This window comes from Mauremys reevesii, linkage group 17 (assembly GCF_016161935.1).
Source record: "Mauremys reevesii isolate NIE-2019 linkage group 17, ASM1616193v1, whole genome shotgun sequence".
Taxonomy (NCBI): domain Eukaryota; kingdom Metazoa; phylum Chordata; order Testudines; family Geoemydidae; genus Mauremys; species Mauremys reevesii.
In genome coordinates, this window is record NC_052639.1 from 10,899,796 (window position 1) to 10,970,312 (window position 70,517).

Sequence of the window (70,517 nt, forward strand, 5' to 3'; positions counted from 1 at the left end):
TTGGGCAGGTCCCAGGGTGTTTGGAGGAGATGATGAGGATGTTCCCTTTTGAGATATAAATTAAGAAATACAGGGCTAGAGAATTTTTCTTTTTTTAAGAAATCTGGGATTTAGACATTTTATTTAAAGCAAGAGAGTTCTGAGTTTCTGAGAAGGTTTTTGTTTGCAAGAAGCAACATTGTACTAAAGGGGAACTTGGTTGTCTACATTCATTCATTCATTCATGCCCGTCACCCCAACCGGGGTATGGGCCGCCAACAACAGATCTCCATAGTCTTCTATCCTGGGCCATTCGCTCTAGCTGGTTCCAGGTATAGCCCATTTTTTTGCTATCAACCTGAAGGTCGCGTCGCCAGGTATTTCTTGGGCGGCCTCTTTTCCGCTTGCCTTGGGGGTTCCACTGCAGTGCCTGTCTGGTGATGTTGGTTGGCTGCTTGCGTAGTGTATGTCCTATCCAGCCCCACCTTCTCCTTCTAATTTCTTCCTCTGCTGGGAGTTGATGGGTCCTCTCCAAGAGGTGGATGTTACTGATGGTGTCTGGCCAGCGGATCTGGAGAATCCTTCTGAGGCAGCTATTAATGAAGGTCTGGATCTTCCTTGTGGTTGTTTTGGTTGTCCTCCAGGTTTCAGCTCCATACAGTAAGACTGATTTCACGTTGGAGTTGAACAGTCGTAATGACTAAACGCATCCAATGAGGATGGGATTTGAACCCATGTGTGCAGAGCACAATGGAGTAGCAGTCCATCGCCTTAATCACTTGGCCACCTCATCTGACTTGTTAAGAAAAAGACAGGAGGAAAAATCTAAGGCCAGCAGAGCTAGGGACACTAAGGAGTTTTTAAATACTAAGCAGAAGCAGGGGCTGAATGATCTCCCCCCTCACATCTAGTGAGTAGCTGAGGGAAAGACTTCAGGAACAGACCGTGTTTGCGTAGACACACCTACTCTGCCTAGGTATGCAGCATGATGGGGCCGCTTTCCCAAAATGACCAGTTTTGGCTGGTGGTGGGTTACAAATCACTTTAGGATTGAGTGGAATGAAATGTTATTATCCTTCCTGCATGAGTGAAGGGCAGCAGAACATACCTAGTCTGTCCTGATGGAGGGGTAGGTGGGTGGGTGAGGAATTGCTTTTATTGGACTTCATAGAAGTGATTGAGAACATCACCCTAAACCAGGGGTCCCCAAACATTTCACTCTGTGCCCTCTTAGCCATGGCTGTGGCCCCTCGGAAGCCGCAGTCAAGAACCGGGGCTGGGAGTGGGGCCATTGCTTGCTGGGGAGAGGGGTGCAGACAGGGGTAAGGGTCGAGGCCGAGCTGGGAGCCAGAGGCCCAGGCTGAGGTAGGGTGGGGTTGGGGAAGAGCTGGGGCAGAGTGGGGCTGAGCGCTGCTCCCTCCATGGGGGCTGGCTCAGGCCCTGAGGTGCCCCCAGGAATGTTCCTCTGTGTCCCCCTAGGAGTCATGCCCCACATTTTGGGAACCACTGAACCCTACTCACTAATCAGGAGCTAGTGATGCCAAAGCCCAGGAAAAGGAGAACATGTGGGGGCCCCCAGCACTGGAGCCATGTGCAGGGGCTGCAGGAGAGGGGCAATGGCTGGTGGCTCAGGAGTTAAGGGCAAAAGGGGCACAGGAGGGGGCAGGAGTTAGGGGTGAAGGAGGTGCAAGGGTTGGGAGTGCAGGAACTAGCGGTAAAGGGGGAGTGGGGATCGTCCAGGGGCAATGGGGAAGTGCCAAAGTACAAGCTTTGCCCAGGGCACCATTTTCCCTAATGCTGGTCTGAGCAAACAACTGGAAATGGCCCTTCAGTGAGACCAGAACCACAGTGTAGAAAAGCCCCTTTGTTAAGTGGTGGTGGCTGAGTGCTTAGGGTGATGGGTTAAAAAGCAATAAGTGCCTTTTTGTGGAGGTTTGAGTCTTGCTTGCTAGGCAAGGTTGGTGCGTGGTGTCTCCATGGCTGTACTTTCAGTGTCTGATCACCCACGGTGCCACAGGGAGCCAAGTCTAGACATATTCAGAGGCTCTATGCCAGGGTTTCTCAAACTTCCTTTCACTGCAAACCCCCTTCTGCCAAAAAGAACTTACTACATGGCCCTGGAAAGAGGGACCAAGCTCCTCCCCACTGCGCAGAGGCAGGGGAGACAAAGCCTGAGCCCTGCCCCAGTTAGGGGAGGGCAAAACCAGAGCTTGAGGGATTCAGCCCTGGGTGGTGGGGCTCAGACTTTTGGCTTCAGCCCCAGGCCCAAACAAGTCTAATGCCAGCCCTGGCGACCCCATTAAAATAGGGTTATGACCCACTTTGGGGTCCTGACTCACAGTTTGAGAACCACTGCTCTATGCTGATGGGAGAGAGTTTTCCTGTGGGTGTAGTTAATCCTCTTCCCCAAGAGGTGGCAGCTATGTCAGTGGGAGAAGCTATATCGGTGGGTGTGCAAGCTGTGGTGTTTACCACATTTAAGAAGTTTAATCAAACCCCATTTTTAAAACCACTTGTGGTGTGGGAATGGCAAAGGACCTCGATGAAGCAGGGTCTGTCCGTCAAAGTCCTGGAGATCATGAGTCCATTCTTTTATTGTCATGGGGGTATAGCTCAGTGGTCGAATGCTTGCCTGTCCATCAATTGCTCTTTGGTTCAAACCCCTGTGTTCTCTTATAACCTTTTTTCTTTTTTTTTTAAAAAAGGAAAACATTTTCATTTCCATTCTCCATTATGTTCAGAAGCTCCACTATACGGGGGTGCTTGATATGAATGTAAACACTCAACATTTCATTGTCCAAATGCATAAAAACCTAGCGAAGCTGTCCATCAGCTGAAATCAGTTCCAATCCTCTAAGTGTCTAGTTTATGTTTTCATCAATTAAACAAAGGGATCATATGAATGTACATTTGCAGATCCCTCTTCTCCAGGAGCTGTGCTGTGCAGAAGAACAAGAACCACATCCAGCTGCAGTTCAGGACCCTGATGACCAAAGAGCCACCAAATGTTCTGAGGGCTGGAGAAAAATGCCTTCTAGTGAGCTATTGAAGGAGCTCAACCTGTTTAGCTTATCAAAAGAAGATTGAAAGGTGACTTCATTGAAGTGTTGAAGGGCCTTAATGGAGAGAAAAGGTTGTGTATTAAAGGGCCCTTTAATCTAGCAGAGAAAGGCATAGCAAGACCCAGTGGCTGGAAGGTGAAAAGAGACAAATTCATATTACAAATAAGACACAAATATTCAACAGCGAGGATGATTCACCAGTGGAACAAGCTACCAAGGAAAGTGGTGGATTCTCCATCTCCTGATGTCATTTAATGAAGACTAGATGCCTTTCTGGAATGTGTTTGCTCCAAAAGTAGCTATTGTGTCATACAGGAGGCCTGTGATATGCAGGGGGTCAGATTAGATGCTCTAATGGTCTCTTCTGTCCATAAAGTTGACTAATTTCTGAAAAACTGAGTGTAGCATTGGGAGCAGCATCTGATGTTTTCCTGTCTAGCCTGCTTGCTTCCTAGAACGAACGCTCCTTGAGTGGGGTGATCCACAGGGAGTAGCTCAAACCTGCAGGGGCAGGACATTAGCACAGCAAGGGAGGGTGTGGCAGTGACATCACAAAGGCCTTTGCAGGACCTCAGACTATTGTTCAAAGGTGCTGGGAGGTGGTGACCTCACAGAGAGATGCTGACATCAGCCAGGCAGGACAGGGGTGAGGGGCCAGGGAAAACTCAGAGACCCCTGTGGCTTTGCTTCAGCAAGTCTCCTTCTCCAGGTCTCTCTTTGAGGACTGAGAGAGTATTCGGGTTCACGTACGTGAGCGCCAGCAGGAACCTCTTTAGAGTTTTCTCCTTCCCTTTGCCTGATTTTACTAGAAAACAGACGTCCCTGTTTACAAGGTCAGAGCCTCCTTGAGGTTTGAAACCTGTTCAGTCTGATCCATCTGGTGACAGTTGAATTCTAGGCATGGAAAACATGAGCTTAAGGAGGCAGAATTTTATTCCACACTTGGGATTTTGTCCCATAGAATCACTGGGGATATTAGGGTTTGTCCTTTTTGTTTCACCTTTTCCTCTATCCCTCCCTCCCTCCTTCCTTTCTATTCATCTATTGCTTCTTTTGTCCTTTATCCTGTTCCCTCCCAACACCAGGAGCAGTGTGTGTGTGTGTGTGTGTGTGTGTGTGTGTTCTGTGTAAGACACTGCAGGCATCTAAACAGACCACAGTTCCTGAAAACACGCACATCATGAACTTTGCCCGGCCACCCGAACGTTGATGTTGGTAAAACGTCCCCTATGGTCCACCAGTGCTTGCAGCACCATTGAAAAGGAGCCCGATTTCTCAGCAGCTGACTGTGGAAGAGGTGGACGATAAGGTGCGAGGAGGTGAAAACGGCCATAACTGCAGCGGGCTCCATGCTCGCAGTGCTGTGGCGTCCGCACTGTCACTGACCACAAAAGTGCACGAACAGATTTCCCGCCGGCGCTTTCAGGGAGGGATGCCGTGACTGACGGTTCAATGATGACAGTTACCCAAAACCACCCTCAACACATTTTTTCCCCCAGCAGGCATTGGGGGCTCTACCCAGCATTCCAATGGGCAGCGGGGACTGCGGGAACTGTGGGATAGCTTCCCACAGTGCATCGCTTCCAAAGTCGACGCTGGCCCCGTTAGTGTGGACTCACAAAGTCGAATTAGTGTCCTTAGTGTGGATACACAAATTCGACTTCGTAAGGTAGATTCCACAAATTCGAATTAAGTTGAATCGAACTACTCTTGTAGTGTAGACATACCCACAGAAAACAATCTTTATTGCCATAAACTTTCACTGGTTCTTTGCTTTAACCCCTAGGAATGTACCTGTTAGACAATCAAAAGAGTTTCTCCATTTCTGTGGACCTCAAATCTGAATTCAGCATAGATATTTTATACTACTAACATTGTATCAAAGTATTAATTAAATGTTAACTTGAGACCATGGGCGGAGACATTATGTAACCTGTTAACCATTGGCTGCTGTGCTATCTTGTCTTGGTGCAGAACTTATCCTGGGGTGTTGAACTGCCTACCCTGTCACTTTCCCCCACCCATGGAAAACCTATATATTCTGCTGTAATCAATTGACTGACAGTGTCTCTGAGCCTAATAAGCCAGGTGACACTCCACCAGCGCTGTGTGTAATAAACTCCTATTCTTGACCTCGACACGGTGTAGATTTATGTCCTTCACAGACACCTGCTGAATAAAGAGGAGATTCAGCATCCAGCACCCAGTGGTGCCTGGCTGAATGTGTCTCCTCTCCCCACAGCTTGGTGATCTTTCGAGGAAATGAAGAAGACTGCCTTTGCCTAGCTGTACATTGCTTGCAAAAGAAGCAGGTCTTTTTGATGACAAGTGTTGAAAGGAGCCACTAGACGAATGTGGAGACAAGAAAAACATCCCCCAACTGAACTTGCATCTGTGGATGCTGAAGCCACAACACAGAGCGCTAAACGCTATATGACCACGGCTGGTGTCAGAAGAGTCTCTACCAAAGCCTTTTTCCACCACCAGGGGCCTCTCTGTGCACAGAACTCCTGGTAGCTTGATGGCTGCAGGCAGTGGAGAACTCTATTTTGGCATCTCTTTGGCCTGGTCTACACTACGCGTTTAAACCGGTTTTAGGAGCATAAAACCGATTTAAAGCTGCACCCATCCACACCAAGAGGCCCTTTATATCGATATAAAGGGCTCTTTAAACCGGTTTCTGTACTCCTCCCTAACGAGAGGAGTAGCGCTAGTATCGGAATTGCCATATCGGATTAGGGTTAGTGTGGCCGCAAATCGACGGTATTGGCCTCCGGGAGCTATCCCACAGTGCACCACTGACCGCTCTGGACCGCAATCTGAATTCGGATGCAGTGGTCAGGTAGACAGGAAAAGCCCCGCGAACTTTTGAATATTTCCTGTTTGCCCAACGTGGAGCTCCGATCAGCACGGGTGGCGATGCAGTCCGAAATCAAAATAAAAAACAGAGCTCCAGCATGGACCATGCGGATGTGATCGCAGTAAGGGCAGGCAAATCCGTTCTATCAGCGCTCCGTTATAGAAGATGAAATTCAGAATCATTTTAAAAAATTCTCCAGACAGATGCCATAGCAGGGACTCAGCGCACTGCAGCGTGACAAGCGTAACGGAAAGCCAAAGAATCAAATGGACGCTCATGGACTGGAGGACTCGAGCTATCCCACAGTTCCTGCAGTCTCCGAAAAGCATTTGCATTCTTGGCTGAGCTCCAAGTGCCTCTAGGGTCAAACAAACAGTGTCCATGGTGGTTCAGGGCATAGCTCGGCAATGTACACCCCCCCACCCACCCCAGAAGTAAAAGGGAAAAAATCCTCTCGTGACTATTTAACATGTCACACTATCTTTACTGAATGCTGCAGATAGACGCGATGCTGCAGCACTCAACCCCAACATCCTTGCTCCCCTCTGCCATGGGTGGTTGATGGTGCAAAATGACTGGTACCCGTCCTCATCATCATGAGCTTTTTGGCACGTGGTGCAGTGCAAAAGGACTGGTAACCATGCCGATTAGCATCTGTCAGGTCCCCCAATGTCAAGTGCACCTAATTTTCCTGGTAGATGGTGCAGTATGGTTGATAACCGTCTTCATCATAGCAACAGGGGGCTGAGCTCCATCAGCCCCCACCCTTCATGTGTAAAGAAAAGATTCAATTGCCCCTGGACTAGCAGAGGGATGTTGGGCTCCTCTCCTCCACACTTCTTACTGTCCTGTCTGGACTATCATAGCAGCTGGAGGCTGCCTTCCACTCATTTCTCACTAACAAGTCACTGTGTCTTATTTCCTACATTCTTTATTACTTCATCACACAAGTGGGGACACTGCTATGGTAGCCCAGGAAGGCTGTGAGAAGAACGGAATCAACAGGTGGGGTTGTTGCAGGAGCACCCCCTGTGAATAGAATACAGCTCATCATTCCTGCAGGATCTGACACAGAGCAGCTGTGCTCTCTGGTTCTATAATACAGTGGTTCTCTAGTACACTTGCCCATATTCTAGGCAGGACTGATTCTGTTTTTTGATACCATAAAGGAGGGATTGACTCAGGGAGTCATTCCCAATTTTAGCTTTGCACCCCTGGCTAAGAGCAACCAGGGGCACTTATGACAGCAACAGATGGCGCAGTGCAAAGGACTGGTAACCATGATCATCTTTTACCAATTTATGGATTGGTAGATGGTACAGTATGGTTGGTAACCATCTCTGCTGTCATGCAAAAGCAAAAGCATGCTGCTGTGTAGCGCTGCTGAATCGCCTCTGTCAGCGGCATCTAGCACACATATGGTGACAGTCACAAAAGGCAAAACAGGCTCCATGATTGCCATGCTATGGCATCTGCCAGGGCAATCCAGGGAAAAAAGCCACAAAATGCTTGTCTGCCGTTGCTTTCCCGGAGGAAGGAGTGACTGACGACATTTACCCAGAACCACCCGCGACAATGATTTTTGCCCCATCAGGCACTGGGATTTCAACCCAGAAATTGCAAGGGGCGGGGGAGGCTGTGGGAACTATGGGATAGCTAGGGAATAGCTACCCACAGTGCAACGCTCCAGAAATCGACGCTAGCCTCGGACCGGACGCACACCACGAATTAATGTGCTTAGTGTGGCCGCGCGCACTCGATTTTATAAAATCTGTTTTACAAAACCGGTTTATGCAAATTCGGAATAGTCCCGTAGTGTAGACGTACCCTTTGTCTCTTTTGTGGTGAACATCTGCAGTGACTGTTAAAAGGCCTCTGGATAGTGGTCTTTGGGAAGAGCTGGCTGAAGAGCCTTCCTAGTAACCAGGAAATCCTGGCTTGGCCTGACAGTTCTTCCTTGCTGAACCTAATGTCTCTGTTGGCTCCTTTTTTGTATCTCTTTTCATAAAAAGAAAAGACCTGTCAGCAGAATCCTTCTAAGTGGTGGTTCAAGACAGAGAGCCTTCCTTGTGGCTGAGTCTTGGTGCCATGGGGCATGTCTCACCACTGCAGTGCCTCCTGTTGGCCATCCTGGCAATTAGCTCTGGTCCACCAGTGCGCCTTCATCCAGTGGTGTCTGGCTGCCATCTGTTCTATCATTAGGACCCATGTCACTCTCAGGACTTCAGTGTCCTCTTATGGACACAGCCCTCTGGCTGTGCCCCACTCAGGTCTCTCCCCCCTTACAGGGGGCAGCTGTCCTCTACCCAGACACTTGCATCAGTGGCCAGCTGCAGTCCAGGGTGTATCCACCTGTGTCAGTGGCGACTGAGGCAAAAAGGGTGCACCTCTAACCCCCGCCATCTGTTTCCCTGGACCATTTCCCCACAGACCTAGCACCTTCCCCCGCCTTTGTATCAGGGCCTCAGTCTGACAGTAGTCGGCCAGGAGGTCACTCATGCTCCCCTTACCCACCCAGCACTACTCTGATCATGGTGCCCTTCCTTCAGGGCAGCCAATCCTCCCTCCTCAAACTCCAAGGAGTGACTAACTCTTACTGTGCTGAGCAGCCCTTTATATACGGGCTGCTCCAGCAAGCCTTCTCCTGATTGGCTCTCCCAATAAGCCCTTTCCTGACTGGCTGGGTTCTGCACAGCCTCTGCAATGCTGCCTTAATCTTTCTCCTGCTTGTTTGGGGCAGCCACCCCACCACACTTGGAAAGCGGCAAATGAGAAGTCTAGAGCTGAAGGAAAGGTTACCATGACTCAGAACTGAGCCGAGGTTGCTGCGACTGAAACACAGATCACTAACCACTATATGATCACAGTGGCTGGTGGGAGAAGCACATGTTAGAAGCCCTCTGTCAACTCAGCTGTGGCTTTCTGTGCACAGAGAGCCAGGCACCTCAAGGTCTGCAAGTCTTGAGGGAAATGGGAAATGTCTGTACTTTAGAATGTGCAGGCGTTGTCCTAGACCATCAAATGGAACAGTTGTAAACCCTTTTCCAAGGCAGGCACCATGGCTTAGCTGGCTAAAGCACCTGTCTAGTAAACAGGAGATCCTGGGTTCAACTCCCAGTGGTGCCTTGTTGTATGGCTTTTGTCTCCTCTTCTCACATTTTCCTGTGTCTTTCTAGGAAACAGAAAAGACCTCCCTTGGTATCCAAATAATATCTTGCTAAGGAAAAGGCTTCTTTGGAGAGAAGCATTGGAAAGAATCAAATCACAAGCCTGGAGCTGATGAAAAGGCTGCTGTGACTGGCATTGGCATGGTGGTTGCTTCAACTGCAATTGCTGCAACACGAGCCTGTGCCACACGTCCTTGTGATTCGCTGGGGATGTCCACACACAGAGGCCATGTCACCTTCCTTTTGATTGTCAATGATGAGAAATGGAGCAGCTGGGAGAAAAGTCCCAGAGACCAACACTGTGGCTAAGCTGGCCAAGGCACTTGCCAGGTAAAGTGTAGGTTAGGGATGCAGCACCCAGTGGTGCCTTAACAAATGTGTCTGCTCTTCCCATCTTTTGGTCAATCTTTCGAGGAAGCAGAAGACTGCCTCTGCCTTGCAGTGCAAATGCTTCCAAAAGAAACCGGTCGTTTTTTTCTGACAAGTGTCGGAAGGAGGCACCTAAGAAACGTGGACAAGGAAAAGGTCAACATAACTCAACTGGCATTCATGGCTCTTGAGGCCACAACACAGAGCACTGAAGGACCACATCTGGTGACAGAAGGGGCTTTTTCAAAAGCATTTTCTACTAGCAGGGTCCTCTCTGTGTACAGAATTTCTCATTCTTTGGTGTCTGCAGGCCCTGGAGATCACTATTTGGTATCTTGCTCTGTGTCTCAGTGAACATCTGCTGTGGCTGTTGAAAGTCTGTGATGGGATCTACAGGATACAACCTCAACAGTGGGACCCCTGTGTCCCACCACCTGGATTCCCTCTCACACTGTGATGCTGTGACAGGCTGTGAATCTCTGGCACATATTGCACTTACACAGACATCCACAGGTAGGGACACATCTAACTGAGTTACATGAATGCTTCTCCCAGCCACTCACAAAACTAACGATAGATAAAGAGCCTCCCGCCAATTCCCCCCAGCTCTGCAGCCTGGCACCCCTTAATTATACCGCAGGAAGGGCGAACCACAGCGGCTGCCTCCCCCACATGCGGGAAAACAGCTTGACCTGCTGGCTCCACAGACTAAGTCACCAGTCCTCCAGCTTTCCCCATTCGACCCAAGGGGTTGATCTTGTGGCCAGAATTATTTGCAGTTGTGATTTCCCCCAGCAGTACCCCACAGGGGTCCAGGGTCATCTCAGCACAGGCCACACAGGAAGGCTTAATTCTTGAGCTGCAGCACGTGCTGGGCAGGCTTAAGGCTGGGCTCCCCATGGCAGGAGAGAAGAAGAAGACTCGGACCCTGGTGAGGCAGGCTGGGGCATCCTGGATCCCATTTGCTCACAGCCAGCCCCGCCCCGCCCCCACCCCAAGTTGTCAGTGGTACCCCCAGGTCGGCCAGAAAGGAGCAGCGGTTTTCACTGCACCAAGTCCACTTATGGCTTACAGGCAACTCCAGACCCCCCACAGCCCACCATCTCGGCCAGAAAGGAGCCCACTCCGCCTCCCCATTGCTTCTTTTCCTTCCCCCAGGACCCGCTTCTCCTGGCCTGCAAGTAGCCATCCCTGGGATGCCAACAGGCAGGCACCGGGGTCTATCTCCCAGAAGCCAACTGCATCTCCATGGGTTCAGTCCTCAGAAGGCAGGTGGGGGCTTCCTGGATCCCAGTTGCTAACAGCCAGCCCAACCCCTGCCTCTAAAGCCATCAATCTATAGGCCAACTCCACGGGCAGAGGAGGCCAAGCCACAAGCCTCAAAGGTGACACACCGCACTCCTCTAGGTTCTCCAGACTGATGCCAAGGTGCTTTCTCCACTGACGTCAGCACCATCTGTCATGTGAGAGTTGGAGTTATCCCAGGGACAGGCCAATAGCAGAAGGAGCAGCGCCTTCCTGAACAGCAAGGGGATCTGAGAAAAGGAAGCCAGCATGTTTCTGCACCAGAGATCTTTTGCATGTTAAGCAAATGTGATAACCATGACACTACAGAAACTCTATTTACTTGTTTGATGCTTGCCCTGACACACACCAATGGGGAAACAGAGCGAGTGGTGGTAGCCCTTCAATAGGTCAGCTGGCAGAGCAGAGGACTGGAGCCGGTGCTCAGGAAGTCATCCTTACATCCCCTTCTGAACCTTGCTTGAAGGGAGCTTCTTTTCTTCCGCTTGCTGACAAAGAGCAAGAGAAGAATGAAAGGTCAGGTGGGCCAACTCGGTGAAGAAGCCCATGCTGCCTTTTCCTGCTGCATAGCCTGAAATGAGGGATTTGTGGCAGTCTAAGGAACAGCCCACCCTTGCACAAAGGGGAAAGAAGAGCCCCGAAAGCTTGGGATTGAACCACAGACCTTTAGTCTCGCCCAGCTCAACTACTTCAACAGCTGCTTGGTTTCTTTTTAGCCTGTTGCTTTTCTGTCTGGGATGCTTTTGTCAGCGGCCCATTAAGGCAAGATTCACTTTTGCTTTTCTTAGCTGGCTAAAGCCCTTGTTTAATAAACCAGGAGATCCTGGGTTCAACTCCCAGTGGTACCTTGTTGAGATGCTTTTGGGGCACCTGGCATTGGCTACTGTCAGAAAACAAGATTCAGAGTGAGATGGACCTTTGGTCTGGCCCAGTGTGTTTTTTCTTATGGTTTAAATTACACTCACAGGCACTGATAATAGAATTACTGAACGTTTGGGAGTTAGGGGCTGATAGGTCAGTGGTCCAGTCCCCACACAGATGACCCCCTCCCTCTGGGACAGGGGCAGGTCTGAGCTCTCCCACCAAATGGCTCTTTGCAGCTGCCAGAATCTGTGGGCAGCTCATTTAGTTTATGCCGAGGTTGAGTCCTGCTTTGTGCCCAGTGTCTGAGAATGAAAATCCTAAACCACCCTATGAAATAACGAATGCAGCAGGATGTGTTTTTGTCCCTGCCTCAGAGCAGACAGAACAAAGGAGAAATGCCATCAAGTCCATGGTAATACTTCCCTGCGGTTTTACCATTTCCACTCGCTAAACTCCCTCCAAACCTTCTGGGCTCCTAGAGCAGGGGACTGAGCCTGAGCCCAGACACGGACACTGCAACTTTACTCCAGGCCAAGCCACATGGCCTGACTAATCCGACACGGGCCAACCGAGGGTGTTTCATTGCACTGGAGACGTAGCCTAATGTTGTCTACACTGTGATTAACACACCCAGGGCACCTGTCGCAAAGCCCGGGTCAGCTGACTCAGGGTAATGGGGCTTGGGCTGCAAGACTATAAAATTACAGTGCAGACATATGGGCTTGAACCCAACCTCTGAGGCCCCATGAGGAGTGAGGGTTTCTGAACCCAGGCTTCAGTGTGAACACAAATATCTGCATCACAGTTTTTAGCCCCTCAGCTTTAGCTCCATGAGCCCAAGTCAGATGACCCAGGCCAGCCCTGCTGCCATCTTTTTCCCAGGAGAGATGGACTCTAAGGTACGTCTCCATTGCAGTGTAAGCCCAGGTGTGGCACGCTGTGCTCAAAGCAGCACCTGGAAGCCCCATATTCACCACTCTCATATAATGATGACACGGTTTGTACAAAGTCTGCCTGGTGAGGTATCATTTCAAAAGTCTTGATCTGTTGAACGTTAATATCTTGTTGGATTGTGTGTGCTTGTATTGGTTGGGAAGTTATGAAGTTTTGCTCTGTGTGCATTACTGAAATATGAGGTTTCAAAATGCCCCCCACCAGCCTTTCAGGTGTGACAAGGGAGGAGCCAGACTTGCTGCTGGCCCATTGAAGGTATCCACACTCCCAAGGACTATCCCAGGAACTGTGTACAATGCATACTTCTCCGAGATAGCACAGCAAAAATTGACATTGCTTGACTCACATCGTAGCAAAGGAGCTTCCTAGCAAGTCGGAAGAATCTATGAAAGAAGGGTAGAGACATCATGACTTGGCCTCTCTCCCCCACAACTCAACATCTGGAAACATATCGGGAGGACAAAGACTGTACTGAACTGATTCAGAAATCAGAAGCGAATAATAACAATAATACTTTCAAACCAGTCTCCAAACAGACTAGTATTGGGTTCTCAGCAGAAAATTTTCAGTTTGGGGAATTTTGTTTTCTCAGTCAGACTTTGCCAAGGGAAACAGGGAGAAAATGTTTGAGTTGCCTCCTTCAGAACAGCTTGGCCTAGACACTAGCTCTGGTTCACTGTTGTAGCCTTGCTCGGGTTGAGGATATTTTAATAATTTGGGGAGGTCCTGGGGTGTTTGGGGGAGATGATGAGGATGTTACCTTTTGAGATAAAAACTAAGAAATATGGGACTAGAGAATTTCTTTAAAAATCTGGGATTTAGACATTTTATTTAAAGCAAGGAGGGTCTGAGTTTCTGAGAAGGTTTTAGTTTGATCTGTCATTGTACCAAAGGGGTAGATGGTTGTCTATAAATAAAGAAGGTCTGAAGACTAAACACATCCTATGAGAAAGGGGTTTGAACCCATGCATGCAGAGCACAATAGAATAGCAGTCTTTCACCTTAACCACTCAGCCACCTCACCTAAACTAGCAAAAAAAAGGGACAGGAGGAGAGATCTAAGGTCGGCAGTGATAGGGCCAATATGGAGTTTTTAAATACTAAGCATAAGCAGGGGCTGAATGAGCTGGGGGAAAGACTTTAGGAACAAACTGTGTTTGCACAGACACACCTACTCTGCCTAGGTATGCAGCATGATGGGGCCGCTTCCACAAAATGAGCAGTTTCGGCTGGTGGTGGGTTACAAATCACTTTAGGATTGAGTGGAATGAAATGTTATTATCCTTCCTGCATGAGTGAAGGGCAGCAGAACATACCTAGTCCGTCCTGATGGAGGGGTGGGTGGGTGGGTGAGGAATAGCTTTTATTGGACTGCATAGATGTGATTGAGGACATCCATGGTTGTGGCCCCTCGGAAGCCATTGTCAAAAACAGGGGCTGGGAGTGGGGCTGTTGCTTGCTGGGGAGGGGGGTGCAAACAGGGGTAAGGGGGTCAAGGCCAGGATGGGTGTCAGGGGCCCAGGCTGAGGGTGGGGTTGGGGAAGAGCTGGGGAAGAGGTGGGGCTGAGTGGTGTTATCTCCCTGCCCTCCATGGGGGCTGGCTCGGGCCCTGAGGTGCCCCCATGAAACTTCATCTGTTTCCCCCTAGGAGTCATGCCCCACATTTTGGGGACCACTGAACCCTACTCGCTAAGCAGGGGCTAGTGATGCCAAAGCCCGGGGAAAGGGAGAACAAGTGCAGGGGCTCCAGAACTGGAACCATGACCCCCCATTACTGTCTGTGGCTCTGCCCCCTTCCACACACAGCCCCATCCACTGTCACCTCTGTTCCACCCCTTCCCCCACTGGCCCCGCCCTATCACTCCTTTGCCCCTGCCCCGCTGCGGCCCCGAGACCAGAGATGCTCTGTGCCCCTGCTGCAGCCCCCAGGCCGTAGCAGGGAGTGGGAGCTCCTCCAGCCCTGGGGCCAACATGGGGGAGACTTTTCCAGGGGGGCCCAATTTGGCCAGGGCCCCTAGTCATGGGCCCCACTGCCCCCTTGGCGACGCAAGGTTTGGGAAGGCTGAGCCCCCCGAGCCTCCATTACGAGCCGCCCAGGCTACCACTGCTCAGTGGGTGGCCAGTCTCCCTGTGTCTCTGCTGTTCGTGCTGGGGAGCCCGGCCGGCCTTAGGGGTGGGGCCCCCGGCAGCCGCCCAGGGCTCCAGGGGTTAAAGGGCACCATGTGCCAGTGCAAAGGTGCTCACTGCTCTCCCCTGCCCCCAATGCTCATCCATGGCCCCATAGAGGGTTGTGGGGAGTGAGGAGCAACACTATGTGCTCAATGCGTCCTGGTCACTTTCCCCACCTGGTGCTGTGACGGGAGCATCAGAAGCTGCTGCTCTCTGCCCTCCCCTGATACAGCCCGGCTGAGGAAAGTGACCTGGATGCAGGGAGCTCGGATGATGTCGCTTATCACCCTGCCCCCGCAGCCCCTCGGGGTGCCCGGAGAAGCAGCATTCCAGGGAGGAGCAGGCAGCAATTCCAGCGGCTCCATGCACACAGGTCAGAGTCCCCACGTGGGTGCAGGACGTGGCACAGTGGTTAGGGGTGAAGGGAGTTCAGGAGCGGGGCAGTGGGTTGTAATTGCTCAGCATCTTCCTGCTGGGGATTCTCCTCCTCGTTCTCACTCACCATCCCAACACCTGATGGGAGACAGGGAGAATCCAGACATAGGTTACTCCCTGTGCCAGAGAAAAAGGAAATGTCAAAAAGGGAGTCGGCCCTGGGAAGACACAGGCACGGCACTCTGACTGGCGGAAGCCAAACGCCCACACCGAGAGTTTAGCATGGACAGCTTGGAGACAGCCAAAGCGGGGAAGGGCTGCGTTGGTCTGGAAGAGGGAGTCGGTGGCTGTCTATCCTGGTGGAGGCAGGGTCGTTTTGCTGTATGCTGGGCCAGAGGCCAGGGAGTCTGCTAGAGTTGCTGAGCTGGGCCTGCTTCTGGCTTTGCTTGGGTTAGAGGAAAGTGGTGAAGATAAGAACGGCCCTCCTGGGTGAGACCGATGGTCCATCTAGGCCACTATCACGTCTTCTGACAGTAACCGATGCCAGGCGCTTCAGAGGCAATGGCCAGAGCAGGCAATCGTCAAGTGATCTATCCCTGCGTTGTCTTCTGAAGCTTGGTGCTTGTTTCAGGGGCTAACTCTCAGCCCAGACACACTCCAGGGAGGGAGCGTTGGTGTTTGTGCCGAGGAGCGTGGCTGGGACTCGGACCCCCTTCCCCAGCTCTGGGTAGCGCCCCGCCCCCATTTCAGGCTGTGTTCTGCTTAAGGCCACAGAGCCCTTGCCTTTTTTTGCCCAGTGCCTGAGAATCAGGCCAGCTGCGGGGAATTAGCTCAAGTGGTAGAGCGCTTGCTTCGCATGCGAGAGGCAGACGGATCAATGCCCGCATTCTCCAGCGGCAAGGCAGCTGCAGGACCATCTCTTGCCCTTCTTTTAGAAGCCATGGACAGTCAGCCGGCTCAGCTCCTCCAGTGGCCTCCATCCCTCTCCCCGCTTGGCCTCCCAAAAGGCCAGCCCTTGCGCACAAAGCTCTTCCACCCGGCCCTTCTCCCCCTTGCGCTGACTGGGAGGCTGGCGACAGCTGGGGGAAGTTAGCTCAAATGGAAGAGCAGGGGAGAAGTAGTCAGACCCAGACACACATTCTCCAGCCTGCTCTGCTCTGCTGTGCTCTGCTGTGCTGGGCTCTAGTGGGGGACCTGCCCCTTTCTTTCTGAGCTCTCACTGGAGCACAATCCCTTTCCTCCTCCCTCCCTGCTAGTCTATGCCAAGCTCATTGGCCGGGAGGGAGAGCCACTCAAATACAGAATTACTCACATCCCAGGGGTCCATGAAGGGAATGAGGAGATGGGCGGGGTGGCAGGCGATACCAGCTCAGCTGAGACCGTGAGACCTCGCAGCCTCCTGCTCTCAGGCAGCATGGCAGCCGTGGAGCAGAGCAGAGCAGAGCACGCAGACAGCTTGGAGACAGCCAAAGCGGGGAAGGGCTGCGTTGGTCTGGAAGAGGGAGTCGGTGGCTGTCTATCCTGGCGGAGGCAGGGTCGTTTTGCTGTATGCTGGGCCAGGGGCCAGGGAGTCTGCTAGAGTTGCTGAGCTGGGCCTGCTCCTGGCTTTGCTTGGGTTAGAGGAAAGTGGTGAAGATAAGAACGGCCCTCCTGGGTGAGACCGATGGTCCATCTAGGCCACTATCACGTCTTCTGACAGTAACCGATGCCAGGCGCTTCAGAGGCAATGGCCAGAGCAGGCAATCGTCAAGTGATCTATCCCTGCGTTGTCTTCTGAAGCTTGGTGCTTGTTTCAGGGGCTAACTCTCAGCCCAGACACACTCCAGGGAGGGAGCGTTGGTGTTTGTGCCGAGGTGGTGGGTGGGTGTCTCTCTCGCCCTAGTCAGGATCTCTGGGGCGTGGCTGTATAAAAAGAGACTTTGACTCACCCAGGCTGGGCTGCCATCATGGAACAGACCAGGTCCTTCTGTGGAGGTTTTGCGTTCCTCCAAGGACATGATCTCAGTGTGTATGGGTGTCCCTGTCCCTTCAACCCTTAACAATCCCTGGTGCGTGGGTGCGCTGGGCCCCATTATAATCCCCTCTGTCTTACCCCCCATGAGGGATCCGGTGGATGTGGGGGTTCTCCATGCTACTGGGGGTGTCTGGTACCCCTGTCCCTCCTGGTTAATAGTGGAGTGTGTGGGTGTCCCCCAGCTCGTTAAAGATCCGTTGTGCGGATGCCCCTGTTCTTCTCATTAAGAATGGTGCAACGGAGCATATGGGTGTGTCCCCCACCCCATGAACTAGCTCGCGTGTGTGGTTCCCCTGCCCCCATCCAGGCTCTGTGGTGTGTGGGTGTCGCTGTTCCTCTTTTCAAGATCCGTGTTGCTTGGGTGCGTCTCTAACCCGCAAGTCAGATTCCCCAGCGTGTGGGTGCTCCCATCCCCCACTCCAGGCTCTGCGGGGTAGGGGTGTCTAAAAAGAGACTGTGTCTCACTGTCTTGCCCAGGCTACACTACAGGGGCTATTCACAGGTGCAATCCCACTACTGATCAGCACAGGAGTTTTGACCTGCTCCGTTTCCGACCTGGGCCGGTTCACCCCTCCTTAGGCAACCTGGAGACCCCAAGTTTCCCCGGGATCACCATATTGATGCTGAACTTAGTGCAGACACCCGATCGGCACAGCCCCCTGCAGCCCAGAACTCCTGAGCTCAAGTGATCCGCCAGCCTCAGCCTCCCCAGGAGCTGGGATCACAGGCACCAGCCACAGAGCCCAGCTGCTTTTATTGCTTGGCACCTGGAGCTTTAAACTCTGCTTGTGAGCTCTGTGCCTTGGCCAGACGGGGACAGCCTGGGACTGGGAAATGCTCCTGCTCCCCCAGCCCCCATCTCATGTCGAGCTGCAGGCGCCGCTGTCCTCCCAGGTAAGATCCCGGATGTTTCGGTGCCCCCTTTCCCCGCCCAGGTGTCCAGGTATCTCTGCCCCCCATACAGAATCCTGGATGTGTGGGTGTCCGTCCCTCTGCAGAGGATCCCGGAGTGTGGATGCCCTTGTCCCCCCCTACAACATCCTGGGTGTGTGGGTGCCACTCTCCCCCCCAGTAGATCTCTGGTGGGGGGTCCCCAGGGTGTGAGTGCTCCCATCCCCCGATACAGGCTGGGGGGGGTATAACTGGCTCTCCCTGTCCTGCCCAGGCGGTGCTACAGCAGCTGTTCACAGGGGCAGCAACCCAACCATCAACCTGCAGCTTTAACCTGCTCCAGGGGTGACCTGCTTCACCCTCCTGTGGGAGCCCGGGGACCCCGAACTGCCCAGAATCACCTGGTTGATGCTGAGCTTAGCACAGACACCGGCTCAGCCTGGCAGGGAGCTGCCCTGAGCCCTGACAATCAGCTGCCCTCCGCCTCCTGCTGCACAGCGAGGGTCCCACGCGAGAGTTCTTCGGGCCCAGTTTGTTCAGGAGCGTCCCAGGCTCCAGCTGTAAACTCTGCTGGTCAGTTCTGATCTTTGGCCACATGGGGGCAGCACTAACGGTCCCATCTAAACGCTGTTTGCGTTCGGCCCTTCGGATCGCAGATTGTAACCCGCGGGCAGATCTCTGAGTGCAGCCAGATCCCTCCCCAAACTAAACATTGAAGCAGCAGCTCCCGTTGGAAAGATCAGGATTTTTGCCTTTAAAAACAAGGAAAATGTCTCCAGCGAGAGACTGAAGAAGCTCAATTGATTTCATTGACTCCATGAATGTTCCTCTGTGTCCCCCTAAGAGTCATGCCCCACATTTTGGGGACCACTGAACCCTACTCACTAAGCAGGGGCTAGTGATGCCAAAGCCCAGGGAAAGGGAGAACAAGTGTGGGACCCCCAGCACTGGAACCATGTGAAGGGGCTGCAGGAGAGGGGCAATGGCTGGTGGCCCAGGGAGTTAAGGGCAAAGGGGGCACAGGAGGGGGCAGGAGTTAGGGGTGAAGGAGGTGCAAGGGTTGGGAGTGCAGGAGCTAGCGGTAAAGGGGGAGTGGGGATCGTCCAGGGGCAATGGGGAAGTGCCAAAGTACAAGCTTTGCCCAGGGCACCATTTCCCCTAATGCTGGTCTGAGCAAACAATTGGAAATGACCCTTCAGTGAGACCAGAACCACAGTGTAGAAAAGCCCCTTTGTTAAGTGGTTGTGGCTGAGGGCTTAGGGAGATGGGTTAGAAAACAACAGCCACTTGTCTGTGGAGATTTGATTCTTGCCTGCTAGGCCAGGCTGGTGTGTGGTGTCTCCATGGCTGTACTTCCAGGGTCTGATCTGCCACAGGGAGCCAAGTCTAGACATACTCAGAGGCTCTATGCCAGGGTTCCTCAAACTTCCTTTCACTACAACCCCTTTTTGCCAAAAAACTTACTACATGATCCTAGAAAGACACACCAAGCCCCTCTACACTGAGCAGAGGCAGAGGAGACAAAGCCTGAGCCCTGCCCCAGTTGGGGGAGGGCAAAACCAGAGCTTGAGGGATTCAGCCCTGGGTGGTGGGGCTCAGATTTTGGTTTCAGCCCCAGGCACCAACAAGTCTAATGCCAGCCCTTGCGACCCCATTAAAACAGGTTTATGACCCACTTTGGGGTCTTGCCCCACAGCTTGAGAACCACTGCTCTAGGCTGATGGGAGAGAGTTTTCCTGGGGGTGCAGTTAATCCACTTCCCAAGAGGTGGCAGCTATGTCAGTGGGAGAAGCTATATCGGTGGGTGTGCAAGCTGTGGTGTTTACCACATTTAAGAAGTTTAATCAAACCCCATTTTGAAAACCACCTGTGGTCTGGGAATGGCAAAGGAGCTCGATGAATCAGGGTTTGTCCTTCAAAGTCCTGGACATCATGATTCCATACTCCTGTTGTCATTGGGGATGTTGCTCAGTGTTAGAGTGCTTAACTGCAGTTTTCACGTAGTCCTCAGTTCAAACCCCCGTGTTCTCTTATAACCTTCTTTCTTTTTTTTTTTAAAGTTAAACATTTTCATTTCCATTCTCCATTCTGTTCAGGGGCTCCTCTATACAGGAGTGCTTGATATCAATGTAAACACTCAACATTTTGTTGTCCAAATGCATAAAAACCTAGCAAAGCTGTCCATCACAAAGGCCTTTTGCAGGACCTCAGACTATTGGTCCAAGGTGGTGGGGAGGTGGTGACCTCACAGAGAGATGCTGACATCAGCCAGGCAGGACGGGGGTGAGGGCCAGGGAAACCTCAGAGACCCCTGTGGCTTTGCTTCAGCAAGTCTCCTTCTCCAGGTCTCTCTTTGAGGACTGAGAGAGTATTCGGGTTCACGGACGTGAGTGCCAGGAGGAAGCTTCTTCGAGTTTTCTCCTTCCCTTTTCCTGATTTTACTAGAAAACAGCCATCCCTGTTTAGAAGGTTGAAGCCTCCTCGAGGTTTGAAACCTGTTCAGTCTGATCCATCTGGTGACAGTTGAATTCTAGGCATGGAAAACACGAACTTAAGGAGGCAGAATTTTATTCCGCACCTGGGATTTTGTCCCTTAGAATCACTGGGGTCATTAGGGTTTGTCCTTTCTGTTTCACCTTTTCCTCCATCCATCCATCCCTCCCTCCTTTCTCTTTGTCTCTTGCTTCTTTTGTCCTTTCACCTGTTCCCCTCCCATCACCAGGAGCGGTGTGTGTGTGTGTGTGTGTGTGTGTATGTGTGTGTTGCGGGGGAGTGCTCTGCAGCTCCCACTGTGGGAGGTCCACCCAAAAATGTGGGGCTGAAATAGTGCTCGGGCAGTGATCCCCACCGGTGACCTGGGCCATCCTTTGGGCTCTCTGGTGAGAACCCTCAGCCTCCCGTCCTCAGTCTCTACCCTGATTGGCTGAGCAGGGGGTTATTGACAGGGAGGAGATTCAGGTCCTTGTTGTTCTCTTTTAAGACCAAGGAAATAAGTCATAACCACTTATATGTTTGACAAATTTTGCTGCTTTGCTGCATTAATGGTCTCTGAGCAGTTCATGATTCTCTCTAACATTGCAGTTCTCCTCAGATACTTGCTGAATAATTACTGTGAACTGTTGTTGGTGTGGAGCTCATCTGAGAGCACTTTATTCAGGTCATTCAGTGTTTGAAATTCACGATCTGATGGTTAGTTTCAAAATCAGGGCTCTTGGGTCCTATTCCCAACTCTGCCACTGGCTGACTGTGTGACCTAAGACAAGTCAATTCTCCTTTCTCAGCCTCAGCTTCTCCCTCTCTCAAGTAGGGATAATGATGATCTGCTCCTACCTAGCTCAAGGTGGGTGGAGGATGGGGATCCATTGGAGAGTGTCACTAGGAGTATCAGAGGGGCCGTGTTAGTCTGGATTTGTAAAAGCAGCAAAGACTCCTGTGGCACCTGGCTAAGCAAACAGAACAAACCCCAAATCCCCCCTGTGCTTTGGGAGCCAGGTTTGCTGTGGGAATCCTGTAGTTCAGATGACTTCACGCCTGGACATTGGGATTCTTTACCAGTTTCTCTGGCATTGGGGCAGTTTTGTGCTCACAGCTGTGATGGCCGAGTGGTTAAGGTGTTGGAGTTGAAATCCAATAGGGTTCCCCTGCGCAGGTTCAAATCCTGCTCACAGCGAGGCCTGCGTTTTAGCCAGTCTCTCACCCGGGCAACACCTCTGTACAACCCCCTGAGACACTCTCAATTCTCTCCCCACCCCAAGTAAATTCTGTTCTGCTCCTTTCATCGAGATCCCTGGGACACCCCCTCACACTGTGTTGTTGAGGGGTTGGGCAAACTCTCAGCACCTGAAGCCTCTGCCACTCACCTAGTGCCCCATAGATCAGCCATAGCCCTGGTTCTGCTCCTCTCTCTAGGGTGTGAAAGGAGCTGAGTCAGCGACTCCATGGGAGCTACGGGGCTGCAGAACCAACAGAGAGAAAAAAAGGTGCTCACTGCCCACTGGCAGCCAGCTCTCCCCCCCCCCCACTACAGGCCTTGCTGACAAGCTCCTCACACTTGCCAGTGATCAGCTGTTCAGTGGGGTGCAGGAGGCGCTGGGGGGGGGAGGAGCAGGGAGAGTGGGAGAGGGAAAGGAATGGGGCAGGAAGGTGCAGGGCGGGAAGAGGTGGGAGAGGGGTGGGGGCTTGGGGGAAGGGGTGGACTGGGGGGCAGGGCCTGGGGAGGAAAGGGGGGATTTGTCCCATACCCCAGATCCCTCTAGGGCCGGCCCTGAAGGGAAGCACCGACTATCACAGTGACAATACAACTGACCAGCCTTGCGGGGGAGGCTGAGGGAGATCCGCACTCACCAGGTCTCTTCTCTCCCCCACGGTGAGCCAGACACTGCTCTCTCCTGGCTCTCACTCTAGCAGCTGGACGCCAAGGAGCCATTTCCCCACAGGAAGTGCATTGAGTGCCCCTGTGGTGCTGGGGGGCTGGCGCTGCTGCTGCCTGTGGGGCTGGCAGGGGGGCTGATGTCTGCACAGACTCTCAGCTGCCAGGCCGGAGGGGGCACTTGGGACCTTACCAGACTGGCTCAGTGAAGACGGGGGGTTGACAGAGCAATACAGACGCTCTCCAGAGCACGGAGCAGCAGCCGCCCATGCAGCCAGGCAATGAGCATTTCCCACAGCCTGGAGCCGAGGGGGAGGCGGCAGCTGCTGTTCCAGCTCCTCGGGGACAGGCCCTGTCAGCCAACAGCCACTTCTTAGTTCTTACTCCCCACAGCTAAGGGCGCCGGGTTCCTCCGGTGGGGGTGTGGGGCAGCCGTTCGTTTTCCTGTTCGCACTCCTCTGCGGTGTGAAAATCGGGGAGGGGAGGCAGAAGCCCCACTTCCCTCCCGACATGACGCCAGTGGGGGAAGCCAGGACAACAGGGTGGGGCGGCAGGTGGTGGCCAGACTCTCACTGCCAGGGTCTAGTCTAGCTCAGGGTCCAGCTCAACTTCCTCCCCGCCCCACTGGCCCCCAGTCCCCTTCCACCACCAGGTCAACCCGGGCACTAGGGCAGGAACAGGGTGAGGCAGCAAGTCAAGCTGAGCAAGGCAGGCAAAAGCGAGTCTTGTCTTCATGGGCCGCTCCCAATGACGTCCTTTTTGTGTGCAACTGCTGCAAAAACCTCCCAGGCAGAGAAGCAACAGGCCAAAATGTCCCTACATAGCTGTTGAAGTAGCTCAGTTGGGAGAGTGTTAGACTGAAGATCTAAAGGTCTCTGGTTCAATCCCAGGGTTTGGCAGGTCTTTTCTTCCCTCCTTGTGCAGTGGTGGCTTGTTCTCTGGGAACACAGTTGTGTCTGCACCCAAGGTGAGCAGTGCTGCCCTAGAGGACTTAGGGGGTCTGGAACGAAGCAATTTTGGGGGCCCCTTCCATTAAAAAAAAGGTGCAATACTGTATTCTCCTGGGGCCTGGGGCAAATTGCCCCACTTGCCTCCCCTCTGGGTGGCACTGAAGGTGAGTCTCTGATCTTGGGCTCTGCAGTAGGAAAACATAGAATGGGCTTCTGCCCCTAGTTGGCCCACCTGACCTTTAACAAGGAGAGATGGGAGCTGCCTTTCCCAATATGGCAGGAAGAGAGTGAGGCAGGGGGACCCTCAGGAATGGTGCCACAGGGGGTGCTGGGCAGTGACAGGCAGGGATTGGGGATGGAAGCTCCTCTGTGCAGCTGAGTGAGGACAGTACCAGGGAAGGGGCATGTGTGAAAGTGGCCATGTGGAAGGGATTTGGGGGCCCAGGAGGTGGCACTTGATGTTCATTGCCTTGGAGCAGCTGGACTTGGCCATGATGGGTGTTCAGGAAATGCACATTAACAACTCTAGGGTAGCTTGATGGGCAGAGGGTGATTGGAGGAAAGGCCTCCTGGCCAGGGAAGAATGATGGGGCTGGAGTCTTGTTCTTCACATTCACGGTGCGAGTACAGAAGGTGGTGGAGCTTAGACCAGGGAGGGCATTACTGGTGGGCTTTGTGCTCTGTGGCACTGGTTACTGCTATATTAGTGTGTATGGTCCCCAGTTAAGGCATGAGAGGGCAGATCAAAGGCTCTCTTCCTCTGCACTGCATGATGTTTGTTGTTGGGGGGGATTTTAATTATGTCAGCCGGCCTGAGCACCGCTGGTCCCGTTTTCCCAACCGTCAGAGGAAACATTTTTACAATGAGCACTACCTGGCGCAGGTCTGTAGTGAGGTCGGCTTAGCGGAGCTCACTCCAGCCACAGAGGGGGTTCACCTTTCTGCAGGGACAGACCAGGACTCGCATTGACCGGATTTATGCTTAGCTTTTGTGTCTTTAGCGTGTTGCTTCTCAGATTCTTTCTTGGCCTGACTTGTTACACTTTGACACTTAACAGGCCAGAGTTTGTGCACCTTCCTATTATCCTCACTAGGATCTGATTTCCAAATTTTGAGGAATGACTTTTTGCCTCTAACGGCCTCCAGTACTCGGCCGTTTACCTAGAGTGGCGTTCTGCTGGTCGTCCTATTGTCGCTTCTGATTTAGGGCAAACGTTTCATCTGAGCCTCTAACTGCGGTGGTTTTAAACGCTCTGCATGCTGCTTGCAGGCACCTAACACTTGTGACAGCAGCTCCTTTTAATTCCCATCCAACCATCTGTACTTATGCCGATAGGTCGACTTTAGGTCTTTAACTTTGAGCGGTAGCTGAGAAGATGGTAAATCGGGCAGAAACCCATTCGACAAACCTCTTCATTTCCTTGTTATTTCCTGACTTCTTCATTCATCGCCTTTTCCTTATTTCCTGGCTGAGGCGGCGGCCTGCCAGAGAGCTCCCTGGCACCTCTGGCTGCCTGGGCTGAAGGCAAGAGGCAGGCCTGGGTGTGGTGAGGGCCTCCTGCCCCGTAATGGGGCCGCACTGCTTCCTGGTCCCTTTTTCCCACCCACACTGGCAGGCGGCTGCTGCGGGAGAACACGAGGGAGGCTCTCGGGATGCTAGGCAGCGCTGTGTGGCTGTCAGGGAAAAGAGCCTTCTTCTCTAAAGATGGCTGGCAGGAAGGTGGTGCTCAGCTCTGTAAGTGACCTGCCCAGTACCCTCGCTGCCAGGGGATGCAGACATTTCTGTAAGGTGCAGAAAGAGGGTATTTGGCTTCCAAGTTAATATGAGAAATATGCATTTAGGAAATGGAATTTCCCTTTTTTTCACAGGGCCCCAGTGGCCTAATGGACAAGGCAATGGCTTTCTAAGTCAGAGATTGTGGGTTCAAGTCCCATCTGGGGTGAAAAACTCCCTCTACATTGCAAGGAAACCTTGGCCTTATTTTCACCAAGGAAGCTGGGAGATGTTTGAACACAAAATACTGGATCTTGGGAAAAATCCCCCAGAAATGGCATCTTGACAAATGCTTTCTAAACCCATCAGTAGCAAACAGTTAATACTAGTGTTTGTCTGAGACTAGGAAGGGGAGTGTTTACTCTGACACCTCAGTGAGTGAAACAGAGGGAAAGAGCAAGGCTGTTCTGAAAGAGAATGGATGTGTCTGGAGACAAAGCAGCCCCTGAGAATGAGCAACAGTGTGAAAAGAAGGGGTTCAAATGGGTGTTAGATGTAAGTTAGTGTTAGAGGGTTTATCCCTTCACCCTCCCATTACTGGGTCTGTCTTGCGTACACACAGAGCAGCAATACCCAGAGTCCAAAGATGCAAACAATTAGATATTTATTGGGTTGAATTTCCAGCAAGCAACGATTCCAGTTTCCTTCCTCAGTGTCCCCATCCCAGCCCTGACACCACAGATCCTTGCCTGTGTCCCTGTTCCCATTCTCCCCCTTAGCAAAACATAGGACATATGGTGACACATTTCCTGATTGGGCCAGGCATCAAGGTGGAAGGTGTTGATATTCCATTTGTCCCTGTGCGTAGTGCAGTGCCCTGCACCTTCTCTCGTACAGGCCTGCCACACCTGTTCCAATTAGTGTTCCAGACTTCCCACTATAGTGGGCCTGGGAAGGTTGGGTCAAGGTTGTCTAGTACAGGGGGGAGGGGCTTACTCCATTACTTCTAGGTTATTTCCATAGGCAACGTCACACAAGTATACTTAGCAATACACCAGCCGCTGTAACAATCCACAGCAACACCGAGAGACCTGAGCACTAGCCGCATGGTCCAACATCCTGGCCACCACCGAAACACCTCCTCTCCTCCTTCGACGGGGTCAAGCCCTTAACATGTCCAGTTGCTGGCAGTTGCAATACGCTGCCGCTGCAGGTTTTCGTGCTTTTGTCCATATCATAAGTCCATTGAATGTCCACAGAGAAATGGGTTATTGTCCAAACCAACTTAACCACATGGTGTGGAATCAGGCCATATGCGCTGGTTCGATTATTCACAGCAGTAAGATTCACAGGTCTATCTGTGTGCCAAAGCCCAGAGAGCAGCGTGTAGTGTGGAATTTGGTTAGGGGCTGGTGTAATTGTGCCCCCAGTAATATGTACATTTCCAGCAAAACACCTCATACACAGTACACCCAACTGTTCACCCCTTGCCATGGGCCACTGGGTGTGCTCCTCCACGGCCATCAGGGAGGGGCACATTCAAACATCTTCTCTGGATTTACACCATTTTACACACCCCTCCATTGATTCCCAGCGAGCAAATCCCCTTCTCATTATTCCCATAGGGCTTGTGGGGCCCACCTCAGCTGCCGATTCACTTCCAGATACCACGGTAGCTATTACACAGGTGCTGGCCTCCTAGTCGAGCATTTTGAATGTCCACACACATCTTCCCCCATGTCAGCCTTTTGAAGCCACCCCCACCCATGTCATGAGGTTTTCTGTTCATTGAAACACAACAATGCTAACAACAAGACAAACACCACAGACAAACAACACAAAACATAGATTCATGGTATTCTGGGTTAGTCTTTTGCTGGCACCAGCTTGCTTGTAGAGTGTCTGAAAAACAAAAGAAACAATTTCCACACACACCCCCAGTGGGGACAGATTAGTGCTTAATAATAATAATACCACTTCCTTTTACAAATTTCCTTGCTAATTGCAGGAAAAACAGAAGAATTCCCTCCAGGCTGTCCTTATTTTGTTCTATAGTTAGATAGTGAATTACCCCACTCACTGGTCATTTATGAAATTCATGAGGTGGTGTGCCTCAGTTTCCCCTCTTGTACAACAGACCCAGTTTGCAATAGTTTCTCTGCTGCACCAAGCTTTAAGTTTATCCTCAGGTAATAGCTGAGAGACAGCTTTAGATTTAGCTTTAGCACTGTACATACACACACACACTCCTTAGGGTTAACTGTCCCCCTTATTTTCAGGCTTGACTTGTTTTTTCACCTCCCTTTCCTGGAGGGCCACAATCTGAGTCTTCCAGTAGCTTGTTTGCTGACCAGATGTATTTATTATTTGCAGCTCCTCTGTGCTGCCACTGATGGGCAGTTCTCTCCTTCCCCCATCAGCTAGGTCATTTGCATTCACACCGGCTTTCGGGCTTGGCTTTTGGATCCAAAGCCATCAGCAGCTCAGAGACTGTCTTAAAAGGGACACAATCAACTTCCACCCGAGTTCTGATTACTTTCCACTTTCATCTTCTGCTTCAAAACATACAGATCTGAAAAAGAAACCACAACCTATTGTGGCTCCCTTTGGAGCCCTAATAGGGTTTGAATTAAGTACCATGTTTTGTTTGCATTTCTTTTACCCCTTCTCCAATATACACTGCACACGTCCTGGGAAAATGCACATTCCTTCCATAGTTTAACCTTCATAACATTATGTTACAAAACATAAGTCTCACTTCAGGTTTTTAAAACCTGACACAATTACACACAACATTTTGTTTTGTCTAACAGCCCTTGCACTGCAATAATTTTTTTTTACACAACTGTACCCCGATTACACGTCCATCTTGTACAACCAGAGACAGCCAGGGGCAGGCACGTTAAGTGCCAATAGAAACCCCGGACATTCCTTTAGTGATTTTGCTAACATTACCCAGGAGTCAAATCATTTTGATGAGATTATCTCTCCGCCTGCTGCCTGCAGCCGTCCCCTATAGACCATTTCTGTGGACAAAGGGCCCATTTCCCCTCAGAATGGCTGTGAAGGCTTCTCAGGATAAAACTTTACCTGACCCTCTTGTATAATTTAATTACTAAGCTTCCATCCAACAGGAGTGCACAGAGCTGCACATACAGTTACATTTATATAACTGGGTTTTATTATTAAACCAAAAACTGCCTTCTTGTAACACCACAACTGTTGGCTTTTGCTATTTCCACAACTCACAAATGTTTACTTTCCTCCAAACTCTGTATTATTAATTTTTGCAAAGCCCTGGGCGGCTGCACTGCAGTGCTGGGGTGACTCTGCAGGGGGAGAAGCTGCTGTGGAGCAATGTAGAGCAGGTGCAGGAAGGAGCCAGGGTCACTATTCACATTCTGAACTGCACAATTTTCCAAATTTGGGAATGTCCGAGAACAATTCTAAGGGGAAGGTGAATGCAGAGCAGTGACACTGGAGGTGCCCAGACCTCCAATGGGGGCGGTGTGGAAATTAATAATGGGAAGATCATTTGCGAAATTAGTCGTCACTGACAAGATTTGTCTCTGTTCTCATTTCACATTGTGGTGTTGTTTAGCAGAATCAAGACATAGTTTTACTGTATTAATTAAACACGTAATTTTATTTAACCAAACCAAAAACTTAGTGTCACTTATTTTTTCTCTGTCCTAGCAAGACCTAAATGAATTTCGTGACTTTCTGGAAAGTGCAGCGAGATTAAATGTGGGGAATTCAGTCTGTGTGTTTGTAAGCTGATGTTTTCCTCTCACAGGTCAGTGCCTGCATTGAAATACCAAGAGGGATCTAAGGGCTGGTGTATGCTGGGCACAGGGGTGTTTGCAGAAGGGGCGGGGCCTCAGTTGAAAGGGGCGGGGCAGGGCGTTAGTCTCCCCCAGCTGGCGGTTCACGCCCTGCCCATGGTGTTACAATGAAAGAGGCTGCCCAGGCTGCACTTGTAGCGAGGTTCCCCCACTACGTGGCCGCACAGAGGCTGCAGGAGACGGGCAGGTGGCAGCAGGGGAAGTGGTGACACAGGAGCTCTCAGCAGCAGGGTGAAGGACAATGCCGTGGAGCGGCAGCGATGCAGAGTGAACAGGGCAAACCGAGAGCCAGTTGAGGGAGTGTCGGCAGCAGAAGCTGAGGTTTCTTTTGATGCCTTCCCCTCCCTCCCCCACTCCTGGGGCTTTGCTGCCCAAGAGGAGTGGGGGTTGGGGGAAGGAGAGTGGAGGGGTCTCTTAAAGGAACATTGGATTGGCCTGTCACACCGCAAGGTGAGAAACTGAGGCGAAGGGCACTGCCCAGTGTACTCTGGGGTGGGGGGTTGCTGATGAGCGTAGATTTGAATGTGGTTGTGGGGTTTTCCCAAACTCAGGCTTGATTCTCTTTCTCTTTTAATAGAAGTTCTCATTGGCTCTCCGCCCACACAGAGCTGGGGAGTGGGGGCCTGTTGCCTTTTCCCCAGGCAGAAGGGTGACACCTGCTGGCGAGTGAGGGTCGGTTTGGGTGACCCCCACTCAGGGCAGGCTAAGGGCAGGTCTCTGCCCTTTACTCAGCCCAGGAGGAGTTTTTTGCACTAACATCCCAAGTGTGCAAGTCCGTCCCGGCAGAGCAGCCCCATAGGGTGACCTTAAAGAAACTGGAAAATGGGACAGGGCGTGGGGGGTAATAGGCTCCTATATAAGAAAAAGTCCAGCCAAACCTTTAAAAATGGGACATCTGGTCACCCTGGAGCAGCCCCGCACTCCTGCTCCCCGGTTGGTGCGTTTGTAACCCGGGGGCTGAAGCCGACGCGAGAAAGGGAAGGGAGCGAGCTCGCAGCTCTCCGGCGCCACCTGCTGGGAGCAGAGGGCAATGACTGAGTGACGTCCTGTCTATTTTAAATATCTAGTGGTTCTCTGCCGGGTGGCTCCACTGGAGAGCTGGGGCGTGGCCTGAGTGTGGCAGCACCTTATTTGCATATATTAAAAGCGGCAGTTTGGGGCCATTGGGGTAAAATATGAGTAAATTTTGGGGTTGGGCCCACATGTTTAGTGCAGGCTGTGGGAGCCGGGCTGAGCAGAGCCTGCCCGACGGGGTGTGTGGTCACCCTGAGCTGGGAGCGTGTGGCCAGATATGGGGAAGGGGCTGGGTTAGGGGTAAGGGTGGCTGTGGAAAGCAGAAAAGGATTCCCCCATTTTTGGTGTCTGGGTGGAGTTCTCGTTGTGTAAATAGAGAACAGCAGTGGGGGGACAAGGGGAGTTGAGACTTGTGTTTTGTGGGTTGCTGGGGGGCCTGACCTGAGCCATCTGGGGCGGGCTGCTGCTGGGTGGGGTAGGATGGGGGGGGGGGTGCTGTCTGTGTGCTTGAGAAGAGGGGCAGTTCCTGGTTGGCTGGTGCTGGCCTGTCTAGTGTTTTCTGACAGCTGAACTCCCATTGGCCTTCAGGCAGGGCGGGTCTCTGAAACCTGGTCTCCCATTGGGCCCTCCCCAATTGACGTTTCTGACAGGCTCAGCTCCCATTGGTGATGTTGTCTGACAGCGATGTGGGGCGGAGCCGCCAGGGCCTTGTGCGCTCAGAGCTCAGCGCCCGCCCACGAGAAGCGGCGCGAGGCCGCGCGGGCCCGGGTCCCGCTGCCGGGCGGAGGAACAGAGACCGCAGCAGCGGCGCCAGCGAGAGAGCCATCAGCCGGTCCTTAGTTTCTGCCTGGTAAAGGCAAGTCAGTGGGGTCCATCCGTCAGAAAAAGAGTCCCAGGACTTCTTGCTGGGCGCCAGGGTCCAAAAGCAGCGCATTCCCTCCTGGAAAGGGCTGTGTTTCGAATGTCCGTCCAGTGCGCGTTGAAGGGAAGGATCTGCGTGCCTGGGAAGCTGCGTCCCTCCAGAGGCGCTTGAGAAGGCAAAGGGGCCGTGGGTGAGTTTGTGATGAAGTGAGTGTGAAGTGTGGAAGGGGGAGGGTGGCAAGAGGAGGTTTTGAGAGGAAAAAAGGTGCTGCTGAGCTGGTAGGTGAGGGCAAGGTCCCAGGCGGGTGTTGTGTGAGGAGCTGTGTAGGCCCGAAAAGGCGTAGTGCTGGGCAAGGGCAGGTGAGGAGGGCCAGGGCTGTTGCTGCGGCCAAAGCCTTTGGGAAGCAGAAGAGGGCCAGGGGTGCTGTTGCCTGCTGGGGCCCATGCGACGGTGTAGGTGTACGCTGACCGTAGCTGGTCTGTGGGAGCTGGGGCCCCTCCCTGTGCCCCTTTCCTCGTTAGTATAGTGGTGAGTATCCCCGCCTGTCATGCAGGAGACTGGGGTTTAATTCCCCGACGGGGAGAGTGACCCCTTTTGAAGGGGGGACAAAGAAATCCCTGGCCTGCCCACCACATGCCTTCCATTCTCCTTCTACGGCCACTTCCCTTCGCACCCCGAACTGATGACTTTCTCCTCCAGAGAGACAATTCCTCGCAAGGACACGCTGGCCCTAGCCAAAGCCTCTCCCTGGCCTTCCGCCCCCGGGCCCAGCTTCGGGTCCTGCACGTGGGGGCACGTTTCAGAGCGGCAAAGGGAAATAGGCTGGCCAGGGGCATGAGGACAATGGCCCAGACAAACCGGGAGGGACTTGGTCCAGGGGTGGAGGAAGACAGAAAAAGGGACAGGCATGGGATTGGCTTCCTCTATTTTTTCCTTTGCTCAGCATTTTACCTGTGACTGTAATGGGCAGACTTGAGAAATACCCGTGGCCGCCGGCGATGTAGGTGGCCGCCCCGAGAGCGCAGACCTGAGCATTTTGTGCTGGACTGCTACCTGCTCGCACAGCGCCTGGCCGTGATCATAGAGTGGTTAGTACTCTGCGCTGTGGCCGCAGCAATCTTGGTTCGAATCCGGGTCACGGCATTGCTTTTTGGTGGGGAGGGGCTATCCTGCAGCATGCCTCGTGGCTCAGTCTGATGGCGTCCGTTTGCAAAGAGAACCATCGGCCGGTCCTTAGTCTCTGCTTGGTAAAGGCAAGTCAGTGGGGTCCATCCATCAGAAAAAGAGTCCCAGGACTTCTTGCTGTGCGCCAGGGTCCAAAAGCAGCGCATTCCCTCCTGGAAAGGGCTGTGTTTCGAATGTCCGTCCAGTGCGCGTTGAAGGGAAGGATCCGCGTGCCTGGGAAGCTGCGTCCCTCCAGAGGCGCTTGAGAAGCCAAAGGGGCCGTGGGTGAGTTTGTGATGAGGTGGATAGAAAACTGGCTAGATGGTCGGGCTCAACAGGTAGTGATCAATGGGTCCATGTCTAGTTGGCGGCCGGTATCAAGTGGAGTGCCCCAAGGGTCGGTGCTGGGGCCGGTTTTGTTCAATATCTTCATTAACAATCTGGAGGATGGTGTGGACTGCACCCTTAGCAAGTTTGCAGATGACACTAAACTGGGAGGAGTGGTTGATATGCTGGAGGGTAGGGATAGGATACAGAGGGACCTAGACAAATTAGAGGATTGGGCCAAAAGAAAGATGATGAGGTTCAACAAGGACAAGTGCAGAGTCCTGCACTTAGGACGGAAGAATCCCATGCACTGCTACAGACTAGGGACCGAATGGCTGGGCAGCAGTTCTGCAGAAAAGGACCTAGGGGTTATGGTGGACGAAAAGCTGAATATGAGTCAACAGTGTGCCCTTGTTGCCAAGAAGGCTAATGGCATTTTGGGTTGTATAAGTAGGGGCATTTCCAGCAGATCGAGGGATGTGATCATTCCCCTCTATTCAGCACTGGTGAGGCCTCATCTGGAGTACTGTGTCCAGTTTTGGGCCCCACACTACAAGAAGGATGTGGATAAGTTGGAGAGAGTCCAGCGGAGGGCAACAAAAATGATTAGGGGGCTGGAGCACATGACTTATGAGGAGAGGCTGAGGAACTGGGATTGTTTAGTCTGCAGAAGAGAAGAATGAGGGGATTTGATAGCTGCTTTCAACTACCTGAAAGGGGTTCCAAAGAGGATGGATCTAGACTGTTCTCAGTGGTAGAAGATGACAGAACAAGGAGTAATGGTCTCAAGTTGCAGAGGGGGAGGTTTAGGTTGGATATTAGGAAAAACTTTTTCACTAGTAGGGTGGTGAAGAACTGGAATGGGTTACCTAGGGAGGTAGTGGAATCTCCTTCCTTAGAGGTTTTTAAGGTCAGGCTTGACAAAGCCCTGGCTGGGATGATTTAGTTGGGTTTGGTCCTGCTTTGAGCAGGGGGTTGGACTAGATACCTCCTGAGGTCCCTTCCAACCCTGAGATTCTATGATTCTATGAGTCTGAAGTGTGGAAGGGGGAGGGTGGCAAGAGGAGGTTTTGAGAGGAAAAAAGGTGCTGCTGAGCTGGTAGGGGAGGGCAAGGTCCCAGGCGGGTGTTGTGTGAGGAGCTGTGTAGGCCCGGAAAGGCGTCGTGCTGGGCAAGGGCAGGTGAGGAGGGCCAGGGCTTTTCCCAGGGCTGTTGCTGCGGCCAAAGCCTTTGGGAAGCAGAAGAGGGCCAGGGGTGCTGTTGCCTGCTGGGGCCCATGCGACGGTGCAGGTGTACGCTGACCATAGCTGGTCTGTGGGAGCTGGAGCCACTCACCGTGCCCCTTTCCTCGTTAGTATAGTGGTGAGTATCCCCGCCTGTCACGCGGGAGACCGGGGTTTGATTCCCTGACGGGGAGGGTGACCCCTTTTCAAGGGGGGAACAAAAAATCCTTGGCCTGCCCACCCCATGCCTTGTGTTCTCCTTCAATGGCCACTTCCCTTCGCACCCCGAACTGATGACTTTCACCTCCAGAGAGACAATTACCTCACAAGGACACGCTGGCCCTAGCCAAAGCCTCTCCCTGGCCTTCCGCCCCCGGGCCCAGCTTCGGGGCCTGCACGTGGCGGCACGTTTCAGAGCGGCAAAGGGAAATAGGCTGGCCAGGGGCATGAGCACTGATTTCCCAACACCCCCCTGCAGTTTTGTGAACTAGTTACATGCCAAACCTGGTTGCTGAACTTCGCGACTTTGTCCTCACCCACAACTATTTCACATTTGAGGACAATATATATCTTCAAGTCAGCGGCACTGCTATGGGTACCCAAATGGCCCCACAGTATGCCAACATTTTTATGGCTGACTTAAAATAACGCTTCCTTAGCTCTCGTCTCCTAATGCCCCTACTGTACTTGCGCTACACTGAAGACATCTTCATCATCTGGACTCATGGAAAAGAAGCCCTTGAGGAATTCCACTGTGAGTTTAACAATTTCCATCCCACCATCAACCTCAGCCTAGACCAATTCACTCAAGTGGTCCATTTCCTTGACAGTACTGTGCTGATAAGAGATGGTCACATAAACACAACCCTTTACCGGAAACCCACTGACCGCTATACTTACCTACATGCCTCCAGCTTCCATCCAGGACACCCCACATGATCCATTGTCTATAGCCAAGCTCTAAGATACAACCGTATTTGCTCCAATCCCTCAGACAGAGATAAACACCTACAAGATCTCTATCAAGCATTCTTAAAACTACATTACCCACCTGCTGAAGTGAAAAAACAGGTTGACCGAGCCAGAAGAGTACCCAGAAGTCACCTACTACAAGACAGGCCCAACATAGAAAATAACAGAACACCACTGGCCTTTACGTTCATCCCCCCAATTAAAACCTCTCTAGCGAATCATCAAAGATCTACAACCTATCCTGAAAGATGATCCCTCACGCTCCCAGATCTTGGGAGACAGGCCAGTCCTTGCTTACAGACAACCCCCAAACCTGAAGCAAATCCTCACCAGCAACCACAGAACAACAACACTAACCCAGGAATCTATCCTTGCAACAAAGCCCGATGCCAACTCTGTCCACTTATCTATTCAAGTGACACCATAATACGACCTACTCACATCAGCCATGCCATCAGGGTTCGTTCACCTCCACATCTACCAATGTGATATATGTCATTATGTGCCAGCAATGCCCCTCTGCCATGTACATTGGCCAAACCAGACAGTCTCTGTGCAAAAAAATAAATGGGATGTAAAGCAGACGTCAAGAATTATAAGATTCAAACACCAATAGGAGAACACTTCAACCTCTGGCCGTTCAGTAACAGATTTAAAGATGGCAATTTTGCAATAGAAAGCTTCAAAAACAGACTCCAACGAGAAACTGCTGAACTTGAATTAATATGCAAACTAGATACAATCAATTTAGGCTTAAATAGAGACTGGAAATGGCTGAGCCATTACACACATTGAATCCATTTCCCCATGTTAAGTATCCTCACACCTTCTTGTCAAACTATCTTAAATGGGTCATCTTGATTATCACTACAAAAGTTTTTTTTCTCCTGCTGAGAATAGCTCATCTTAATTAATTAGCCTCTTAGAGTTGGTTGGGCAACTCCCACCTTTTCATGTTCTCTGTGTGTATGTGTGTGTGCTTATACATATATCCTAACTATATGTTCCATTCTATGCAGCCGATGAAGCCATTTATCAACATTGAATTTCATCTGCCATTTTGTTGCCCAATCACCCAGTTTTGTGAGATCCCTTTGTAACTCTTCGCAGTCTGCCTGGGACTTAATTATCTTGAACAGTTTTGTATCATCTGCAAATTTTGTCACCTCACTGTTTACCCATTTTTCCAGATCATTTATGAGTATGTTGAACAGTAATGGTCCCAGTACTGACCCCTCTGGGATACCACTATTTATCTCTCTCCATTCTGAAAACTGATAATTTATTCCTACCCTTTGTTTCCAAGATTTTAACCAGTTACTGATCCATGAGCGGACTTCCCTCTTATCCCATGATGGCTTACTTTTCAAAAGTCAATTTAAATTAAATACATTTTTTTTAAATTATATATATTTTTAGAAATTTAGACCTGTTATGTGTAACTTGCATTATCCTTAAGTTAAATTTGCATTATTCTAACAAAACATTTACTTTATTCACATCTCTTTTATATATCTCATTGGCCCTGACACCCCCCCCTGTAAATTCAAACACCCCCCCCCCTAATTTCAATTCCTGGGGAAACTACTGGGCGCCGCCTCCTGCCTGGCGAGAAGGTGCAGCACCGGGTGGGTCACAGGGCGCGAAGGGCTTCCGCGCGCGGCTGTTTTCTGCAGGGTCTATTTGCAATGACATGGGGCTGCAGGGTCCTCACACCATCAAGGCCTGTTGGGAAATCCTGGGTCCCTCCGCAGCGGCTGGGAGCTCTGGGGTCTACTTGTAGGAGCTGCAGGGTCTATTAGCAATGACGTGGGGCTGCGGGGCCCTCCCGCCATCAAGGCCTGTTGGGAAATCCTGGGTCCATCCGCAGCAGCTGGGAGCTCTGGGGTCCGCTCGTAGGAGCTGCAGGGTCCATACGCAGTGGGGTGGGGCTGTGGGGGCTCCCCGGCCACCCTTGGCTGCTGGGAGCCCCTGGGTCTGCCTGTGGGCGCTGTGGGGTGATTTGGGGTTTGGGGTGGAGGAGGGGGCTCCAGGCTGCAGGGTGGGGCCGAGGGATTCAGAGTGCAGGAGGGGGCTGTGGGTTGAGGCAGGGGTTGGGGTCCAGGACGGGGTGATGGCTCTGGGGTGGGGGCTGGGATGAGGGGTTCCAGGTGTGGGAGGAAGCTCTGGGCTGGGGCAGGAGTTTGAAGTGCAGGGGTGAGGGCTCTGGGGTGCAAGAGGGGGCTCTGGGTTTGGGGGGGTTCAGGGCTGGGGCAGGGGGTTGGGGTGCAGACTTACCTCGGGCGGCTCCTGGTCAGCGGTGCAGCAGGGGGGACCTACTGGCCACTTCCAGGGCACAGTGCGGTGCCCTAGGACACGTAGGGACCAGCCTGCCTGAGCCCCGCAGCACCGCTGACCGGACTTATAACGCAGTCACCCCACTGGGAGCTCCAGGGTCCCCCTGTCCCATGTGGTACCTGGGAGCTCTGGGATCCACCCACAACAGCTGGGAGCTCTGGGGGCATCCCGCTGCTCACAGTAGCTGGGAGCTATGGGGTCCACCTGTGGTGGCATGGGCCTGTGGGAGCCCCTTCCGCCACTGGTGGCTGATAGCTGTGGATCTCTGACAGTCACGAATTCTGTGATTCTGTGACCCCCTTTATATAATCTTAGCCTTAATCGTTGTTGACTGTCTCTCTCAATCTAGTGGTCTGCTCTAGCACAGATGGGACAGGGAAGACAGACGCTCACCCCCCAGCACAGATTTGGGCAGCAATGGCTCTTGGGCTATTTGCTGTGCATGCAGAGGACTTGTCCAGGCCGGTGGAGCAGCCCAGCCAGATGAGGAGCTGGAAGAAGGAGACCTGAGCAGCCTGGACAGCCCTTTTCTCCACAGCCACTGCCTGTCAGCAGGATTCCTCCTCCTCCTCAGTGAGACTAAATCTCCCCACCTAGACAGCCGGTCTGTCCGCTGCACCTCAATCCCTCATGCCTGAGCCTCCCTGCCAAAGCCCTGCACCTGGCTCCAGAGAATTGTCTCACATCTCACTGGGAACTCGACTTCTTGTGCCCAGAGAGTCTCGGCCCCCCTCAGTAGATGACCCAAGAAACACAGAATGGCTTGGAGAGGCTTTTCCATTATAACTGTGTGGCCTAACGGATAAGGCGTCTGACCTCGGATCAGGCAGTTGTGTTTGTGCAGTTTTACCTTTGGGCTGAACGTCCTGCTCCCTTCAGGGCGGGAACCTCTTCTTGGCCGCTCAGGCCAATGCTCCGGCTTCAGCTAGAGCCCCGGGAAGGAGTTGGGGGGTGGGTGTCACAAAGGCTGGGGCATGAGCCCCAGGTGCTTCCAGTCTCACCTTTGCCATTCCTGACTTGCCAAAGAAAATGGGCGGCTGCCCGGGCTAGTGTGTGGAGCAGTTTCCCTCTTCCAAGTGTGCGCCTGTCCCTGTGCTGGAGGGTACTTGCTACATAGCACCTTGAGAGCCTGGGTGTTTCTCTGCTTCTCGCCAGCTGGGGAAAAGCCTCTTGGGGAAAAATCTCCTGCCCCACTGAAAAAGTGAGCACCTGGAGTACGAACGGTCAGAGGCCCCACCGGGGGGGCTGGCCCTGCTTTCCTACCATCTTCTGATGTTGGCCACAGAGCATCAGCAGCTGGCTGTTGGTGGTTTTCAGTGGGTGTTTGCCATGCCAGGGAGCAGGGAGCAGCCTGGCTGGGCGTCTCTGTGGCTGTCTGCTGGCCACACATAGGCATGGTTCTCCCCTCCTCTAGCCCTGCCCTTGGTTGCTCTGTGGCTTTTAAACCTTCCCTTGGAGCTGTCAGCACCAGCCGCCTCTGCTCTAGGTGCCCAGAGGAGGAGAGGTGCTGGGCTCCAGCCTGGGACTCTTCCTCCCTCCTGCCTAGCCCTGACTGTGAAGCCTGGCCCTGGAACTCCTTCCTTCAAGTGCCATGTGGGCAAGAGGAAGAGGGTGGCAGCTGCAGGTACAGGGACCAAAGTTGTGGACATCAGGTGAAGCAGCGAGAAACCACCATCCGGTCAACCCGCAGGAATCTCTAGCCAGACTGTTAAGTTCTGGGACCCCCAACCTATAGTGGCCAGTCCACTGAACAAGCTGGATCAAAGACCTATCTCCAGTGGGCATCAGTCAGGGCTGCTGAATTAATTTTGCTGGGTGTAAGTTAATTAGGGGAGTGGGATATAATTGGTTAGAGAATTCTGTTACGATTGGTTAGTCACATTTCAGTAAAATGATTGGTTAAGGTCTAGCTGAGAATATTACTATATAAACTGGAGTCAAACAGGAAGTGGAAGGAGAAATTGGAATCATGCTAATGGAGGGGGATGGGAATAGGGAACAGGGACGGCTCTATGGTGTCAGAGCTGGGAAGGGGGACACTGGGGAACAGACTCTGTCGGTCTATAGAGATAAGCCCGACTGGTGTGAAGGGCTTCGGAATCTGCTTGCTGGGAAACTAACCCCAGTAAACATCCCGTTGTCTGCGCTTCCGACTTCTGGTCTTTTGCTGCTTGCTTCTGCGTGACAAGAGCCAGGGAAGTGGGCAGGGGAAGGGAAAGCCCTCTAACAATGGCTCCTTGCTCCTCTTCCTCCAAGCTCAAGGATGGGCAGGACTCCAGGCTTTACTTGAGGGATCCTGGCACAGAGAAAGGATGGTAGATTCTCACCTGCACTTGGGAGAGGAGGTAATAAGTGCAGGGGGCATTTTTGACTCCTCCTCAGTGTCCCCTGGGCTGGAATTCTACATTCCACAGGCCAAATGAGGGGGTGACACCACTTGGTTAATGAAAACCAGTGCTCCAGGTGAGGCTTGAACTCACAACTTCAGCATAGCTCCTCTCAGCACTGCCCTATAAGTACTGTGCGCTAACCAATTGCGCCACTGGAGCACCTGTTAATTATGCTTCTCCGAGACCCCTAGGTTGATACAGACAAGAGCTAGGGGCTGTGTGCGAGCAGGGGTAGGTCAGGGTGCAGGCAGGGGGTAGCTAGGGGCTGTTTGTAGGCAGGATGGAGCTCAGGGTGCCGGGAGGAGGGTAGCTAGGGGCTGTGTGCAGGCAGGATTGTAGGTCAGGGAGCAGGCAGGGAGTACCTGGGGGCTGTGTGCAGGCAGGATTGTAGGTCAGGGAGCAGGCAGGGAGTACCTAGGGGCTGTGTGCAGGCAGGATGGAGCTCAGGGTGCTGGGAGGAGGGTAGCTAGGGGCTGTTTGCAGGCAGGATTGTAGGTCAGGGAGCAGGCAGGGAGTACCTAGGGGCTGTGTGCAGGCAGGGGGGAGGATGACTAGGGGCTACTCCAGAGATATACAGAAGAAGCCTCGTGCTGCCCACAGTCCTTGCACCCAGGGCGCCCCGTGGGAAGATGAGCCGCTGGGACACCAAACGGCTCCATGTCCAGGGATGTGACAGGCTCCTTCCATGAGCACAAAGCAACAAACCCCGCAATGGCCCCAGCTCCCCATGGTGCGGAGGGTGAGCGCTGGCAGGGGAAGGCAGGGCACACAGGGCTGGCTCGGGGCTTTGCCAGCGTGAACAGCGGGGAGATGGCAGGCAGCTGGCAAAGCGGAGCCCAGGGCCAGCTGTCAGGATGTGGATTTTCACGCCTGTCTGGAAAGGCCTAGACGTTAACAATGGAGGTAGATGAGTCTCATGTAGCTAGTCACAGAGGTAGGGAAAACAGAATCACAATCACTGTTTGCCAGTGTCAGGGCTTCTCTTACTGGGACAGTCTGAGGCCCTGCTCTTTGGCTACGCCGCAGGGGCAGCCATAGGCTGGGAAGCGAACGGTCACGTCCTCACCAGCCACACTGAAATAAGGTGCTATTGGGCTGTTGGGAATACAGTCCTGTCCTGACAATGCCCAGCACCACCAGGTAAAGATGGTTAAAGAAAACTGAGTTTGGTAGCGTCCTGTCTGGCAAGAACTCACCTATCAATAGCAGGGGTGTGACACCCTCATTTCTGTGTTGTACTAGCACTGTAGTCCCCACGTCCCTAGTGTTTGTCTGTATAATCGCTGTCTGGGTCTGTGATTGTTTCTGTCGGCTGTAGAATTAATTTTGTTGGGTGTAAACCAATTAAGGTGGTGGGACATAACTGGTTAGATAATCGTGTTAGGATTGGTTAGTTACATTTCAGTACAATGTGTGGTTAGGTCTAGCTAAGCAGAACTCAAGTTTTACTATATAGTCTGCAGTCAGTCAGGATGTAAGGGGGGAATTGGCATCATGTTTTGCTAAGGGGGGGAATGGGAACAGGGACACAGGCAAGGCTCTGCGTTGTCAGAGCTGGGACAGGGACACTGAGGAAGGAAACTGGAATCGTTGCTTGCTGGAAGTTCAACCCAATAAACATCTAATTGTTTGCACCTTCAGACTTTGGGTATTGTCGCTCTCTGTGTACACGAGAAGGACCAGGGAATGGGAGGGTGAAGGGATAAGCCCCCTAACACTAGCTAACATCTAACACATTTGAACCTCTTCTTTTCACACCGTTGCTCATTCTCAGGTTCTGCTTTGTCTCCAGACAGATCAATTCTCTTTCAGGACAGCCTTGCTCTTTCTGTCTGTTTCGCTCATGGATGTTTTGGAGTAAACACTCCCCTTCCCTCTATTCTCAGACAAACACTAGTATTAACTGTTTGCTGCTGGTGGGTTTAGAAAGCATTTGTGGAGTGGAAGATGCCATTTCTGGGGGATTGTTCCCAAGCTGCAGTACCTTGTGTTCCAACATCTCCCAGCTTCCTTGGTGAAAATAAGACCAAAATTTCTTTGCAATATACAAGAAGAAAGGAGCTTTTCACCCGAGATGGCACTTGAACCCACAATCCCTGGTGTAAGAAGCCAATGCCTTATCCATTAGGCCACTGGGGCCCTGAAGAGCACAGGTAAGAGGGATGGAAATTCCCTCTCAGGATTGTACATTCCTCACAGCTCAGTGGTTTGAGCATTGGCCTGCTAAACCCAGGGTTGTGAGTTCAATCCTTGAGGGGGCCACTTAGGGATCTGGGGCAAAAATTGGTCCTGCTAGTGAAGGCAGGGGGCTGGACTCAATGACCTTTCAAGGTCCCTTCCAGTTCTAGGAGATTGGTATATCTCCAATTATAAAATAAAATAAAAAGTCAAATACCCCATTTAATGGCCTTACAGAAACGTCTGCATCCCCTGGCAGCGAGGCACCTGGGCAGGTCGCTGACAGAGCAGAGCACCACCTTTCTGCCAGCCATCGTTAGAGAAGAACCCCACCCTAGAGTCACCCCTCCCTCCTTCAGCACCTCCACGGCTGTGGCTCTGAGTGGCAGTAGGATGATAAGGGGGCGAATCCGGGGCTGAAAGGGGGGTAAGGTCGGCCTGTAAGGAGGAACCAGGTGGGGCAGACCCAGGGGGAAGCTGTGGGCTGCTGGTTGGTTGTTGGGATCCGAGCTCTAGATCAAAGCTGCACAGTGACCTGACACCCAGGGTTACAGGGCCGACATAGTGACCCCCTTACTGGCCTCGGTGACCCCCAAACCCTTGTTACTAAGGGCATTGAGGAGTCTCTGTCCCTTAATAACTTCTGGGAGCTCCCAGCAGGCTGCGGGCGTCAGCCGCCTCCTGCCTCACAGGTTAGACTCTTGGCGCTGTGCCAGCCGCCCCCTCACTTGCAGGCCCAGTGTAAGAAGCAGGAGGCCTGGTGCTGGCAGAAGAGGGTTTTGATTAATCGAGCTCTGTGTGATGGGCACAGGACGCTTCCACTCAGTAGCACAGCTGGGGGGGAGCAGGGGGAGCAGCTAAGGGAGTCGGGTGCCTCCGGTGGGGGTGTGGAGCAGCCGTTCGTTTTCCTGTTCGCACTCCTCTGCGGTGTGAAAATCGGGGAGGGGAGGCAGAAGCCCCACTTCCCTCCAGAAATGACGCCCAGTGGGGGAAGCCAGGACAACAGAGTGGGGTGGCAGGTGGTGGCCAGACTCTCACCGCCAGGGTCTAGTCTAGCTCAGGGTGCAGCTCAACTTCTTCCCCGCGCCACTGGCCCCCAGTCCCCTTCCACCACCAGGTCAACCCGGGCACTAGGGCAGGAACAGGGTGAGGCAGCAAGTCAAGCTGAGCAAGGCAGGCAAAAGCGAGTCTTGTCTTCATGGGCCGCTCACAATGACGTCCTTTTTGTGTGCAACTGCTGCAAAAACATCCCTGGCAGAGAAGCAACAGTCAAAATGCTACTTTATAGCTGCCAAAGTAGCTCAATTGGGAGAGCGTTAGACTGAAGATCTAAGGTCCGTGGTTCAATCCCAGGCTTTGGCAGACCCTTTCATCCCTGCTTTGAGGGGGTTGGACTAGACACCTCCTGAGGTCCCCTCCAACCCTGATATTCTATAATTTAGGGGGAGGGCTAGCTCAGTGGTTTGAGCACTGGGCTGCTAAATGCAAGGTTGTGAGTTCAATCCTTGAGGTGGCCATTTGTGGATTAGTCCTGCTTTGAGCAGGGGGTTGGACTAGATGATCTCTTGAGGTCCTTTCAAACCCTGTTAATCTATGTTGACAAGACCTGGGTCCCCTACATGGCACTTCACATTTATAGCAGCTACCTTCTCATGCAAATCTGTACCAGATTCAAAGTCTGTGGCACCTCCTTCTGGGGGTTATCTTAATGCTGCCACATTTATTTTCAAAGAGGGTGTTTTCAAAAGAAGGTGCTCGCTTCTAACTCCCAAGGCCATCAATATGTCTGATGTTCTTCAATGAGCCCACTTGACAAGTTTTATTGCTCTTGAGTCTGGCTTCCATCCCCCTCCAACTGGTGCAGCTGTCTGGAGGTGCTGCCTTCCACGCCTTGCTCATTCACACCTCATTCATTCAACGGGGCACTTGATTAAAGGGGAGGGGGAGATCTTATTCTACTCCTAGCAAAAAGATATTTTTCTCCTACCTTAACTATCCTTTTGAGCTATAACATTATACCAAGGCTCAATACAAAGTTTCTATATAAGGATTGGATACAAAGTTCCCATATCAAAGGACTTGACACAAAGTTGCATGAAAACAGAGGTCACACATGGGTAGCCCCAATACAAGGTTATATGAAGAGGCATAATACAAAGTCATATGAAAGTTATGCAAAGATGCTTAATACAGAGATTTATCTACACAGCTGGAAGCTCACATCAGGTTTGGAAACTGGAAACCCTACTCCAGACAAAGAAAACAAGGGAAGTCAGTGGAATTTGTGGGATACTTGTCACAAAGAATAGTCCATGATTTTAACCCCAGCTCATTTTTAAGCAGTAACATCCCAAGATCAGCTTCCTTGGATTAAAGTGGCAGGAGACTTATTATTATTGTAACCCTTCTGCTGGGCCGAAACGATAGCAGCAAGGGCCGGGTTCAATACATAGGGTCCCTTCCCACAACATAATGCAAAACCAGCTCGAGCCCCACCCAGTGACCTGGGAAAATCTTACACACCCCTGGGTACCTCGAGGAGGCAATACTTCCCCTCTCGCAAGCACTGAGTCTTGGTGTAGCAGAAAAGGTTTAATAACATGAGAAACAACAAGCATTAAATTGGGAAAATGCCTCAGCTAGAGTTCATAGGTCAAACCGTGAGCAAAGACCCACTCCAGCAAATTGGGCTGTGTCCTTCTCTCTGGGCCCTTGAGTCCAGCAACCCCCAAATCACCCACAGTCCCCAAAGTCCCACAATCCAAAAGTCTCTGTCCCGGGTCAGTGCAGCCCCAGAGTTCAAGAGTCTCTCTGCAGAGGTCCCCCTCCCCAGCCTGGGTAGAAAGGGGCACCTTACGTGGTTTCGGGGCCAACTGCCCTGCCTCTTCGTGGGGTTCTGCTTCCACTAGTCGTCCCCGCAAACAGCTCAGCTCCACTTGCTCTGTGGGCTGCTCCGCTCTGCCAGCTGCTCTGGTCCACCAGCTGTCCTGTGAGCCACTCCAGCCATCCTCACGAGCTGCTCAGCTCCACTCACCCAGTGGCTGCACAAACTGCTCCACTCCGCTCTGCCAGCTGCTCTGCTCCACGGTATTGCTTCAGGCTCCCCCACTCATTAGCACAGTACTCAGTGCTCTCAGCTCAGCAAGTCCAGCTCTTCAGTGATTTCAACACTTAGTGATTCCAGCTCATAGTAGGGGAGCCCCAGTGCCAGTGAGTTCACCTCAGTAACCTGTATCTAGATTCTTAAGGTAATCAAAAATTAACTCTGATATGCCACAGGGGAGAAAGGCACAGGTAGAACTAGTGCTTCTGGCTCACACAAGACACCTGCACCACCCAGTACAGATATCTGTCCCCAGCCTCTCTCTCTTTCTTCTTTGACTGGGTTGTGGAACCCATGTCCCTTGTCTAGCAAGTGCTATTTAGTTGACAATGAAACCCTCTATCATAAGACAGTTTTGTAGTTCCTCATTTACTTAATCGGGGTGACAACATTTTATTGCTCCTGCCCCAATAACAACGAAATTGGGGGTCCCACAGCTGTGAAAATAACCATCCCATGCTGCTTTGCGGTATGCTAAGTGGGGTGGGAGTGCCAATGCAAATAACCGAAACTTCTTTCCGCACTCCCCATAATTTACCACCAGATGTCAGGGTGGGGCTCATCCTGACTCTGCTTACATTATTATAAATCAGATTCATTACCTTAGTGCCTAAGGACTAACAGTGGGTCCCCATTGTGCTAGGCAAAGTACAAATGATAATTGTAGCTGGCCCAGGCCCTGAAAATTTTACAATCTAAATAGACAAGACAGACACAGAATGGGGGAAGGGGTAGAACCCACTGTTAGAATATATCAGAGGGGAGCCGTGTTAGTCTGGATTTGTAAAAGCAGCAAATAATCCTGTGGCACCTTATAGACTAACAGACGTTTTGGAGCATGAGCTTTCGTGGGTGAATCCCCACTTGGTCAGAGGCATGTGGCGGAAATTTGCAGGGGCAGGTATAAACATGCAGGCAAGAATCAGTCTAGAGATAACAAGGTTAGTTCAGTCAGGGAGGATGAGGCCGTCTTCTAGCAGCTGAGGTGTGAACACCAAGGGAAGGGAACCTGCTTTTGTAGTTGGCTAGCCAGGCACAGAATTCCCACTCCATCCATCTGACGACGTGGGGCAACCTGCACTATTATTATTATTATCGTCACGCCCGAGGACTGGTGGGGCAGCCGCAAGAATGCAACTGACTCTTCGGATATGGCCATATTTTCTTTTACCCCACTGGGTGCAGCACCAGGTATGGAATGGCTGATGGTGGCAGAAGGGGGAGGAGATTAGGAAGCCCCTCCCCCAGTGTTCTTCTATTCCCATCTTACATCCTACAGGATTTTCAGTGGGTGGCTAGGTGGAAAGTGCTTGCAGGATGGCTTCATCCACATCAGCGGCCGCTCTCACAGCAGTGGCGGCCACAGCAGCGAGCCCCCGCCCCCTTCGGCTCAGTCTGAACAGAGGTCAATGTACCACTGGGTGAGACAGGCCAATTTTAGGGAGCTTCTTCTGATGGTGAGCAACTGTCCCCAGAACTTACTGCCGGGAGCCTTAAAGTATCTGCCAGTGGCACAGGTACTTTTAAAGTACCGAGACGTGCAGTGGCACATCTTTCATGGGAACCGGCCGGCGTGTGCATGGCTGACGTATGCAGAGCAAAGGTTGCCCACAGGCGCTGTGTCAGGCTCTGCCACCACGTGAGACAATGGGCCACTTTCTGGTGGCTGGTTTGTTTCCCCGACAGGTGTGGGGACTTTGGCAACTGCCATCATGTAGGCCAGACTCGGTTGGACAGGATTCTTTTCAGCTCACCTCAGGCTTGTTCCTGGCCGAACGAGGGCAACCACAGGGCTCCAGCAGAACCAGCTGCAGCTGCAGCAAGGGCGCCCTCAGCAGGGGCTGCCGTGTAGTGGGCGGGTGTCACCTGCTCAATGTCAGAAAATCCCCTTCAGACTAAACCAGTTTGTTTCTCAAAATCAAAACAAGTGGGATGAAAGTTCTTTGCAAAAATATTTTGTTGCAAAGCAAAAGCATCTCCTGTTTGTCAGAGTGTATTAAATTGTCTCATCACACACAAAGAGGAGACACTTAGACCACAAACATTAGATAAGATGCTTCAGTCTGAGCTAAGTAGTTGCTGCTCTTAACAATTTCAAAATAAAAAAATACAAATCAAATAGACTATTTCAGCTATTCTATTATGTCATAATCTGATCGGAGTAAACATGATAGGACACCTCATATTATGCACTACTCCTAGTGACACTCTCCAATGGATCCCCGTCCTCCACCCACTGTGAGGTAGGTAGGAGCGGATCATTATTATCCCTACTTGAAAGAGGGAGAAGCTAAGGCTGAGAAAGGAGAATTGACTTGTCTTAGGTCACACAGCCAGCCAGTTGGGAGTAGGACCCAAGAGCCCTGATTTTCAAACTAAACATCAGATCTTGAATTTCAAACATAGAATGACCTGAATAAAGTGCTCTCAGATGAGCTCCAGACCAACAACAGTGCACAGTAATTATTCAGCAAGTATTTGAGGAGAACTGCAATGTTAGAGAGAATCATGAACTGCTCAGAGACCATTAATGCAGAGAAGCAGCAAAATTCATCAAACATAGAACTGGTTCTGACTTATTTACTTGGTCTTAAAAGAGAACAACAAGGACCTGAGTCTCCTCCCTGTCAATAACCCCCTGCTCAGCCAATCAGGGTAGAGACTGAGGATGGGAGGCTGAGGGTTCTCAGCCAAAGGATGGCCCAGGTCACTGGTGGGTATCACTGCCCGAGCACTATTTCAGCCCCACATTTTTGGGTGGACCTTCCACAGTGGTAGCTGCCGAGCACTCCCCCGCAACACACACACACACACACACACCACCTGGTTTTGGGAGGGAACAGGTGAAAGGAGCAAGAGACAAAGAGAAAGGAGGGAGGGATGGAGGAAAAGGCGAAACAAAAAGGACAAACCCTAATGACCACAGTGATTCTATGGGACAAAATCCCAGGTGCAGAATAAAATTCTGCCTCCTTAAGCTCGTGTTTTCCATGCCTAGAATTCAACTGTCACCAGATGGATCAGACTGAACAGGTTTCAAGCCTTGAGGAGGCTCTTACCTTCTAAACAGCGACGGCTGTTTTCTAGTAAAATCAGGAAAAGGGAAGGAGAAAACTCGAAAGAGGTTCCTCCTGGCGCTCACGTACCTGAACCCAAATACTCTCTCAGTCCTTAAAGAGAGACCTGGAGAAGGAGACTTGCTGAAGCAAAGCCACAGGGGTCTCTGAGGTTTCCCTGACCCCTCGCCCCTGTCCTGCCTGGCTGATGTCAGCATCTCTCTGTGAGGTCACCACCTCCCCACCACCTTTGGCCAATAGTCTGAGGTCCTGCAAAAGGCCTTTGTGATGTCACTGCCACACCCCTCCCTTGCTGTGCTAATGTCCTGCCCCTGCCCAGGCACTTTGGAGGTTTGAGCTACTCCCTGTGGATCACCCCACTCAAGGAGCCTTCATTCTAGGAAGCAAGCCGGCTAGACAGTAAACCATCAGACGCTTCTCCCAATGCTACACTCCGTTTTTCAGAAATTAGTCGACTTTATGGCCAGAAGAGACCATTAGAGCATCTAATCTGACCCCCTGCATATCACAGGCCTCCTGTATGACACAATAGCTACTTTTGGGGCAAACACATTCCAGAAAGGCATCTAGTCTTCATTAAATGACATCAGGAGATGGAGAATCCACCACTTTCCTTGGTAGCTTGTTCCTGTGGTGATTCATACTCACTGTTGAATATTTGTGTCTTAGTTGTAATATGAATTTGTCTCTTTCCACCTTCCAGGCATTGGGGCTTGTTATGCCTTTCTCTGCTAGATTAAAGAACCCTTTCCTACCCAATCTTTTCTCTCCATTAAGGCCCTTCTACACTTCTATGAAGTCACCTTTCAATCTTCTTTTGATAAGCTAAACAGGTTGAGCTCATTCAATAGCTCACTAGAAGGCATTTTTCTTCAGCCCTCAGAACATTTGGTGGCTCTTTGCTGCCCCAGCTCCAATTTCACAACATCTTTTCAAATGAGGACACCAAAACTGGAGGCAGTATTCCAGTATCAGTCTCACTGATGCCCTGTCACCTCCTGTGATGTTATTGACATAATCTGTAACTGTATAGATCACCGTTGCAACCACTGTTCTATATTTGCAGCTAATATGGTAGAAAGGTTGTTGTGTAAGGGGTCTATGGAGAGGTTCTGATTGGCTGATTATAATGATGCTATCTCTAGATGTGTATCATTTTTGTAGTTGACGTTATGAATATTGGCTCTATGCTGTTCGTATTTCAAACTTGTGCTCTGCTTCTGGGGAACACCCCAGACAAGTTGGTGTCAGTTCTGTCTAGCCTGCTTGATGGCTCATTAAAGACCATCGGCTATAAAATCGACCCATTGAGAGAAGGCAGATACGCCTTGTGACTCAGCAAGGTATGCAGGGACCTGCCTATGGACAGAACTTTAAGGTTTTTCTATGCCAGGTGCTGTATAGAGTGTCCTTGGGACAAAGACTACATGGCAAGTTACTATAAAAGGCTGATGCCTCGCCTCCATCTTGTCTTCAGTCCTGCTTCATACCTCTGGATGGACTTTGCTACAAACTGAAGCTGTCTACAAAGGACTGAATGACCCCTTATTTTTTCTCTGGCCTAGCAAGAATGAATTGAATTTTGTGACTTTCTGGAAAGTGCAGCGAGATTAAATGTGGGGAATTCAGTCTCTGTGGTTGTGAGCTGATGTTTTCCTCTCACAGGTCAGTGCCTGCATTGAAATACCAAGAGGGATCTAAGGGCTGGTGTACGCTGGGCACTGAACTGGCAGAGCGACGTCTCTCAGGGTGTGACCCCTCCCAACCCATATAGTTAAGGTGACCTAAGCCCTGGTTAGATAGTGCTAAAGAAAAGGAAGAATTGTTCTGCCCATGGAGCTCTTACAGGGATGGGAAAACACCTCCAGTCACTGTCGACTCCAAAGTGCTATAGCAGTGCCACAGCAGCATTTTAAGTGTAGACAGAGTGAAAGTAGATCTGGCTCCAGTTTGCACTCTGGATGCTCAGGCACTAAGACTAGAGTAATAATAACAACAGTACAGTGCCTGCATAGTTGGCAGGATTTGAACCGGTACAGGGTGACCCCAATAGATACCTAACCCATTCCCTTAATGACTTGGCCACAACTACTTGATATAGAGCTGTTCTATTACATGATGATTCTGTTCTCACTGAATTGTCACTTCAAATTGCTCAGACCAGGTTCCCCAGCACACTCACGGCTGTGCATTAGTGTACTTGTGTCCTTGGGTGAACAGCGAGAATTCCTGCCCATTTCCCTTCCAGCTGGAGCAGGATGAGAGTGTGTTTGTGTGAATGACATTGCTGAAGATTGTTGTTCATTCCCCACTCTGACAATTCAGACAGTCCCTTTCCTAGTCAAATCTCCAGCACATCGTTCCAATAGCTGGGGGCAGGATTTCTCTGGGGCACTGAAATTTTTTCAGGGGGCTGGTGCATGAACTCAGCCTTGCATTCCACCCTTGATGTTTCATGGACTAACAACAGCAGCAGAAAGAAAGAGCCGAGCCAATATCTCCCTGGCAGGGATGCAGGTGCCATGATCCCGCTGTCTGACCATCGCCAGTGCAGGAGAGAAGGGTTCACTGAAATCGAATGCCCTGGCTCAGACCAGAGTCACAGGGAGGTTTTGCTGTTCATGGATCTGTGCAAAGGAAATTGTGTCTGTGTGTGAAATTGAGGCGGGAAATGAAATGTCCACATGGTGGCCCAATGCTCTAGGGAATGTGGGTGAAGGACTTGGGCTGAGAAATGATTTAACAGGGGTTTGTATTTATTGCCCTGATTAAAATCTATGGCTAAAAGGCAGCCACTGTTGTTAGTACTTGTACCGGTATAGGGACACCCCAGTGGGTGTCAAGTCCATTGTCTTCACAGGGGCAGTCAATTATTTTATCAAGGTACAAATTTCTTGGTCAAGGCCTAGGCTCCAGAGAAAACAATACACTGCTGATAAGAGGAAGTACATCAAAAGATTTTGCAGCCACCATGGGCATAACTATGATGTGTCGTGTTTCACTCTTTATACCTGGCGCCACCTCCTTTCCCTTTAGCCTTGTAGTTGACCAAGGGCAAAGCTGAACATCTCCTCAGACACCAGGGAGTGTTTATGTCCATTCCTGCGAGCTACACAGGGGTTTGATGTTGCTGCTTTCAGTCCTCCGGCTCTGCCGGGATAAGGAACAATTCAGGCTGTCACTGAACTGAAGGAGGAAGATCAGTTTTTGACAGGGAGAGGGACGCCTCATCTTAAAGGTGTTTGTCTGGCTGGCAGTCCTGGTTCCCAGGTCTCGCCCGTACGGCTCCAGCAGTTTTGGACCAGGTCACTCCCTTGGCCCCACCTGCTGCCCCAAGGCGCTTTCCCCCCCGCCCAGGGGCCCCGTCAGTGCAGCGGAGCTGAGCAGCGTCTGCCTGCTCGCTCCAGTGGCTGCCGGCCCCTCCCCATGGCAGGGCAGGGTGGGGCTGGGCCTCCATGCGCTGCCCCCGCCCCGAGCCCCTGCAGCCAATGGGATGCTGCGGGGGTGATGCCTGGGGGCAGCAGAACGTGGAGGCCCCTCAGCCTGCCCTGCCTTGGAGCCCCAGGTAAGCGCCGCACCCCTGACCCCCTTCCTGAGCCTGCACCCCTGTCCTCTTCCCACATACCCCCTCCTCCCCGCAAACTCCCCCCCAGAGCCTGCACCCCTCTCTACACAAACCCTCCCACCCACCCCAATCTCCCTCCAAGTGCCTGCACCCCCATCCCTCCTCCTGTTCCCCCTACTTCCTGCCCCAGCCCAGAGCCTGCACCCAGCACCCAAACTCCCAGAGCCGTACAAGGAATTTTTGTGCCCGAGGCAAGGGCCGGCTCCAGGCTCTTTGGCTGTGGGACCTTAAGTCACTGTTGGAGAGAAGGACCCACTGCCGAATTGCTGCCGAAGAAGTGGCAGCGGTAGAGCTGCTGCCGAAGCGCCGCTGATCGTGGTAGAGCTGCGCCCCTCCACTTTGCGCACCCGAGGCAAGTGCCTCACTCGCCTCCCCCTTGTTACAGCGCTGCAAACTCCATCCCAGAGCCTGCCCCCCAGAACCCCTCCCCCACCCAAACTCCCTCCCAGAGACCAGCCTCTCACCCCTTCTGCACCCAAACTCCCCCCAAGAGCCTGCACCCCAATCCCCAGCCCAGGGCCTGCACCCTAGACCTCCTCCCCCCACCCAAACTCCCTCCCAGAGACCAGCCTTTCACCCCTTCTGCACCCAAACTCCCCCCAGAGCCTGCACCCCTCCTGCACCCCAATCCCCAGCCCAGGGCCTGCACCCTAGACATCCTCCCCCCACCCAAACTCCCTCCCAGAGCCTTAGGCAGGTGGAGGGTGGAGTTTTGGGGGGCGGGTTCTGGGCAGTATGAGTGACATTATTGGCCCACTGGGAGGACTGGAGGACTGGCCCTGGCCCTAAGGTAAATTGAGGTTGAGACCCTGCTTTAAGGGATTGGAGCAATGCTGGAGAGGCTGACGGGCAGGGAGCTGGGGAGCTGTGTGTGCCCCAAGGAGAGTTGTTGTTGTGCTCTGGTGACACAGAGCGGGGGTGGGGAGTTTGTAAGCTGTGGTGTTTGTACAGAGATAAAGTTCACTAACCCCCAGGTTAAAAACTGTCCCTGTTCTGGGCTATCCATGACACTCTCTGTTGAGAGTATAGATCAGTGGGTGAATGTTTCCTTGCAGAGTGATGGCATCCTAGTTCCAATCCAAGTGATTCCCTTTAAAAACTTTTTTGAATGAAAATCAATTTCCAGACCCATCTCCAGTATGTTCAGGAGTTCGCTGAAGGTGGGGGGGGGGGCTTGAAATGAATTTAAACACTCAGCATTTTCCTGTGCAAATGAATAAAGACCTAACAGAGCTGTCCAGCAGCTGAAATCAGTTCCAGTCCTCGGCGTCTCTAAGGGTACGTCTACACTACGGGACTATTCCAAATTTGCATAAACCGGTTTTGTAAAACAGATTTTATAATATCGAGTGTGCGCGGACACACTAAACACATTAAATCGGTGGTGTGCGTCCATGGTCCGAGGCTAGCGTCGATTTCTGGTGCGTTGCACTGTGGGTAGCTATCCCGTAGCTATCCCATAGTTCCCGCAGCCTCCCCCACCCCTTGGCATTTCCGGGTTGAGATCCCAGTGCCTGATGGGGCAAAAATCATTGTCGCGGGTGGTTCTGGGTACAGCCTCACCCTTCCCTCCCTGAGCAGCAGACAACCGTTTCGCGCCTTTTTTTGCTTGGTGAACTGTGCAGACGCCATAGCACAGCAAGCATGGACCCTGCTCAGCTCCATACCGCAATCGTGAATGTTTTAAACACCTCGCGCACTCTCGTGCAGTCTATGGTGAACCAGGACCTTGAATCCGAGGCGAGTAAGAGGCGGATACGGCAGCGCGGCGATGACAGTGATGAGGACGTAGACACAGAATTCTCTCAAACCGCGGGCCCCTGCGCTTTGGAGATCCTGATGGTAATGGGGCAGATTCTATCCATTGAACGCCGATTTTGGGCCCGAGAAACAAGCACTGACTGGTGGGACCGCATTGTGTTGCAGGTGTGGGACGATTCCCAGTGGCTGCGAAACTTTCGCATGCGTAAGGGCACTTTCATGGAACTTTGTGACTTGCTTGCCCCTGCCCTGAAACGCCATAATACCAAGATGAGAGCAGCCCTCACAGTAGAGAAGCGAGTGGCGATAGCCCTGTGGAAGCTTGCAATGCCAGACAGCTACCGGTCAGTCGGGGATCAATTTGGAGTTGGAAAATCTACTGTGGGAGCTGCTGTGATGCAAGTAGCCAAAGCAATCACTAAGCTGCTGCTACGAAAGGTTGTGACTCTGGGAAACGTGCAGGCCATAGTGGATGGCTTTGCTGCACTGGGATTCCCTAACTGTGGGGGGGCGATAGATGGAACCCATATCCCTATCTTGGCACCGCAGCGCCAGGGCACCCAGTATGTAAACCGGAAGGGGTACTTTTCAATGGTGCTGCAAGCACTGGTAGATCACAAGGGACGTTTCACAAACATCCACGTGGGATGGCCAGGGAGGGTTCATGACGCTCGCGTATTCAGAAGCACTACTCTGTTTAAATGGCTGCAGCAAGGGAATTACTTCCCAGACCAGAAAATAACAGTTGGGGATGTTGAAATGCCTGTCGTTATCCTGGGGGACCCAGCCTACCCCTTGATGCCATGGCTCATGAAGCCATACACAGGCAGCCTGGACAGTGGTCAGGATCTGTTCAATTACAGGCTGAGCAAGTGCAGAATGGTGGTGGAATGTGCATTTGGCCGTTTAAAGGCTCGCTGGCGCACATTACTGACTCGCTCAGACCTCAGCCAAACCAACGTCCCCTATGTTATTACTGCTTGCTGTATTCTCCACAATCTCTGTGAGAGTAAGGGGGAGACCTTTATGGCGGGGTGGGAGGCTGAGGCAAATCACCTGGCTGCTGATTACGCGCAGCCAGACACCAGGGAGATTAGAAGAGCACACCAGGAAGCGGTGCGCATCAGAGAAGCTTTGAAAACGAGCTTCATCAATGGCCAGGGTACAGTGTGACTGCTGTGTTTGTTGATTAACACCCAACCCCCTTGATTGACTCAGTCCCTGTAAGCAACTCCCCCTCCCCCTTCGAGTACAGCTTACTTATGCAAATAAAGTCACTCTCATTTAAAAAGCATGAATTCTTTATTAATTCATTATAAAAAGAGGGAGAGAAGTAAGGGTGTGGTTTGGGAGGAGGATAGGAGGGATGGAGAAGGCCATTAAAAAAAAAATCAGAGTAACGACATCCTTCTGGTTGGGCTGTCCACGGGGGTGGAGTGGGCGGGTGCATGGAGCCTCCCCCCACGCGTTCTTACACGTCTGGGTGAGGAGGATGTGGAACATGGTGAGGGTTGAGGGTGGTTATACAGGGGCTGCAGCGGCACTCTGTGATCCTGCTGCCGTTCCTGAAGCTCCACAAGACGCCGGAGCATGTCAGTTTGATCACGCAGCAGCCCCAGCGTTGCATCCCGCCACCGCTGATCTTCCTGCCGCCACCGCTGATATTCCTGCCAGTCTTCCTGCCGCCACCTCTCATCTCGGTTGTCCCTCCTGTCCTCACGTTCATCCCTCCTGTCCTCACGTTCACTGGCCTCTTTCCTGTAATTTGAAACCACGTCCTTCCACTCATTCAGATGAGCTCTTTCATTGCGTGTAACTTCCATAATATCCGAGAACATCTCATCTCGCGTCTTCTTTTTCCTCCGCCTTATCTGTGCTAGCCTTTGGGATGGAGGAGGGATGGTTGAAAAATTTGCAGCTGCATGAGGGAGATAAATATTTAGAAAGATACATTTTACAGAACAATGGTTATACTCTTTCGCAGTGAACATCACTATTGACCTAGCACATGTGATTTCCCTACAAGGTCGCATTTTTCATCTTAATAGTGAGTGCTTGCAGCCCTGGAGTTACAGATCTCACAGACACAGGTCCAGGCATCAGAATTCAACTTGCATGCGGCCATGGTAAGCCACTGTCTTTCGGCTTCTGTAGTGATTTACCCCTCCCCCCCCCACGCATGGCTAATACCACGCTAGCTCCCTGCTAATCAACAGCCTTCCCACCCCCCCCACCCACTGCGTGGCTGGTAGCGTGGGGAAGATCGCCGGTGACCAAACACAAAAGATCATCGGCATTTCACTCCTCCTCCCCGCCGCTACGTGCAGGAAAGTGTTTTTAAGCTGCTGCATTCCACAAACCCAGTAGAAAAATGGCCACCCCCCTTACTTAAATTCCTGATTTTTAACCAGGTTATCCTGAACGATATCACTTTGCTGAGGATAACAGAACAAGATAAAGAGCGGATGCTTCTTGAATGCCAGCAGTCACCGGGACCATACGCTGCTATGCTTTGCCATGCAATGATACCTGATTACTTGCTACATGCATGGCGTGGTAAAGTGTCCTACCATGGTGGGCGGAACAAGGCTGCCTTGCCCAGAAACCTTCTGCAAAGGCTTCTGGAGTACCTACAGGAGCGCTTCATCGAGATGTCCCTGGAGGATTTCCTCTCAATCCCCGGACATGTTAACAAACTTTTCTAAGTAACTATACTGTCTGCGAATGCATCCCAAGTCCTCAGGGCAAATCAATCATTAAAAAAGGCTTGCTTAAAAAACAATGTTTGCTATTTGCAAAGGTACACTCACCAGAGCTCCCTTCCATGGCGTCATTGTCTGGGTAGTTGCTTGGGAGGGCTGGGAGCAGGGTAATTCCGTCAGGGTGATAAAAAGCTCCTGGCTGCTGGGGCTCACGGAGTGCTGTGTGCTCTCTGCTAGGTCGTCCTCCTCTTCTTCATCTTCATCTTCCCCGTCTGCATAATCCTCAGCCATGGCAGAGATTACAACCCCCACCTCGGAATCCACGGTCAGGGGTGGGGTACTTGTGGCGCAGCCCCCTAAAATTGCATGCAGCTCAGCATAGAAGCGGCATGTTTATCGACCTGCCCCGGACCTTCCGTTTGCTTCTTTGGTTTTCTGGTAGGCTTGTCTGAGCTCCTTAACTTTCACTCTGCACTGCACTGAGTCCCGGCTGTGGCCTTTATCCGTCATCGCCTTAGAAATTCTTTCAAATACTTTTTGATTTCGTCTTTTGGAACGCAGTTCTGTTAGCACTGAATCCTCTCCCCATATAGCGATCAGATCCAGTACCTCCCGAGCGGTCCATGCTGGGGCTCTTTTACGATTCTCAGGAGACTGCATTGTTAACTGTGCTGATGAGCTGTGCGTGGTCACCTGTGCTGATGAGCTCTCCACGCTGGGGAAGCAGGAAATGAATTTCAAAAGTTCGCGGGGCTTTTCCTGTCTACCTGGCCAGTGCATCCGAGTTCAGATTGCTGTCCAGAGCGGTCACTGGTGCACTGTGGGATAGCTCCCGGAGGCCAATGCCGTCGATCAGCATCCACACTAACCCTAATCCGATATTTTAATACCGATACTAGCGTTACTCCTCGTTAGGAGGAGTACAGAAACCGCTTTAAATAGCCATTAAAATCGATATATGGTGCCTCCTAGTGTGGACGGTTGTGGCGTTAAATCGGTTTTACGCTCCTAAAACCGGTTTAAACGCCTAGTGTAGACCAGGCTTAAGAGGGACACTCGGTAGCTGAGGCATGTGGGACACCTCTGTGGTGAGGACAGGTGAAAAAATGCTGGATTCAATGAAAGCTGAGACCATAGGAGGAGAAGGTGAACGGCAGCACTACACAGGGTCATAACACTCAGACACGGGGCTCCACTGTCACTACCCCTGTGTTTTCCATCATTTATATCTTAAGGAACACACCCTCCCCCTCTCCCCAACACACGACATGGGACACAGCCTCTCGGTGACTCACCCAGATGGGGGCTTGTCTCTGCATCTCCCCATCAGGGGAGCAGAGAGCTGAAAAGGCCACAGGAGACCAATGGAGCTAGGCAGGGATAGAAAAGACTTCCCCTCCCTTCCCAAGAGTCCCGTTAATCTCACCTATGGGACATTCCAGCACAGGGTGGGTTCAAAGCACCAACCTTTCCCTCAGCAACGGAAGTAGGCTCCCCACCTCTGCTGCTGCCATCCTGCAGCCTTTAATACGGATTTGTTTTAGCTAATGCAACCCCCCCCCCCCCCGCCCACTCCGCTAATCCATCCATGAAACATGGAGACAAGCTTTTGAAAACAGGGTCCAGGGGTGCAGGGGGGTAGTGCCCAGTACTTACAGAGCAGTGCTGAGTGGAGTCATGCTGAGGTTGTGAGTTCAAACCTCACCTACAGCACTAATTTCCTTTAAGCAAATAGCTTCTGCCAATCATTTTGCCCTGCAGAAAATACAATTGCAGCTCAGAAGACACCGAGGTCCCCTTGCTTTACAGAGAGCAGGGCAGAGTCCACAGATCTACCAGGCTCTGCTCTCCACCAGCCGCCTGTGTCAGGAGGGGTCAGGCAGAGCCCAGAGCACTGCCCCCGACTCCCCCTCAGGTCTTGTCTACACTACAAGACTATTTCGAATCAACTTAGTTCGAATTTGTGGATTCGACCTTATGAAGTCGAATTTGTGTATCCATACTAAATACACTAATTCGAATTTCTGAGTCCACATTCACGGGGCCAGCGTCGACTTTGGAAGCGGTGCACTGTGGGAAGCTATCCCACAGTTCCTGCAGTCCCCGCTGCCCATTGGAATGCTGGGTAGAGCCCCCAATGCCTGCTGGGGGAAAAAATGTGTCGAGGGTGGTTTTGGGTAACTGTCGTCATTGAACCGTCAATCACGCCCTCACTCCCTCCCTCCCTGAAAGCGCCTGCGGGCAATCTATTCGTGCACTTTTCTGGTCAGTGACAGCGTGGACGCCGCAGCACTGCAAGCATGGAGCCTGCTGCGATCCTCGCCGTTTTCTCCTCCTCGCACTTTATCATCCACCTCTTCCACATTCAGCTGCTGAGAAATTGGGCTACTTTTCAATGGTTCTGCAAGCACTGGGGGACCATAGGGGACGTTTTACCAACATGAACGTCGGGTGGCCGGGCAAGGTTCATGATTCGTGTGTTCTCAGGAACTGTGGGCTGCTCAGACGCCTGCTGGAAGGTAGTTTCTTCCCGTACCACGAAATAACTGTTGTGGATGTGCATTTGCCTATAGTGATCCTCGGTGACCCAGCCTGCCCGCTAATGCACTTGCTCATGAAGCCCTATACAGGCGCCTGGGACAGCGACAAGGAACTCTTCAAATACCAGCGAGCAGCGAGCAGCGTGACCTGTGACTGTTCAGTTTCTTTACAGAGAAGCTGAACCTGCCCCTGTTTCTTTACCCAGTTACTGTTGACTCTCCTCTTCGGTTAAATACCCCGTTCTCCCCGTTTCCCCCACTTCCAAGACACGTGTAAAAATAAAATACATGTCACACTATTACTGAGGAGAGGTTTCTTTATTATGACTTTTCGTTAAAGGGTTGAAACTGGAACGCAGACTGTGCTGGGTAGGGTGTGCACTGATGTAAAGACCGCCTCTAAACTCAAGGAATGACAGGCTCCTGCTCCTCCAGCGGTCCACATTGCTGGACTGCTTGTTTCAACGGAGCCTGCCATCCCTCCTTTTTGGGATTCTGTGTGCAGGGGGCTATGTGGCCTTGTGGCGGAGGAGGACGGATACAGATTCCTCTGCTGCGTGACTCAGCGGTCCAGGACAAGGACCGCTGTATAAGATCTGTAACCGCCCTCCCCCGCTAAAAAGTCACATCCCCACCGCCCACACAGAACCTGGAAACCACCTCCCATACCGACCACGGTGCCTACTGACTGCACTGTGTGTGTGACCCGCTGCTGATCCGGCCCCCGTGTCTGTATCCTGGGAAAGGTGCCTGTCCTATGCAATTAGCAACGCACTTCCCCACGCACCCCATTCAAACACAGTCTTCAGTGAGAAAACATGACGGAAACAGTACTTAACAGCAAAGTATTTTTATTACTTAAGTACACAGTTATGGGATGGGACTGGGATTGGGACTTGTTTGAGTCCGGAAGGGAAGGACTTATGCAAACGTAGGGTATGAGAGCTTTTGGTTACTTGAGCACTCTGCTGGGGTGCAGTGACAGTATTCACAGCCCAGGGCGGGCATCCTCCTGGTTGTTTAGGGTGAGGGGGGTATGTGACTTTGTGGCGGGGGAGGGCGGTTGCAGAGATACTGCCGGGGGCTCTATCCTGCAGCGGTCCTGCAGAACATACACAAGTCGCCGGAGCGTGTCCGTTTGCTCCCTCACTAGTACAAGCATTGCTTGAGTCGCCTGCTTGTGTTCCTCACGCCACCTCTCCTCCCATTCGCTGTGTGAGCGCTGGTACAGAGAGACTTTCTCCCTCCACTGCCTCTGCTGTTCCGCCTCGGCTAGGTAGCAGCCCACACATTCATCGAAAATCGTGTCCCTTGTCTTTTTCTTTCGCCGCCTAATCTTCGCCAGCCTCTGCGAGGGGGATGCTGTGGAAGGTCTGGAGACAGTGGAAGCTGTGAGATGGGAAACAGTTAGTGAATTCCTTGCAAAGATACTTTTTGCGAACAATTAACTGAGTCTAGGCTGTCTCTGTGAATTTTTGGTTGAGACCCCTGTGCCTGCTGTTGCACAAATCATTTGCGCGGTGGATTCTGGGTAAATGTCGCCAGTCATTCCTTCCTCCGGGAAAGCAACGGCAGACAATCATTTCGAGCACGTTTTCCATGAAATGCCCTGGCACACGCCATAGCGTGGCAACAATGGACCCTATTTTGCCTTTTGTGTATGTCACCATATGTGTACTAGATGCCGCTGACAGAGGCGGACCAGCAGCGCTACACAGCAGCATGCTTTTGCATGACAGCAGTGATGGTTACCAGGCATACTGTACCGTCTACCATACCATGAACTGGTAAGAAGATGGTAATAAGATGGTCATGGTTACCTGTCCTTTTGCACTGCGCCATTTGGTGCTGTCATAAGTGCCCCTGGCTGATCAGCCAGGGGCGCAAAAGCAAAATTTGGGAATGACTCCCCAAGTCAATCTCTCCTTTTTGGGTATCTAAAAATAGAATCAGTCCTGCCTAGAATATGGGCAACTGTACTAGAGAACCACTGTATCATAGAACCAGAGAGCACAGCTGCTCTCTGGCCAATCATGCATAAATTTTGATCTGAATGCTATTCACAGGGTGTGCTCCTGAAACAACCCCAGCTGTTCATTCCATTCATCCCCCAGCCTTCCTGGGTTCCAATACCATTGTCCCCCCACTTGTGTGATGAAGTAATATAGAATGCATGAATAAGACACAGGTAGTCGTTTGTGAGAAATGAGTGGAAGGAAGCCTCCAGCTGCAATGATAGTCCAGAGATGACATTAAGGGGTGTGGAGGAGGGAGCCAATCATTCCTCTGCTAGTCCAGGGGCAATTGAATCTTTTCTTTACAATGAAGGGTGGGGGCTGATGGAGCTCAGCCCCCTGTTGCAATGATGAGGACAGTTACCAGCCATACTGTACCATCTACCATGAAAAATTAGGACCAGGCAAACTTGATCAACCTGTCCCAAGCAAGTTGGTATGGTTACCAGTCCTTTTGCACTACCCCATGTGCCAATAGGCTGATGATGAGGACAGGTAGCAGTCTTATTGTACCATCAGCCACCCATGGCAGGGTGGGAGAAAGGATGTTGTTGTTGAGTGCTGCAGCAGCGCGTCTATCTGCAGCATTCAGTACAGATACGGTGACATGTAAAAGAGTCAACAGAGGATTGTTTTCCCTTTAACTTCTGGGGGTCGGGGGGGGGTGCGTAAATTGCCGAGCTATGCCCCGACCCACCGCGGACACTGTGTTTGACCCTAGAAGCATTTGGAGATCAGCCAAGGATGCAAATGCTTTTCGGAGACAGCAGGAACTGTGGGATACCTTGCGTCCTCGTTCCCCCCTCCCTCCATGAGCGTCCATTTGATTCTTTGGCTTTCCATTACGCTCGTCACGCAGCTGCGTGCTGAGTCTGTGCTATGCCGGGTCTGTCCGGAGATTTTTTAAAAATACTTTGGACCAGGCGTAACATTACAGTAATTCCCCTACTTAGATGCAGGAGTCTCCGAGCGAGATAACCATGAGGATGGGCACTGAAGGAGATAGAGAGCGCATGCTGCGTGAAATCTAGCACGAACCACGGACCTATGCAGCCGTGCTCTGGGAGGCAGTGCTCCTGAATACCGCATGAACGCCTCGCGGAAAAGTGTGCTATCACGGAGCACCCAATAAGGCAGCTCTCCCCAGGAACCTCCTGCTGATGCTTATCGATTAACGGCAGGAGAGCTTCGTGGAGATCTCCCAGGAGGATTTCTGTTCTATCACCATATATACAGAGACCTCCTTTTCACACACTTCAGATTCCTGTTATATTAAGAATAAAAGTTAACATGGTTAAAGCACTTACCGACTGCTCCTACCCCTGATTCAGGATCCAGGTTCATGGCCGGGGAGGGTTGGTAGGGGATCTCCGTGATGGTGATGAAGAGATCCTGGCTGTCGGGGACACCAGCATTGTAAGTGCTGTCGCCTGCCTCGTCCTCCACAAACCCTTCCTCATCTTCCCCGTCTGTGAACATCGCCGAGGAACTGTCCGTCGACACTGTCCCATCGTCAGAGTCCACGGTCACTGGTGGGGCAGTGGTGGCAGGCTCCGTAGCATCCGTTGGCTGCTTTGATTTTTTGGTAGGCTTGTCTGGGGTCCTTGATTTTCACGCGGCGCTGCGTTGCATGACGGCTGTATCCTCTGTCTGTATCATGGCTTTGGAGTCCTTCTCGTAGGTCTTTGCATTCCGTTTGTTGGAGCGCAGCTCCAAAGCACTGAACTCCTCACCCCACACACCGATCAGATCCAAGAGTTCCCGGTCAGTCTATGCCGGGTCTCTCTTTCTATTCAGAGATTACATGAACTCCTCTGCTGGAGAGCTCTGCATTGCTGCCGGTGCTGCAGAGCTCGCCCCGATGTCCAACCACAAAATGAGATTCTAACTGTCCAGAAAGGAAAAGGAATTCAAATTTTCCCGGGTCGTTTCCTGTGTGGCTGGTCAGAGCATCGAAGCTCTGACTGCTGTCCAGAGCGTCAACAGAGTGGTGCACTGTGGGATAGCTCCCGGAGCTACTAAGTTCAATTTCCATCTACACCTAGCCTAATTTGAACTAGCCATGTCGAATTTAGCGTTACTCCACCTGTCGGGGTGGAGTACCAAATTCGAACTAAAGAGCCCTCTAGTTCGAATTAAATGGCTTCCTGGTGTGGACGGTTGAGCGGTTAGTTCGAATTAACGCTGCTAAATTCGATTTAAAGTCCTAGTGTAGACCAGGCCTCAGTCTTTGCTCCCCAAACCACCTGTGTGCTCACCCTCTTCGCTGATGCTCTGTGGCCAACATCAGTAGACCGTAGGAAAGCAGGGCCAGCCCACCTGGTGGGGCCTCTTACTGTTCCCACTCATGGTGCTGACTTTTGCAGTGAGGCAGAAGATTTTACCCCAAGAGGCTTTTCCCCAGCTGATGAGAAGCAGAGAAACATCCAGCCTCCAAAGGCACTAAGTAGCAACCCCCCTCCAGCACAGGGAGAAACTGCTCCACACGCTAGCCCGGGCAGCCGTCCATTGTCTTTGGCAAGTCAGGAATGGTAAAGGCTGGACTAGAAGTACCTGGGGCTCATGCCCCAGCCTTTGTGATGCCCACCCCCCAACTCCTTCCCGGGGCTCTAGCTGAAGCCAGAGCATTGGCCTGAGAGGCCAAGAAGAGGTTCCAGACCTGAAGGGAGCAGGACTTTCAGCACGAAGGTAAAACTGCAGCAATACAACCATAAAGTGACTTAAACCCTCAATCACTTGATCCAGAGTCAGATACTTTATCCATTAGACCATGTAGACACAGAAGCAAAGCTACTTCACGCACTTCTTTAGAAAAGGTGGACACTGTGTTTCTTGGGTCATCTATTGAGGGTGGGAGAGAAGTAGAGTTCCCAGTGAGACGTGAGACTTAATTCTCTGGAGTCAGGTGCAAGACTTTGGTAGGGAGGCTCAGGCATGGGGAATTGGGGTGCAGCAGACGGACTCGCTGTCTAGGTGCTTAGATTTAGTCTCACTGAGGAGGAGGAGGAATCCTGCTGACATGCAGTGGCTATGCAGAAAAAGGGGAGGGGTTCATGGGATTTTCTTTGCCTCTCGTTTGCCTGCGTGCTCACTCTTGTGGTGAACGGTGAAGCTATTTTCAACAACCCCAGGTAGCTCAGTGGGTACAGCATCAGGCTCTTAATCTGAGGGTCCAGGGTTCAAACCCCTGTCTAGGTGCTCAGCTTTTAAGTTGCCTTGTGTGCCAGGACCCAAATTCTGTTCACAGCCACATGTGGATTCCCAGAAGCTGTGGCCATTTCCTGGAAAGGTTCCTTTCCTTAGCAATCAGGAGAGAGGCCACATCCACAGGAACAGGTGTAGAAAGCGCAGTCTCTGGCTGCCAGGAAGTGCTGTGGGCAGGGGCGGCTCTACCGTTTTGGCCGCCCCAAGCAGTCATGCGCGGGGCGCCCGAGCCGCGGACCTGCCGCGGGCATGACTGCGGAGGCGCTCGTCCGCGGCTCGGCTGGACCTCCCGCGGCTGCGGACGGTTCGCAGGTCCGGCGGCTCCGCTTGAGCTGCCGCAGTCATGCCTGCGGGAGGTCCAGCTGAGCCGCGGGACGAGCGCCCTCTCCGCAGTCATGCCCGCGGCAGCTCCAGTCGTCCCGGGGCTCCGGCGGACCTCCCGCAGGCATGACTGCGGCAGGTCCGCCGGCCCCAGCCTGCCGCCCCCCCCCGGAGGCAGGATGAGCTGGGGCCCCAGCCTTTTCCCGCCCCCTAGATTTTGCCGCCCTAGGCACCAGCTTGTTTTGCTGGTGCCTAGAGCTGCTCCTGGCTGTGGGGCCAGGTGCTGAGAAAGCCCAGAGGGAGAGCAGCAGAGATGGGGGGAAGGGAGAGAGAGAAGCAATGAGCAATGAGGACAGAGGGCAAGTGTAAGGAGAGTCTGGTTGGGCTATTGTTGGGAACTTCCCTGGCTTTTACATGACCCCGGTGGAATTGGCTGGCAGAAGGATCTGAATCCCCACCCCGTTACCCAGAGGCTGCCTGACCCCAAGGACGCTCTTTCTACTCTCCTGTGTGGCAGAGACCTCGTAACCCCAACAAGGCTGGGCCCAGGAATCCTGGGGGGTTTGATGACCCCCAATCTTGTCATGATCACTTGAACAGGGCTACAGTGTCTCCACTCTGGGCACTTCCCTGACCCACTCCTCATTGCATGTGCTTCAAGCAAACACCATTTATTACCCAGCAATCATTGTAAAACAGAAGGAAAGATGGGAAAGGAAAACACGTCACCCTGTTCTGTGGCGCAGGGAGATCACAACCAGCGTCTCTGGAGGGTCAGGGCAGGTCACAGTCTCTCCCTCACATGTCCCAGGCCTCCTCCCCAGGCCCTGGCTGTGCTGCAGGGACACCACGGGCTGGACCCTTGCTCTGGCAGTGGCCACATGCTCTAGGTGACAGGCCCCTTGTTCCCAATGTCTGCCCTTACATAGTGCTGGTCCCATGGTGTAACGGGCAGCACTAAGGACTTTGAATCCTGCAATCTGAGCCCAAATCTCCATGGGACTGTGTAGTAAAACTCCAGAGCTCAAAGTGCTCAACTTTCCTGTCTCCTGCTGTGCAAGAGTGAATCTTTCTGCTCCTGCTGGGTGACTTGCCCACTGGAGCCAGGTCTTTGGCCAGAATGGGTTGGGGCTCTAGAACTTGCTACCCTGGTTGCTGATGCCTGCAGTCCTGTGGTTTGACCTGGTGGTTGGGATTCTCGCTGCTTCACAAGTTTGGCCCTTGTGCTTGCTGCTGTGCTTTTCCTCTTGCCCACATGGTGCTTGAAGAAAGGAGGGCCAGGGCCAGGTTTGATAGGCAGGAGGGAGGCAGAGTCCCAGGCTGGAGACCAGCACCTCTCCTCCTCTGGGCACCTAGAGCAGAGGCGGCTGGTGCTGACAGCTCCAAGGGAAGGCTTAAAGCCACAGAGCAACTGAGGTCAGGGTCAGAGGAGGGCAGGACCATGACTTATGCGTGGCCAGCAGATGGCACAAAACACACAGCCAGGCTGCTCCTGCCATGCCAAACCCCCACTGAAGGCCACCCTCAGACCAGCATGCAGGGCGGCTGCTGATGCTCTGTGGCCAACATCAGAAGAGGGTAGGAAAGCAGGGCCAGCCTCCCTGGTGGGGCCTCTGACCGTTCCCACTCCAGGTGCTCACTTTGGCAGTGGGGCAGGAGATTTTACCCCAAGAGGCTTTTCCCCAGCTGGCGAGAAGCAGAGAAACACCCAGGCTCCCTAGGCGCTATGTAGCAACCCCCGTCCAGCACAGGGACAGGCACACACTTGGAAGAGGGAAACTGCTCCACACTCTAGCCCGGGCAGCCGCCCAGTTTCTCTGGCAAGTCAGGAATGGCAAAGGGGAGACTGGAAGCACCTGGGGCTCATGCCCCAGCCTTTGTGACACCCACCCCCCAACTCCTTCCCGGGGCTCTAGCTGAAGCCAGAGCATTGGCCGGAGCTGCCAAGAAGAGGTTCCCGCCCTGAAGGGAGCAGGACTTTCAGCACAAAGGCAGGGCCGCCCAGAGGGGGCAAAGGGCAATTTGCCCTGGGCCCCGGGCTCCAGGGCCCCAAGAGAAGAGCGGAGGCTCCCGCCTCCGCCCCTCTCTTGGAGCCTCGGCGCATCAAGCACCGAGTCTCCTGCCGAGCCCCTGAGCCCCACCCCGATCCGAGCCGCGTGGGGAGGGGGCGGAGCAGCTGCCTCCGCTCCGCGTGGAGCTCACAGCCCCGCCCCCTCCCCACGCGGCTCTGAGCGGGACGAAGCTCAGGCCCCGCTCCGGTAAGAGGTCGGGGTGGCGGCGGGGGGGCTGGGCCGGGCCGGGCGAAGGGAAGCAGGACCCGCCGGGGCTGGGCCGGGCCGGGCCAGGGGGGGTGGGAAGTGGGACCCGCCGGGGCCGGGGTGGGGAAGGGACGGGACCCGCCGGGGCCGGCCTGGGGAAGGGAAGCGGGACCGGCCGGGCCGGGGTGGGGTGGGAGGTGGGACCCGCCGGGGCCGGGGGTGGGAAGTGGGACCCGCCGGGGCCGGGCTGGGGTGGGGAAGGGAGCGGGACCCGCCGGGGCGGGCCAGGCCGGGGAAAGGGACGCGGGACCCGCCGGGCGGGGCCGGGCTGGGAAGGAAGCGGGACCCGCCGCCGCCGCCGATGCGCAGCCCGGTCTTTGGCGGCGGGGGCCCCCTCTGTTGCGGGGCCCGCCGCCCAAGTGGCCCCAAGGCCCGCGGCGAGATTCCCCATGGTCTTGAGGGCACTTTGGCGGCGGGTCCCGGCACAGAAGGGGCCCCCCGCCGCCGAAGACCCCGGGCCCCCGGAATCCTCTGGGCGGCCCTGCACAAAGGTAAAACTGCACAAGTACAACCACGCAGGGACTCGAACCCTCAATCGCCTGATCCAAGTCAGACGCCTTATCCATTAGGCCACGTAGTCACACAGAAAAAGGCCCGCCAGGCACTTCTTTGGAAAAGGCAGACACTGACGCATCCGACAAAGTGGGGATTCACCCACGAAAGCTCATGCTCCAAAACATCTATTAGTCTATAAGGTGCCACACGACTCTGCTGCTTTTGCAGACACTGTGTTTCTCAGGTCAGCTACTGAGGGGGGGCCGAGACTCTCTGGGCACAAGAAGTCGAGTTCCCAGCGACACGTGAGACTTAATTCTCTGGAGCCAGGTGCAGGGCTTTGGCAGGGAGGCTCAGGCATGGGGGATTGGGGTGCAGCGGACGGACCGGCTGTCTAGGTGCGGAGATTTAGTCTCACTGAGGAGGAGGAGGAGGAGGAATCCTGCTGACAGGCAGTGGCCAGGGCTGGTGCAACCACTAGGCGAACTAGTCGGCCGCCCAGGGTGCCAAGTGGTTGGGGGCACCAAAAGTCGCACCCAGGGGAGGCAGTGGAGTGGAGGTGAGCTGGGGCAGGGGGCTGGGAGGTGCGGGGGGAGGGCTGCCCACAGCAAGTAACAGGGGTGGGGGTGTGCAGGTGAACCGCTCCCTGTCCCAGCTCACCTCTGCTCCGTCTTCTCCCCTGAGCACAACGCCCCCGCTCTGATTCTCCTCCCCTCCCAGGCTTGCCGCACTAAACAGCTGATTGGCACCACAAGCCTGGGAGGCAGGAGAAGTGGAGCGGCGCCGGCGAGCTCAGGGGAGAAGGCGGAGCGGAGGTGAGCTGGGAGGAGCTGCTGCAGGGGGGCTGCCCGGCTCTTCCTCATGCCCCCCCCCCGCACATCCTTGCATGGTAAGTGGAGTGACCCAGCCCCAGCCTGGTCCACTCCCCGGCTCCCAGCCACGCTGCCGGCGAGTGATGTGGGGTGGTTCCCCCCCTCCCAGCTTGGGAGCCAGGGGAGCAGAGCAGGCTGGAGCCTCAGGCCTGCGTGGGGGGAAGCAGAAGGGGGCTGGCCCCAGGCCACCATGGGATCAGGGGGGCTGGCTACTTCCTGCAGGAAGTGGAGTGTCCTCAGCACAGCTAGTGGAAAATCACAGGTGAAAGATGGGAGCTTGGAGTCACATGGGCAAGTCCACATCCATGCCTGGTTTTGCTCAGTTATTGCAGGATGGATACTTTGCAGGGTACGTCAGATGGAACGTTCACAGAAAAGTCTGTTCAGTGTAGATGGGTGTCTGCCATGGTCCACTGTGAGTTGTGTCCTTTTGATGGGCCACTCACTGGCTAACTACCTTGTGGGCGTTACCCCAGGAGCAAACGTATTTGAAATACAAGTATGGAGCCAGTGCTCACAACTTCAAGTACAAAAATTATACATGCATACAAATAGCATCATCATATTCAGCAAATCATAATCTTTTCATACACATCTTACATGCCACATTTTGTACCAGATTTGTAGCAAATATATAACAGTGGTTGCAATAATGATCTATATGCTCATATTTTAATCAGATAATGTCACCTGATTTTTGCATCTCCCTGTCAAAATACAACTGACACGTGTGGCTTTCTACAGAGTGTCATGATGTTAAAGTTGGGGAATTCAGTCTCTGTACTTGTGTGTAGGGGGTATTGCTTTGTGCCAGGCACACCGGGCTGTTAGCTGCACCCACTGTCCTTGCCAGGGGGCCCTGCTGAACCCTGGGCGGCTGCACTGCAGTGCTGGGGTGACTCTGCAGGGGGAGAAGCTGCTGTGGAGCAATGTAGAGCAGGTGCAGGAAGGAGCCGGGGTCACTATTCACATTCTGAACTGCACAATTTTCCAAATTTGGGAATGTCCGAGAACAATTCTAGGGGGAAAGTGAATGCAGAGCAGTGACACTGGAGGTGCCCAGACCTCCAACGGGGGCGGCGTGGAAATTAATAATGGGAAGATCATTTGTGAAATTAGTCGTCACTGATGAGATTTGTCTCTGTTCCTATTTCACGCTGTGGTGTTAGTTAGAGGAATCAGGACAGATTTTTACTATATTAATTAAACACGTAATTTTATTTAACCAAGACAAAAACTTAGTGTCACTTATTTTTCCTCTGTCCTAGCAAGAATGAATTGAATTTTGTGACTTTCTGGAAAGTGCAGCGAGATTGAATGTGGGGAATTTAGTCTCTGTGTTTGTGAGCTGATGTTTTCCTCTCACAGGTCAGTGCCTGCATTGAAATACCCAGAGGGATCTAAGGGCTGGTGTACGCTGGGCACTGAACTGGCAGAGCGACGTCTCTCAGGGTGTGAAAAATCCCCACCCCAGACCCATAGAGTTAAGGTGACCAAGCCCTGGTTAGAATTGTTCTGTCAATGCAGCTATTACAGGGGTGGGAAAACCCCTCCAGTCACTGTCTACTCCAAAGTGCTATAGCAGTGCCACAGCAGCGTTTTAAGTGTAGACAGAGTGAAACTAGATCTGGCTCCAGTTTGCACTGTGTATGCTCAGGTACTAAGACTACAGTAATAATAATAACAACAACAACAATTCAGTGTTTCTGTAGTTGATAGGATTAGAACCCACACAGGGCAACCCCAATGGATTTCTAGTCTATTGCTTTAAACATTCAGCTACAACTACTTCATATGCAGCTGTTTGAATATGGGTGAAGGACTCAGGCTGAGAAATGATTTAACAGGGGTTTGTTTCAATTTATTGCCCTGATTAAAAACTATGGCTAAAAGGCAGCCATCTTGTTAGTACTTGTACCTGTGTTGGGACACCCCAGTGGGTGTCAAGTCCATTGCGTTAACCAGGAGTAGTAGATTATTTTATCTAGGTACAAATTTCTTGGTCAAGTTCTAAACTCCAGAGAAAACAATACACTGCTGATAAGAAGAAGTACATAAAAAGATTTTGCAGCCACCATGGGCATAACTATGATGTGTGCAGCCCAAGGTTTTCCTCCCCCCAACCACACATCCTCCCCCCTCGTGCTGGATCGTCTGCTTGGCCCCCTGCCCCCTCTCGGGGTGAGCTGTGCGGCGTGGCTGGGGATTGTGCAATGGCCCAGCACCAGGCAACACAGAACAGACACCACATGCCCTGCCCCACCTCATCTGAGCTGCTCTCCAGGTGCATCGGAGCCCAGCACCCAGCACCTTGGCACTCCTGCCCCACAGGGGGTGAGCTGCAGCCCCCGCCACACTCTGCAGAGGGGAGAAGGGTCAGGCCAGCCAGCCCTTGTAAGATCAGGAAATCACCACTGGGGTTGACGGTATGGGGGCTGTGACATATGGAGAAACGGTTGTTGCGCCGGCAGAGGGCAGCAGAGCATGCACACACACACACACACACAACTGCAAACATACACAAACACATGCATGAATCCAGACACGCACACACACAATTGCTAATATACACAAACACCCGCATAAGTCCAGCCAACACCAACACAACTACTAACAGATGCAAACACACACACAAATCCAGCCACATGAACACACACCTGCACAGCCACAATAACCCCCACAGCTGCAATAACTCCCCCACACAACCACTGCAGAAAACCAGACATACACAAAAACACACAGAAATAGACACACACACACACACCATCCCCATTCTGTACACACACCTTGGGTCACTCACTGTGACACTGACCACTTCAATTGGATGGGGGGCCCAGCACCGTGGCTATTCCCTGCCCTCCAGGGCTTGTGTAGGTGGCAGAGTGAGGCCACAGGAGGCACAATCCAGTGCCAGCCAAGGGGGGCTGGGGGGGGGGGGCTGTGGTTTCTGCACCACCTGGTTCCTGGCACAGGCTCCTTCCAGGATTTGCAGTTCTTACCCCATCAGAACTTCCTGCTCAGCCACCTCCTGCTGTGCAAGATGGTTCGGGGGGGAGATGGGAACTTGTGAAGGTTTTTATTCTTCCTCTGAATCATGTAGCACTGGCCACTGTGGGTGATAGGATACCTTA

At 52.4% G+C, this 70,517-nt stretch overlaps 6 non-coding genes across 6 annotated transcripts; 4 read left to right on the forward strand and 2 right to left on the reverse strand.

The window, feature by feature from the left end:
* Positions 1-690: 690 nt before the first annotated feature.
* On the reverse strand, positions 691-772 carry TRNAS-GCU. Its single transcript has one exon. It is a non-coding gene; the product is annotated as a tRNA-Ser (tRNA).
* Positions 773-8,953: 8,181 nt separating this feature from the next.
* TRNAT-AGU lies at positions 8,954-9,027 on the forward strand. The gene has a single exon. It is a non-coding gene; the product is annotated as a tRNA-Thr (tRNA).
* A 12,570-nt stretch (positions 9,028-21,597) lies between these two features.
* Positions 21,598-21,679, forward strand: TRNAS-UGA. Its single transcript has one exon. It is a non-coding gene; the product is annotated as a tRNA-Ser (tRNA).
* A 3,519-nt stretch (positions 21,680-25,198) lies between these two features.
* TRNAR-UCU lies at positions 25,199-25,271 on the forward strand. The gene has a single exon. It is a non-coding gene; the product is annotated as a tRNA-Arg (tRNA).
* Positions 25,272-33,598: 8,327 nt separating this feature from the next.
* On the forward strand, positions 33,599-33,670 carry TRNAD-GUC. Its single transcript has one exon. It is a non-coding gene; the product is annotated as a tRNA-Asp (tRNA).
* Positions 33,671-39,240: 5,570 nt separating this feature from the next.
* On the reverse strand, positions 39,241-39,334 carry TRNAI-UAU. Its single transcript has 2 exons — positions 39,297-39,334; positions 39,241-39,276 (listed from the first exon to the last, which is right to left on the reverse strand). It is a non-coding gene; the product is annotated as a tRNA-Ile (tRNA).
* Positions 39,335-70,517: the final 31,183 nt, after the last annotated feature.